Genomic DNA, 72,089 nt, shown 5'->3' with positions numbered 1-72,089 from the left:
GATCTGTTCATGCGTCCCTTGCATCTGCATGAGCTTGCCTTCAATTGTTGCTGTGATGACGAAGTCCTCGTTGATCCAAGGCTGAACGCGCGCCTTCAAAACTGCTTCTCTGTGTCGCGCTGCGTCTACTTTCTCTGTAAGTGCTTTGGTCTATTGCATTCGTGCGAGCCTCTAAGTGAGGGCCACTGTCTGCGCGGTCCATTTGACACTGTCATACTGCTGCTGGAGCCCACGTGCCTCTATCTCTAAGCGTTAGATGTTCAAGTCCTCCTACAGATTGGTGAGGACCTCGAATGATTCTTCCAACATTCTAGTGCAGTCCCTTATTGCATTGTTGATCTCCTCTATTCCTGATGTAATAATGCTGGCGTGCTGTTCCCTTACTTCTGGAGGAGTGGATGGTTGCGCTTTCAACTGCAGCTCTGCTATCTGAAGGTTCAACTCCAACTGAACCTTGGCCATTTCTTCTCGTGCCTCGTGCACCCCTGCTTCTGATCTCTGGATGCGTGCCTCTGCTGGTGCTTCTGATGGGATGGCTAGCTCAAGGACCATCTAGCAGGCTTCTTTAAGTGCTTGCACCATTTGTCGGTTCTGAGACACGTCCTCGTCGCGCTACAAGCTAAACTGTCCCATGTTGACTTTCTCCTCACTTAGCACCTGCAACGTGCTGCTCTCCGTAGCCCACAGTTCTATAGTAATCCCATCCTGCAGAACATAGAGTGTCTCTTGCGGGAGCGTAGCCATGTTGATCCCTATCCCCTTTAGTGTACTAACAATAGAACGGTCAGCCTCATTTGCTGTAACCAGTGCCCCTTCTGGCAGCACTATTGTGTTGGTTGTACGAGTGTGAAACATTTCCTTGGCTACAGCTGTCTCGATTGAGAGGCTGGTCGAGAGAGTACCAGCCTAAGGAGCGTGCACCTGCAACTCTTGAATTTGTGCTCGAAGGGCCCCCAACACAATCTGATTCCTATTGCAAAGTTTTGGAGGGCCTCTGTGGTGATGTCACGCACCATCTCTCCTATATCATGCAGATCACCCTCAGTAAGGGTGATTGGGTTGATCGACAACTTGGATGCTTTCACCTTCTTGTGTGGCCCGGTCCACTCACTCGGGTGCTGGTGCTTCAATTGTGTAGACATTGTTCGTGGGTCTGCCTCGCCCTCCTCTTCCTCTGTTTCCATCTCTTTCTCCTACTCAAGCGAACGCGATTTTTGGCCCTCATGTGCCTTCTCTGCTACCTCCTGTGCTGCTGCTGCTACGACCTTTTTCTGTTATGCTGTTGTCTGCGTAGCGTCCTGCGCCTCCTGCGCTTTTGCTACTGCTGCTTCTTGCCTTTTCTTTTCTACCAACTGTGCCATGCGTAGTTTGGCCTCCTCCTTCTTCTTCTATGCAACAGACTTTTCCACTGCGGTGATGTCCAGTGTGCTCCATTTCGGCGGCCACGTCTCTAGTACATTGAAAATCACATCATCTATGGCTATGAAGGGTAGCTCACTCCATTTCTTGGTTGGGTCCTTGCGCGCCCTGAGATAGATGTGATGAAAGTCTGCTTTAAACTCTGCGAAACTTTGTAGGCTATTGTAGATGGTGGGTGATAAAGACGGCTTGTGGTTAATCCCTATTTTGATGTTCATCTCCATGAATACCCAGAATATCTTGCTATTGCAGATCCAATTCACATCTTTTGTGGCCCACAGCGAAGCGTACTTCACGGCCTTCGAAAGATCCCTTGCAATTGTGGGGAACTGGCTGTGCTCCGACAATTCCCCTGCCACCAGCACTAAGGATAGCAGAATCCATGCATAGTGGAACATTTTTCCTTGTTCCTGTGCCTCGCGAAAATTATCCAGGGAATCTTTGCACAAGAATTCAGACAAGTTAAATTGGACCCCTTTTGCGCACTGTTCAGCAAGTGCCACCATTAGCGCGGGTACCTTATCCGTGCAACACTTCCTCATGAGCTTACCTGCCAGTATCTGGGTCACAACTTTGACTGCTTTGTTGTTGATGCTAGATATGGCGTAGCCCCTTTTCTTCTTCTCCAGCTTGTATTTCTTTTTCATGGCCTCCACGATGGCCAAATCACTTCTCTTTCCCTTCGAAATGTCTGCGAGGTCCTCTCCTTTGCACGGGAGCTGGGTAATGCGATGGATTAAGTGGTCCATGACGGGGATGGGTTCCTCCAGCCACAAACACCCACCATGCACCAGGCATAGTAGCTGCTTGGTGACAAAGATCGTCACTGGGGCACAGTGGTAATGCGACACCTAGAGCAGGTTTAATAACCCTGCCTTTTCAACTCCACATAACCACTTGCGCGGCTCCAATTCTATAACTCCCACCACGGTGTTCTGCTTCGGCTTCATGAGCTGTGTGGTCTCTAGGTGAAAGAATTTCTTATGGTCAGTGAGTTTCCAATCTTCAAAATTCAAGTTCGGAACTCATCCCAGGTGTGTGCTCTCAAAAATGATATCGTCTGGAAGGAGCAAAGTCTGCAGAGAGCTCTTGCTCTTGTCAAGGTCCTTGGGCACTTTTGCCTTCCCCTTCCACCGGGGGAAATACGTGGGCAACTTTGTTGGAGGGTGCGCAGCCTCGGTTTCTTCCTCCATGCCGTCATCCTCATCTTCTTCAATTATGAGATCCTCAAGGTCTTCTTCCTCCTCGTCAGTTTCCAGGTTAACTGCTTTCCATTTTTCCTCCATCGTTAATTTGGTGCGCAATGGGTTTCACGGGGACACACACACCAGAATAATTCGCAATTTATCTTTCTTTGGCCTTGGCGTGCGCGATGATTTAGGGATTTCAGCAACAATCTCAGTGCTTTCGGGGGAATCTTCTATGGTCAGGGCCTGTGTGGCTTCTTCAGTGGTCATCTCTGTGATTTCCCTGTCTTCTTCAAACGTTTCCATTTCGCTTGCCCAAAAATATCTCAACCTTTCACTCAGGTGCTCAACCAATGCTCTCCATAGGGCAAACAGGTCTCGAATTAAAATACGTAGGGCATATGACAAATCAATTCACAAGTGACCAAGTGTTGTTTGTGGGACAGACCTTTGTAATTTATAGCACCTTTTGAATTTGAATTCGACTGTTCCCTACAAATTCGGTTCATTAATGCTCCCTTGGCGATAGATTTTCCCAAATCTTGCCCATAAAGCGTGTCTTAAATGCTTGCCGCCCACTCCATTTGGTCTCAAGTCAAGCATCACATCGTGAATAGTGACAACAATGTCACTTTCCAACCAACCCGCATGGCATCGCAACCCCCCTTGCGTGGTCCCGGACCTTGTGACACTTTGCTCCTGTGCACAACCCCAACATCGCGCGGCTCTCGGGCAGAGTAGTTTATAGTCCCGAGTCTCCTTTCAACTTCTTGGAGCACTAAGACTGTACTTCCCACAGCTAGTCAGGTGGCCGCGCCACCTGTATAGGGTTCCAACCGATCATCCATCACCTTTCCTGGAACAAATCTGTCTTTTGGTTTCACTGTTTGCGTCGCGCACTTCACCATCTACATCACACCAGCATGGGTGATCCCTTTAGTAATATACGGTCCAATCCAAGGCATCAAGCTGATCAACTCCCGACGGTAGTCCCCAAATTTGTCAATGTAATCGTGCGCACCCTGTTTTATCACCCTGATTCTCTTATCAAGAAAATCCTTCTTTATTTCTTCCTCAAGCTTCTCGACTTCTGCTTCCACCAGAGCGCTTTTCTCCCTTAATCGCACCTTTTCCTTCATGAGTTCTTGGAGCCTAAGATCACCCTGTCAGATTTCTTCTTCAGGTCCCAAGCGTTCTTCTTTGTTCAACTGCACTATCCCTCCTTCCAAAGCTTCGTGAGCCGTCATATCTATCGACATTGCTATGCATGGACTAGGCATATTATACTCTATTGGGGAAATAGTGTTCGCTCCATACTCCAACCTCGAAGGTGTCTGTCCTGTCACTTTCTTGCATGTTTTCCTATAAGCCCACAGAACTACTGGTACATGTAGGTCCCAATCCCTCCTTTGCGCATTATATATCCTATTCAGTGCTTCGCACACTCTGCTAAAGGCTTCTACGTGGATATCCTTCTATGCAGTCGTTCTTTCCACACTCCGTCATCCCAACTAGAGGGACCCATCGCACAATTGCCTTTCCCACCCATGTGTATTGACAGTGTTTCTGAACGTGAAGTCCATGTGCATCTGTGCAGGTTTTTTAACATGGGCCTGTATCCATCTGGACAGGTGCACGCGCAGACCGTTCCATTCAGCCTTCTTGTTTGTTAGTCATGCCTAAGGCTTTTCGAAATACATGCGCATCATTATCCTACATTTTCGCTAGTCCTTAAAGCTTCCTCGGTGCGTACCCCACCACCTCGTGGGTGTAGTGCATAGTACCCATTTCAAAGCCTCGAAACGTTGTTGTTCTAGGACCTCTCTTTCAAATCTGTTCAAGAAAAAATCTACCTCACTTAACCCTTCATAAGTAGGAAGATCCCTCACCTTTGTTGCTAGGTAGTGCAACGATCTTGTCATCATGTTACAATTTAGCGTGGTTACCTTGTGTAACCAGTTCTGCCATCGCTCTATTTCCTCATCCGAATATGAGGTATAGAAGCTTTCGCGCTCCCATGAGATTTGTCCATCTACGGTGGGATTTACTCAGTCTTGTTCTCACGTGGTTATCTTGTAGATGAAATCCAAGTCGTCGTTGCTTTCATAGTCGTGCACCAACTCTGTGTAGTGTGATCCTTCTGTAGGGTTCAAAGGTACTACTATGCGCAGGGACTTTTTCTCAAAAATCATTTTGCACTTCTTTAGGTTTATCACCCCGTTCATGTCAGTGGCCCAATCTATTCCTAATAGCATGGGGTAGGGATTGCTGTCATCAACAATCTCTATCACTTCAAAGTCTGCTAACGTGCTTGCTCCTTCAATATCCTCTGTGATTCCCTACAATCTCCCCATAGGTATTATCTTTTGTTGGTTCGCCATTCATAGCTAGATAGGAGACCATTACAGCGTAGTCCTTCCCATGCACTCCTAGATCTACTTTGACAGAACGTTTGCGTCCGATCCTATATCCAAAATCACTTGTTCCATCTCGTATTCCCCAATCTGCGCGTCAACCTCATTTCTCTTCTCATCCTCGTCACTTGCTTTCCAATCTTCTGGACTACGCACAGTTCTCCTGGCGTGGTCCCAGTGCATCGATTAATGAGTTCCTGGAATCCTTTTATAGCCTTACTGTCGCACAGTAGCTTCATGCATGTTTCTAGGAACTTTGTGAGAATTGATGGATCCATTTCTAGCTCTGGTTTGTCTTTACTTCCTGAAGTGGAGGCATTAGCGAAACTCTTCCTGGCTTCCATGAAGGTTTCCTTAGCGAGCTCCAAATCAAACTCTGGTTCTTTCGTCGGAGCGTTGCGAACCCAAGTACTATCTTCAGGCTGCTTGCCTTTATCATCCCTTGTCATAATTCCACTTCGGAGCACAATGTTCACATTAGGGTCTTCCTTGCGTGGCTCATACCTCATCATTTGCAAGTTCTGAGTCGGGGGAGGTTGGAGCGCTCCCTTGTCGCGCAACCTAGCTATCAGTGTGGGACAATCCTCTGTCTCATGGTCAAACAATGTACAATATAGGCATGACGGCCGCATTGGATTCATACAATCATGGGCATAATGTCCTAGCCCTCTGAAATTGTAACATATCAGCTGTCTGCGACCTCTTCGAGGTCCTCCTCCACCTCGACCTTGCCCTTGCCCCTGAAATCCGGTTCATGCCATTCCTCCGTTCTGGTCAAGGGGCCGCGTTTCGGTTTGAAATCTATAAGTGGGAGTCATATCCATCATCAACTCATAGCTTCTACAGGTGCGCTCATCATGTCCCATTGATCTACAGAAATTACAAAACAACTATTGTGAATTCTGCGTGTAATTCTACAACAAATGAAAGTTGTCGGTAATATGCCTTCCCCCTATTTGAAAAATCGTGCACCACAACGTAGGCGCTGTGCTAGGTCCTTCTTGTGCCTCTGGCCTTAACGGCATTGACCCCCCTCTTGCAAGGTAATTTTCGAACACTGGGCAGTGGTCCTTGTCATGTACCTGACCCTTACAGTTTACGCACCATACTTCCTCGCGCACCTCCGAGCGAGCTGTCCTATCCTATTTCAGACTCTGCATCTCAAGGCATAAGTTTTTCACTGTGCATGGATCTGCTGAAATCCCAGGTTAGGATCCTGTATCAGGGTCTTGTGCAACCTCATCATGATCTCCAAGGCCTCTTCCTGAGTTGTTAACCTTTTTTGTGACAACGCATTTCTTAAATGTGGCATTAGCGATGCTACAAACCATTCGTGGTGCAGTCCATCCATCAAAGTCATATTAGTTTCACAAATTGTGCACTTCAGTCTCTGATCCAACTCCCAAGGAGTCTCGCCTGGCAGCATTGTGATCTCCTTGAACCCAATGATCAATTGCGCCTCTGAATTTAGCCTGCTAAATGCTTTATTCAACACAATTTGGATATCTGCAACCCTCGCATTCAGATTGTCATTAGAATACGTAATTTACTAGGTCAACGCGTGATCCTGTAGAGTGCTGACCAGCGTCGCTTTCTTTATATTATCGTTTGTAACTCCCTATGCTTCCCATACAACCCTTATCACGAACCAAAGCTGGTCTGGATCTTCATTTCCTATTCCCTTGAATACTGACAACTTTATCGTGCTTGCCATATCGACTCGCAGTGTTGGCGGAGGTGGTATGGTTGAAGATGGGGGTGAAGGTGGTCATACTGGTGGTGGTGTGGGTGGGGGTGGTATGCACGGAATCCTCTGCCTTATCAAATTGATCGCACTTCTTGGTGAGACCTTTGTGAGCTCTTCCTTGCCCCCTCGCATAGGTGAAATCAAGGGGCTAGTTTTTGGTTCTATACTTCCTTTGTTTCTCTAAATTCTTCCACTCCCCGTAGCCTTGGACATCAATGTATTCGCATAATTCGCTTTTCACACAATAACATTTTAATCCAAGTGTTCAGAGAATTAACGTACTTACCTCGCGGTCCTTTGAGAATGCATTGTTCTACCTCGCTATAACTGATTGAAGTATCTACCGCGAACTCAGTAATGAATCCTCCTATAATTCTATCGAGCCAATGATAAACAACGCGCACGATCTTATCCTCCAATGCTTCCAATCTACGCACCAATTATGTGGTCCACACAATAGGATTATTAAGTTTCCACCTTCCTTGGCTATATGATAGCTTCGCAATCCACTCGTACAACTCAGTAGGGAAAGATGTGAAGAAAATTTCATGGATTTCCCTGTACAGGTAGCAGTCTAACGACTTTTCCTTTGATAGTCAAGGAATCCTGTTCTCCTGCGCTGCGAACTCGTGAAGTTTCCTATCCAGCCCATCTTTAATTTCTTTCTTAGTTGGATTCTAGTGATACGACATCAAACACTCTATGCAAATTTTGATCCCAACAACGGAACCATTTATTGGCTTGTTGGAGCTTGACCCAGGTTTGGAGTTAATTAACCAAACAAATCCTTGTACAACTGGCCCTTTTGGCAATAGTTCGCGGAGCACGGACTGAGGTCTCACTCGGAACAGTATGGGGGGGAGCTGGAACCAGGTTTCTACACCCTTGAGATGTCTGAGGGGTTAATTTAGTCCAACTGTGAGTACCTTCGTGCAGGTCACTCCGTGCACTTTCCTGACCTGCGAGGCCTTCGTTCCCTTGTTATACTTGACTTCGCGCAACCCTAACCAAGGGTTGTGGGGCTTTTGCGCTGCTAGGGTAGCGTTCTGTGCTATTTCCCCAAGTTCCACTGCGGGTCTTACTTATCTTCTTATAACAATTAGTTATCTTCACGTACACAGATGCCTTATATTATATTTACTTGTTTAGCACATTCATATAAGTTCGCGCAGCAAAATAACAGTAAACTTATACCCAATACACTTCAATGCATAAAATAGAAAATGATACACAGAAATATGGTAAAACTTCTCTTTATTAATTCTTTCAACCGGTTACATACTCGACCTGCCCTGCGCACTCAGCTGCAGGGGTCCGCGCACTCAGCTGCGGACTACTAGGCCTCTGTGCACTCAGCTGTAGAGCCTCCTCCTACTTTACGACCCAAAGACATGACTTACACTTTGACTCAATGCTTCATTGATTCCTTAGATTCATTTATCCATGATGTTTTCTACACTTAGAGCCTCACTCTATTTACGTGGGTAGATCTTTCAAATCGATATTACATTACAAAAACAAGGGCAGACAACCCTATGACTCTATTATGATTTCGTGCTCTGCGCCCACAAATCACAGAGTCTTTATAATGGACTTAGTCAAAACTTGGGCTTTAAGCCCTAAAACAAGTCTTGGGGGGATCCCATGCCCAACATCGAGCCACTGCCGCACGCAGGAAGGTTGTGGATTGCATGATAGTTATGGTGCAGGCACATGCACAAGCTGCACGATAAGCAGGGCGTGGGTACAATCAGGAAGTGTAGGCACAGTCATAGCTACACGAAGTGGATAGAGACTGTATCAGAGTTGCAGAGAGGCTACCTAAGGGTGAAAAAGTCACACGAAAGGAAACGGTGGGTTGCACAATTGTAATTTATAAAATTGTAACTTTGTAAACTTATTTGCAGAAGTTTGATTATACATTAGGGGCAAACTGTTGGGGAGTTTCCCTCTCCCATTACACTGTGTGTACATTGCAATATTTTTGTTTTATGAAGATTACACATAGAAGTTAAATGAACAAAGTAAATGTTATTTCCATTGCATAACTAAGTAAGAGAACACTTGAAGAAAATTAACTAAGTATTGGTGTTAGGCGTAGTTCATAAACTTGAGTAGTGGTTGGATGAAAAATTTAGGTGCTGTTGCACCATGCCCATGGGTGGATTATAGTCACCACTAGAATGAGGGCGTGACAGATGGTATTGGAGCCTATTTCGAAGGAAGTGGGAAAATTATTGGAGTAATTGGTCGCAATGCGACATAAGGAAAGTTTGGTAGGGGCAAGGTAATAAAGTCAGGGCTGAAGCTGAATGATGGAAGAGTGTTGTGAGATACTTGTGCAGACATTGTAGAGGTTGAAACACATGAAGGAAGATAAACTAGGAATTTAGGCTGAACTTGAAGTCTTGGAAGAAAAATTTAAAGAGGAGCTTCTTTGACTTGGATGGGCATTGGAGCAGGATGAAGCTGTCGATTTTAATGAAGAGGAAGCTGCAATATTTGAAAAGGAATGTGTTGTAGAAGTGTTAGTGGAAGAGGAGGAACTTGGGGAACCATTACTTGCCCAAGTTGGACCAAATTCGTGCACAATACAACCATGTATGGAAGGACCCACTCACATGGAGAAACTTCATGAAGATGTAAGCATTGTTGTGAAATATGGGCCATATGCAGGCATGGGAAAGAGAGTGTTTGTTTGTCGATGTGATGGGCAGTCTTTCCTTGGAAGATTGTGATGAGGCCATATGCATTGGGGAAAAAAGGAACATTGGGTGTTGCAAAACTTGTCTGGGAAGTATGTGACCTTAGAGCAGAAGGTGCATATGCCCGTGATAAGGGTGGAACATGATGAGATTTTCAATGATTGAGTCATGCTTAGCCAAGTGGAGAATTGGCTAAGTTCCCAACATGACACATGGACAAAACGAAGGGAGGGCACACCGAGGTGAAGAGGATATGATACACATACTTGGGTGGACTTATTCATTACAGTTTCGTTGAGTCCAAGAGGCAGCCTTGGGAAGACCTTTAGTGGGGGAGACAAAAATGAAGGAAGGGACCAACGATGTGATATGAAGGTAGAGTGATTGAGGGCACTAACCTAAATGAAGGCAAGGTTGTGATGACTGAAGTTGTGTTGGGTCTACTAGAGTGGACGAGTTGGGTAGCTAAAGTCTTAGACATCGAGTTGAAGGGCACATGGCAGACTTCATGCATGGGAATCAAGTGAGAGAAGTTACAAAGATGTCACATATGGGCATCAAGTGAAAGAAGTTACAGAGATGTCACATATGGGCATCAAAGAGAAGTTCCAAGGCAAGGATGTTGGGCAGGATGGACTTACCGATGCGACATGAGGACATTTAGCAAATGGGATGATGGGTATGTTGGACATATTTGGATAGCAAGGCCGTGGTTGAGACATGAGAAGCCTATGAGAGTACTCATATGACAAAGAGCGCAGAGGCAACTTGCGATGGCATTTGTGACCAAGTCAAGTATGTTGGCCGAAGTGTTGGATGGATATGGTTCATGGGAGATTATGATGACTTGAGAGAGTTGGAGCCGATGAAGACTTCATACTATGGTGGTCTTGGAGTATCTGGTTCATTGAGGAGCTAAGGTTAGTTTGGTACTTGACTTTGATGCGGTATGGGATGCATACCTTGGACATAGTATGGGATATGTTCGTGAGGAGTGACTTGATGAATACGATAGGAGGAGACAATTTGGGGTTGGATAGAGTTGCAATGATGGAGGTTCCTTGATGGAAGTACTTAGGAATGGGTTGAGTTGATGAGACTTAACCATTTTTTATGAACATGAAGGTTGTTGGTCTATGACCATGGGATGCACTTGGACAAGATGATGAGGCAGGTGTAAAATTTCCACTTTGATAGCAGTTAGGGGTAACATATAGCAGAGGGGATGGAGACTTATTCATGGACCTAGATATGGCACATTTATACATGGAGATGGAGAGAGTTCTTGATTGAGTTGAAGATGTCACAAAATGTTGGAGAAACAATTGATGAAGACATGAGGATGTGCATTATCATGAGTTGAGCGTGATGGTTAGTTTAGTTGCCCAACTAGTTTGGGTCATGGGGTCGCGAAATGTGTTGAGATATGTTTGAGTATCATAGCAACACCTCACATGATGACGATACATGGTGGATTAACATGATAAGAGTTGCAACAATACATTACGATAGATTGTGGCTGATGACCACGGATTGAGGAATCTCCCCCTCATAGAGTCATGAGCCTTGGTGGAGGTTCGTGTGACGAGAGAGGGATTCATGAAACATGAACATTTAATGTTGGATTTGGTGACACTTAGCGACATTTGGACTTGGCAATGGAGTTTTTTAGGATGGTGTTGTCGAGGGAGACAACCTTTTTAAAGTGGGGAAGGATGTCAGTGACTTGAATTGGATGACCATCCGAGATAACTCACCAACTTGTGGAGAGTCAAAAAACCAAACTCGGGTGATGGGCGTGTTTGATCGAACGCACATGGGCGAGTCATAGGGGTGCGCACATATAACCGAGAGGTGAGTCACTCGAGTGCATTTAACCAAAAATGTACGATGGGAAAGGTGGGCACACTGTCGCGGTGAGAGGCCACCCAACATGGACGCAATGTGTAGCGGTTGTGCGGCCAGGAGGAGTGTGATGAGCTTGCAAACAAGTAAACGACTAAAGCACATAGCAGTGGAGTGAAGCAAGTGTGAAATTGGGCAATGACGTGTGGAAGTGTGCAGATTTGGAGCAACCGACAGAAGTTGTAGGTAGGGTATTCCTACTCGAGAGGGGCGCACGCCCAATGTATGGCAGGTCGGTCAAACAATTGAACGAGTCATGCCAGCTCATGGAAAAGTGAACAAAACATTAAAAAAATATGACTGGTTGAACAGGGGTGTCAGCCCACATGAAAAGACATGATGGTTTGATGAAATGCGGATGGGTCAAATGCATATAAATTGAGGGAAGAACCATTTGTTCAAGCATCCAAGTTCAACCAAGTTCAGAGGCAAGTCAGATAAATAGTTTCGCACAAGACAAAAGAAGGACAAGATGCAGGGTGATGGGCGAAATGAGGCTTGCCCAGTGAGCCTAAGGACTAAGTGTTGCACGAGCCATTCATTATGAATAGTGAGATTCATGGTTTTTGGCACAACCGTGGGCGAATGTTGCACATAGGCAGGGCATAGTTGCATGACAGGCATAGACGTGGGACATTGTTGCATGCAAGTAGGGCACGAATGCACGATAGGCAGGGCGTGAGCTATTGTTGAACGCAAGCAAGGCGTGGGCCACTACTGCATGTAGGCAAGGTGTGGGCCACTCCTGCACGACTGGCAGGCACAAATTGCATGAATGACAGGGCATGGGTACGACAACATGATTACAACATGATTACAATATCGTTGATCCACCAATCAATGGTGACAATTGATTGCGCCACCTCGACCCATTTCTTAGAAATCGCCAGCTGGGGGTGGCACAAAGTAGTAAACAATTTTGTAAAACCGCCTCCCACTACCAAGCGAGCCTCCTAATCCAATCTGTTTGCCAACTCATCTTACCACATAAAACCCCCACCTCACGTTCCATGTCATCCATACACGTCATGAACCATGTCATTTTCCTATCATATCATCCCACTTGTCCTCCTTATACTTTATTGAAATTCTCGCTCCCACCTGATACAAAGGTTTAAAGAGGCCATTTTGTGGCTTTTCCCATCAGTTCCTTATCTTTTTCAGTGTGTAAGTGACATTGCTACCTAGCCTCCAGGTCAGCCTCCAAATGGTATAACTCAACCTCCACTGCCCCTCTTCAATACCAAGTACTTATACATCAAAATAAGTCCCAATTGTTATCATGTTAAAGTTAAATAGACCCGAGAAACCCTCTCCAAACCCTACTATGTCTAATTCCTCTACCAAAGAGCCTCTAATGGACACTTGAGGCTAAAATTCATGATTCTCGGTGTCCTATGGACTTTGAGATTTTTTTTTTGGTTGATGGGGCCATTTCCTAAATAAGCAAGACTACTTTAGGGTTATGAAGTCCAGTCTTTACTATGTGATAGATCCATCTACTTACCATTCCATGAGTTTATAACCTGGTTGGCCTCTGCATATATTTCCCAGAGAAAGTACGTTGCGTCCTCCATAGGGGAAGTTTCCCTTGAGGTTACAACTGACCTTATCAGCCAAGCATTCTATTTTCCGAGGTCCAAGATTCACTATCATTTAATAAAGACTCATTGTCTACGGATTACACTCAACTATCAACAAAGAACAAAGAAGCCTTGTTTGCACTAATTGCCCCCCCAGGAACACCAATGCCCAAACAAATTGAAACCTACCATGCACATTTATTCTCCCAAGATGATTAGAAACTTCTAGCTTCAATCCTAGTACTACTTGGGAAAGATGATACATGAAACATAACCAAATAAACCTTGGGGTTTCTAAGTCACATGCTGAATCAAATGTGGTTTTAGATATACCTGAATATCTAGCTAAAGCCCTTAATTTCTAGCTCGAGAACTTTATTATTGCTAATCTATTCAGATACACTTCCATCCTAGTCTATCTCTTTTTGTACACCCACATGGACAAATTTGAGTATTTGGGTCTGAGTACTTTTGACTCTAAGAGGTAGAGGAAGTCAGTGGTTGAATGGATGAATGTAGTCAAAAGAAAGCATGAAAATCAAGGATTTTCTAAGTTTTTGTCCACCTTCATGGCCACTTACTATACTATCCTGAATGGTACACCCACCCCAAGGATCCTACCACAACAAAAGTAGTTGCTACAACTTACTGATGATACCAAGGTTGGAGATTAGTATTTGTTTGAGGATCTTATAGAAATTAGACTGTATGGATATGAGGAAAGACCCTACAAATTGCCAATCTTCTTTCCTATAAGAATTTTCTCTCTGTAATTCATCAGATAGAGCTTGCATGTGGACCAATTACACTTTCTTCCCAGGTGTAGAGGATACATGTTTAAGCTGGAAAACGTTGTAGGACCCTTCATAGTAAACTCCAGGCAAGCTATTGCTTAGGTTGAGGAGATGATGAAGGAGTTTCACTTTGAGTTAGGAGAAATATGGTAGTATGACCCTCACTAGGTCATCTCTGATAGAAAAAGGTTGTTAACTCAACACTCTACTCTCATGAAGGTAGGTTAGAAATATAATGGAAGGATAATCAAAATGTTTAGCCCATTAGCTCAGAATTGGAGATTGAGACACCTTTAGCCAAGAAAAGACCTGGAAGTGAAACACTCCTAAAGCCATGGATGTAAATGTGGAGGAATCTCAATCTTCAAAGAAGGCTAAAACACAATTTGAAAGTGAGGAAGAAATGCAAGTAAAATTGACAGAAGGTTCCTTTGATAAGCCAAGATTTTAAATGAGTATGGAAAATCCTAAGTATGTAGTACCTTCTAGCTCTACAGAATTGAAAGGGCCTATAGTTGAAGAAAGCTCTTCAGTTATAGATTTAGCATCAAGGGATTACCAGATAATTGGGGAAAAGAGTAAAAAAGTGAGAGGAGAGATGATGTCTCATTTGATCAAACGAGCATCGTTTTCCTCTTTTCAAACCAGATTTCTTTAGCCATGGACCTTGAGAGAAATCAACTCAAGCTCTCACTATTACATCCTACTGTCCAATGACTCCCTATGGGGGTCAAATTTAAAACATTGGACTTGTCTCTCAATACTATTGAAGCCCCTCTACATGAAAAGATCAATTGGCATAGGTAGATCGCGGAAATGATATATCATGACTTGAACAAAGCTTCATTGTCTGTTAGTAGAGAAGAACAAATTTTGGAAAAGGCTTCTAACAAAATGATGCAGGAAAAGGTAAATTCTAGGGCCTCGTATTTGTAGAATGAGGGCTTCAAAGAATTAATCTTTAATCTGGGTGTTAATTCAAATAACAGAGAGGAAATTAAAGAATTGATACAAGGGGTAGAGGATCAAGTCCATTCACTGAAGCAGAAGCTAAAAATGTCTGTCATAGTGTTAGAGCCTAAATCTGCCTTAGGCTGAAGGAAGGCAAAATTCAGGATAACCACAAACCACGCTCAGTCTGGTAGCTAGCCCTACCAGAACAGGAGAGGGCTCTCTTCGGGTCACGCTCAGTAAAAAATAAACAATATGGTTTGAGATGACTCAAAATGAATACTGATTTTAGGCTAGTAAATAAATATGAAAGAGGTAATTTAATGAATGAATGAATTTTCTGGGCTATATGGGACAAAGGACAGCATGAGTTGAGAAATTAAATCGAAGACATAGATTGTTTCATGAGGCAAGATAGGAAGGAAGTTTAGCAATCAAATTGAAGTAATATGGAGTGGAAATACTGTTGAGAGGTTGAAAAGGACATATATAATGAATCCTTTTCAGACAGAAGAAGACACATAGAGCATGAACGCTTTCCCAAGGTAGAGCAATAAACTGGATTCTACCTTTCTTACTTAAAAGCTTTCAACTAGAAACGATTATGAAGGAATGGTAAAACATAACAAGATACATATGAAACAGAAAGAAAAGACATATGCTAAACTCACACCACATGAATCTCATAAATCAGAGCTGCATCATTTCATTAATTCTCTGCTAAAACTGTACAGTGAAGCGCTGAGTTTTTCTTCCACACCTTTCCCAGAAACTCCAACCCTTTACAAATGACTTTCAATACCATAAATAAACTCCACTATGAGAAAATGGATCGACCCAAAGTAGGGGATTGTTTAATCATTATTAACAGAAGATGAAAAGCCAACCACCTGTAAAAGGAGCAGTGTTACATTTTCTGCTCGAATCTGCTGATGACCAATGGAGAGGTGAACTCTGTAGCGTAGACCTTCTGAGTCGTAACTGAAGACAAAAATAGACCTCCGACCCTATTTCTCTGCTATGGTTGATGTCTTCTTTTTAAATCTAGGCGTTTTGGTCTTTGATTGTTTGATTTCCTCCTTGCCGTTTGAATGAAACTAATTTTTTAATAAAAACAGTTTTGAACGGAGATTTGGCCTTTAGTGAAGGGAAAAACGCATTGTAAATGAACAGTCGCAGCTATCACAAGGCGAGTCCACGTGTTTCTGGGCGATTGGAGTGAGTTTCGGCAATTTTTTGGCTTTCTGGCTGTGTGCGCCGCGCCTCCTAGATGCGCCGCGCCAGAGGAAAAATGCACAGTGGTAGGAGGCCCTGTGCACCGCGACCTCCCAATGCATCGCGCCTTCTCCCAATGCATCGCGCGCTCTGTTTCAACACGATTTTGGCTCTCCAAACTCTGTTCCACTTTCCCACAATCTTCTTCACGATTTCTTTGGCTTCTTGCAGACTTTTGCTATGCAAATGAATCACAAAAATGTCTTTCATGCCATAGACTTTGATTTTGATTTGGCAAACCCATTTTTATAATTAGCATCCTTTGCAACAGATCCATCAGTATTAACAAGTTCCATGAGACACCGAAAAGAACCTTGTCTCTGAATAAGCTTAAACATTCCCTTTGAGCTAATTGAATTTGCAGCATAGACATTGTGATACTCTTCATCTACTACGTTTACTGTATTTGTCACCGGATCATAGAGGTGTTCACCTATACCTCTTTTGCGTAAACAACTAAATACTGTAGCATGTATAGAGGCAACACTTTTATCCACATTAGTATTATTGACCTTTGGAACTCTATGTTTGCCAGCTCGTTTATACAGGTAATCCTGAATCTCCGAGATATTACAAATGTACTTAACATACTTGTTCTTTGCAGGATATAAGTTCATATACTTCACAACAAATTGCAAAGCGCTCTAAATGCTTCTTTTCATTTGCAATGTATAATTGATGGATGTCTTTTCATGAGCCCCATCACAAAGTTCAGACTCAAATGCACACCTTCAACCATAACGGATTCCTTCCTTTCTTCCCATGCACTAATCAATCTGTCAAGACTTTCAATCACCATCTCACTTTGTGCCTTGTACCCCTCAACAACCATAGTTTTGCGTTCAATTGTATGTGAAACAATATTAGCATAAAATCCTTCCTTCTCAAGATTGTCCGATTTGAATTGATCATCTCCCAGAGTCTCATCTGGCAAATGATACTCAGTTTGACCAGCTGTCTTTGAAGATATCCCAGGCTGTCTGCTGATGGACTGTCCGTTTGGAGGCCGCTCTGCGAATTTTTTAGCTTTCTTTTTAGCTTTTGCTTCTGCCACAACAACCGGATCTAAACACTCACCAGCATGATATTTTGAGGCCCATGATAAAGGGTTTTCCTTTTCATCCACAAAACTCCTCATCACGTGGCGTATTGAGTCTATAGAAACAACAGTTGTAATGCCAAGTCTGCTAGCTAATAACGAAGATAATGTTGACTTGCAACATCCACCTTCGGAGGCACAACTAACTTTGCTCATCCCTTTTTAACATTGCTTTTCCATTCTCTCTTTAAAAACTAGAAATAGTTGAGCCTCTGCCACACCTTTTGTTCAACATTTTCTCGAATCACACATGAGTTGATGAAGATGATTTCAGCATTCTCTGGTGTATCTACAACCTCTGTATACCCAGCACTTTTCATGACTGTCAAATCTGTGCAAGTTCTGAGCGATTTGGAGCAAAGGTTAGCAGTTTCGGGCCTTTTAACTGTATGCACCGCGCAACATACCCAACGCGCTGCACCTCACCAGTGCGCCACGCCCGTGTAAAGTAACACTGCGTGTTTTCTCCCAGTGCGCCGCGCCTCCTGCTCAATGCGCCGCGCAGTTGATTTCAACACACATTTCGGCCTTAGACAATGTCTTCGCTCCTCCACCATTGAACTTCGACTTCTTTGATGTCTCTTGAGTGAAAATGAATTGATAGATGTGGAAATATCTTATGTACACAAGGACTTTGATTTGAAAACCTTTGAACAATCCCACTGTTAGTGTTGCAGACTTTGGCACTTTCATACAAACTCTGTTTTGCTTGTTTCCACTTGATTTTTTGACTGAAATGATGAAACTCTTTGTCTGTTCTGCAGGGATTGGCTGACATTGGATTTGGCAAAGGTGACCAGGGCTGCGCCTGAAGAATTTCATGACTAAAAACTTTGAAAAATTACATATTTAAAAACAAATTTGATGATTTCTTCTTCAAAACAGAGTTTTGAAGAAGAATCGTTCTCAAGCATTATTGACGATGGGATTTTGCAATGGAAACTGATTCGGAACCTCCCTCTGGCCTGCTGGCTTTATTGGACACTTTGAGGACTAAATCAACTAAATCCTAGACCTGAAAAGACCTAAAAATCTTATAACAACTCTTTGCTGACAAGAGGCCAAAACAGGACTATAAATGACCTTAAAATAGATTTGATGAACAGACCTGAGCCAGCAGGATAAGGCATGAGGGGTAATGAGCGACAAGGCCCTTCCGTCAGATTATGGCATGCCCCTAGCGGAATGCAGATGAATAAACAGAATGAGACACCTAAAAATGAAATGCAATAAGAGAAATGATCTCTGATGGAGGGATGACCAGACCGACTCTAACATTGGCTCCAATGGGGATGGCGGCTCCTTGGAGGTGCCAAGAACTACAGATTTCTGGGAGAGCAGACAGTTCCTTCGTCCATTGGGCTATGGAGTCATTATTTCGACAAACAACACAAAACTCTTGACTCATTTATTAACTGAAACTTGAATCTAACTGACTCAAATTTGAACTTAAAATGACTCAAAGACTGACTTGACAAACTGAACTCAAAGCTGAAATCTTTCTTCAGAATTATAGCCTTTACTTCGGGCCCCAGACTGAAGAAAAGATCACAGCGCACACTCTTGACAATGGAAACAACAGAAACAACTTAGAAATGATACCGCTTGAGTAGTCGACCATTGACCGGCCCTCCTGGACAATCTTCCTCGTTCATCTCCTTCAGAAGAAAGGCATTCTGACCCCGATATGCTACAATCTTGAAGGGACCTTTCCAGAGATTCTCGAACTTACTGTGCTTACCCTTTTCCTCATTCCTTGCATCCCACTTCAGCACCACATCATCCAACTGAAATTTGTCTGCCTTTGCTTTTCTGTCATAAATTTTCTTAATCTTCTCCTGCAACTTGGATGTGTTTTGGAAAACTTCTTCTCTTGTCTGCTGCAAATGGATCATTTGATTCAATCTTCTCTGCATAGGATCGTCTTCACTGCCGGCTTCCTGAAGAAGTTTGACTACCGGAGCTGCGAGAGAGGTAGGAAACACTGTATCAACTCCATAAACAAGCTCAAAGGGGGACATACCAATGGATTTCTTCTGACTGACCCGATCTGCCCAAAGTGCATTGACCAACTTCTTATGCCAACTCTTCTTGTTGATTTCCAGCAGCTTCTTAATGATATTGACTAAAGATTTGTTAGAAGACTCTGCCAACCCATTGCCTTGCGGATGATAGGCAGTTGAGTGACCCAAAATGATTTTATACTTGTTACAAAACTCAATCATCTTCTTTGATTTGAAAGTTGCTGCGTTATCAGTGATCAACTTATTCGGGCAACCAAAATGAGACAAAATGTTATTCTCCAGGAATGAAATAATTACCGCATCTGTAGCTTGTCTGGTGGGAATTGCTTCGATCCATTTCGTGAAATAATCTGTTGCCGTGAGAATCCACCGATGCTGACCGGAAGAAGTGGGATGAATTTCACCAATGAAATCCAACCCCCACTGCTGAAAAGGGGCACTCACCTCAATGGGCTTAAGCGGAAAAGGCTGTAATTTCTGCCTTCCTTCAAAAATCTGACATTTATGACAGCTCTTGACAACCTTATATACATCAGCAAACAATGTCGGCCAATAGTACCCCGCTCTCAGAATTTTATTTGCCATTGTTTTCCAAAAAAGGTGACCACCACAATCTCCTTTGTGGAAATCCTCCATGACCTGCTTTGCTTCTTCTTCCACCAAACAATTCAACAGAACGCCACCGGGATCTTTCCAATAAAGTGTAGAATTTAGAATGCAAAACTTAGCAGCCTTTAATTTGAGAGTTCTACTTTTGTTTCTAGTCATGCCGGGTGGTGGTGACAAATTCTGAAGCACATATATGATATCTGAATACCACGGAGAAAGAACAAACATTTCAGATACCTGAATTGACGAACCTTCCTCATTCTCATCGGACATAGCAGCGATCAGATTTATGTCTAAGGCGTGCAAGTTTGATTCAACCATTAACTTTGCCAATCCTTGTCCTTTAACAAGCTTTGTGGGCTTTATTTCCACATCATACTCCAACAAAGCTGCAATCCACTTGCCCCGTCTTCCTTCCGGATCTGTCTGCACTAATACATCCTTGACAACAACGTTAGGAACATAAGCCAGAATATGAAAATGTAGAATGTATACCTGAAAATATTTCAATGCTTTCACAAGTGCAAGGGCTTGCTTTTCAATGATGTTATACTTTAAGGCTGCATCTCTTATAGTTCGGCTGAAGAAAGCAATTGGTTTTTCGTGCTCATCTCTTTTCTGCATCAACACAACCGCCATAGTATGCTCCAAAGCAAATGAAAACAATATAAAATCCTGAGTGTAATCCAGGCTGATTAGAACTGGAGCTGAAGAAAGAGCCAACTTGACTAAATTGAAAGATTTTACAGCCTCTTCCATCCACTTCACTTGGATGTCCTTCTTAAGCATGTTTGTAATCTCTCTTAGGTATTCAGCAATATTAGGTACAAAGCGGCATAAAAAATTCATCTTACCATTAAAAGATTGAATCTCCTTCTTATTCCGGGGCAGATCAATTTTCTGAATCGCTTGTACACGTGTTGGATCAATACGAATGCCATCCTTTGAGATAATGTGCCCAAGTAGTTTTCCCTCATCCATGGTAAACAAGCTCTTTTTCGGATTCAGCGACAGACCATATTTTCTGCACTTTTGAAAGACAATTTTCAGATGATACATGTGTTCTTCATCTGATTTGGAAAACACTGTCAGATCATCAAGGTACACAACCAAAAAGACATCCTTCTCATTTGCGAAAGCCAAGTCCATTACCCGCTGAAATGTGGCACCCGCGTTCTTCAAACCAAAAGGAATTTTAGCGTAATGAAAAGTTCCCCACGGAGTGGTGAATGCTGTTTTGTCTCGGTCATCTTCATGGACCAAAATTTGGTTATATCCAGAATAACCATCGAGTAGTGACATACGAGATGCTCCAACTACTCGCTGAAGTATATGATCCATTTTGGGCAGTGGATAGTTATCCTTCAATGAAACTTTATTGAGATTCCTAAAATCAATGCACAAGCGAATCTCACCTGTCTTCTTTCGTACGGGCACCAAATTAGAGATCCAGTCTGAAAATATGATGGGAACAATGATTCCTGATTTGTACAACCTGTTTATCTCCTTTTCAATTGATGGCAACAGTTTTGGATTTAGCCTTCTCAACTTCTGTCTGAAAGGTTTCTGATTAGGCTTAATGGGTATAGTGTGCTGAATTATATTGGTATCATATGTCTTTAAGTCAGAATAATCCCAAGCAAACACATCAGCAAAAGATGACAACAAACTGATATATTTGGCTTTTATCTTTTGTGGCAATGCTTTAGACAATTTTACCATTTTTGGATTTTCAGCTGTTCCGATATTGACCTCTTCAACACCCTTCTCTGTTGGCTGCAATGTTGGTTTGTGGGCTACGTCATCTTGATCAAAGAGTTCTTCTAAAGGTATCAATCCTTTAGGAATAATGTTATCCTTTAGCTGTAACACTTCCATTTGATTGATCTGCACATCATCTTTACCATCATCATTTTCTACATCAATTGAGGTATCTTTGAACTTACCTTTGTTTTGCAGAAAATCATCAATCTCCTCATCATCTTGGAAAACTTGCCAATACCTCTGATTGTCCAGGACAGTCGGACGATGCTTGACATGGATTTCGAATTTATTACTGGAGTTCATTGGAATCTTCAAGCTACTTGCTGCCTTAGCAAGTGCATCAGCAATGCCATTTTGAATACGAGGCACACACGTCAAGGTATACTCTGAAAATAATTTCAGGATGTCTAGAACTGCATTCCGGTAAGCCCGCATCCGAGGATGCTTTGCTTGATATTCGCCTTTGACTTGCTTAATCACCAATTCGGAGTCGCCGTATACAACAATCCTCTTAGCATTCAGCTTTCTTAGAATTTTTAGGCCAGCAATCAAAGCTTCGTACTCAGCTTCATTGTTCGAACAATCAAAAGCTAGCTTGTAAGAACATATCCGCACATTACTAGGCACTTTGTTCGGAGTGGAAAAAGGACTGCATACCCATATACCAATTCCAGCACCATCATTTCCCACGGCACCATCGAAATCCATGGTCCAGAGACCATCTTCATCTTCTCCTAAGTGCTGAAATTCTGTTGGCTCTGTTTTTCCTGCTTGCTGTCCATTACCTTCAGCTGATTGCTCAACGGTGTTTTGCTGTTCTTGTCCTTCTTTCTTCAAAACTTCTCTGAAATTCTCTGTTATTTCTGGAATATTTTCTGCTTCAACTAACTGACTATCTATCTCATTGAAACTATCTGAATATAAAACAAAAGACTCTAGATCGGTATGTACATAATTAATCGGATGATTAATCGGTTTCTCCTTGCTAGTAATCATGTATTTCATTTTTTGTTCCCGGTACAATTTTCTCATTTGGCCAAACACAGGAATCGTTGCATAGGAAAAATCTAGTTGTAATGTCCCTTTTAATTTCGCTCCCCAAGACCTGGAAAGAAGCATACCGAATCTGGGAGGAATATCTGCCACAACAATATCCATCAAAACATTCTTCATTGGGATTTGATCCAGACTTACAACCAAGTCTTTGATGAGCCCGATGCATCTTACTCGGCTGGAATCAAATGAATAGAGATCATGGTATTTCCTGGTGATGTCCAAACCCAGCTTATCCATGATAGCCTTTGGCATAAGATTGTGGGAAGCTCCGGAATCGAACATGGCATTATGTAACACAAAATCATGCAATCTTAAACTGATATAAAAAGGTGGCACATCACTATCTGGAGACTCACCATTCAATGCTGGCCCAAAAATCAATTCGGGTTGATCATCTTCGACATTCACCATATCAGACATTGGATCCAAATTCAAAATTTTAGAAACTTGCCCTCTATAACTGCTGTTCCTCATTATTTCAGTCAAGGGAATGGATACTTTCAATTTAGAAATTTCATTCTCTAAACTAAAAGCTGAAGTCTTTTCTACCTCTTTGACTGGGACATCTTTCTTTTCCTTTTCTTTCGATACAATTGGTTGATTTGATTTTTCTGCTGATGGTGATTTGCTGATATTGGAATCAACTGCCTCTTTTCCTTTCTTTTGTACAACAGGTGAATCATTCTTTGATGCTGAAACTTCCTTCCTCTTCTGAATTGGGTTAACAGGCACATCTCTATTTCTAAGTGAATATTGCCGCTGCTGAGCGGACAGAGCATTCATATAACCTCTTTGATACTCATCTGATTCTTCTTCCAAAACTGTGTCATTTGCTAGAATGAAATCTGCATCTTTGTGTGCAGCTGAACTTTCTGCATACTCCTCATCTTCAGTAATATAAATAGGAAAATCATCAGGAGTAAAGAAGTGGTTTTCTTCCCCTATCACATTCTCTTCCTCATCTGACTCCGGTCCATGCACAAAATTTTGCTGCAGAGGTGGCTGTACTGGCTGCTGTGCTGTCTGATCTTGGGCTCGCTGCTCTCTCTATTTTATTCTATATTGTGGCTGCTGCTGGCCACGGAAGTTAGGATTTCTAACTTGTGGCTCAGGTTTGTCAAGTTTCACCCTTTCAAACATCTGCTCTACCTTCCGGAGTAATTGATCTATCGAGGAAGACTCTTCTTTTATTGTGACCTTCTTTTCTGTTTTTTCTCTAGCCCTCTTGGCCAGCAGATTTGCTTCAACACTGACCACGATCTTCTGCATGTCTTCCATTGTGGTCGGCTCTCTCTCTCTTAGCTGATAAGCCATGTCAGCATCAAAACCATTCGGAACTTCATCATGGCTAGCCCCACAGGTGGCCTTAGATGATCAGGAATTGCATTATAAACGGAATTGAATCTAATGCAGTAGTCTTGGACTGACTCACCAACGTTTCGCTTGATCTGCTCATATTCAACAAGAATTTGAAGAGGATTCTTTTTCACTTCCCAGCGGTCTAAAAATTGTCTTTGTAGGTTGGCCAAGGTAGTGATACTTGCAGTCGGCAAAGCTCTGAACCATTTCCTAACTTCACCCGCAAATGTTTGTACAAAGAGTCTCATTGTCACATTTTCTGCATCGATCTCATGAAGGTCACAGAAATCTGCCATTCTGTCCACATGTTGCTGAGCGGTAATGCTGTGAGGAGTGCCATCAAACAAAGGAATTTTGCTTTGATAATCTGCGGGCATATCATCCAAAACTTGAGGCAGCACAAGAGGTGCAAAACGAGCAGCCATCACTCTTGGTGGATTTGGTCTTGGGGATGTTGGAGGAGTGGGTGCGGCTGATGTGTGAGGCGTATGAGGAGGGGTGTGCGGAGGAGAAGCAATTTTGGATGTAGAAGGAGTAGATGGAGGTAAATTTGCTGTAGGAGTTGCAGATGCAGTTTCTGGGAAATCAACGAGGTTTGAAGCCACAATTGAAGTTTGAAGCTGTGTCACAATATAATCATCAATTGACCGGTTAGCCCTTTCAGTTTCTAGGTCTACAAGAAAATGCGGATTGGGGACAGTAGAGCCAACAACACTTTCGGATTTGGTCTCAAACAATGATATTTCAAACTGCTCATCAAAATCAAGCTCTTCAAGATACTAAAAAATGGCAGGACATGAATGGGATTTGAACACGGGAGTTATAGAGCTCTCTTGACGAAGAAGTCTTGGAATCAAATTGGGATTTTCATAGACAGGAGGAGGATCTGGATCTGGATTAGCTCTGGTATATCTTCTTGAAGCCAGTGTGCTATTTTCAAAAGATCAAAAGGACATAAACAACTTACTCAGCCTATCAAATCCTAAACTTATCATCCGGAAGCTTAGAATTATCAGAAGTACTGGGGTGTTTGTAGGTTAAGCCTGCCGTTTACGCAATGAAGAAGACTAACAAACAAAGAATTTCATCCCCAGTATGGTCACCATTATGTTAGAGCCTAAATCTGCCTTAGGCTGAAGGAAGGCAAAATTCAGGATAACCACAAACCACGCTGAGTCTGGTAGCTAGCCCTACCAGAACAGGAGAGGGCTCTCTGGGTCACGCTCAGTAAAAAATAAACAATATGGTCTGAGATGAATCAAAATGAATACTGATTTTAGGCTAGTAAATAAATATTGAAGAGGTAATTTAATGAATGACTGAATTTTCTGGGCTGTATGGGACAAAGGACAGCATGAGCTTAGAAATTAAATCAAAGACACAGATTGTTTCATGAGGCAAGATAGGCAGGAAGTTTAGCAATCAAATTGAAGTAATATGGAGTGGAAAGACTGTTGAGAGGTTGAAAAGGGCATATGTAATGAATCCTTTTCAGACAGAAGAAGACACACAGAGCATGAACGCTTTCCCAAGGCAGAGCAATAAAATAGATTCTACCTTTCTTACTTAAAAGCTTTCAACTAGAAACGATTATGAAGGAATGGTAAAACATAACAAGATACATATGAAACAGAAAGAAAATACATATGCTAAACTCACACCACATGAATCTCATAAATCAAAGCTGCATCATTTCATTAATTCTCTGCTAAAACTGTACAGTGAAGCGCTGAGTTTTTCTTCCATACCTTTCCCAGAAAATCCAACCCTTTACAAATGACTTTAAATACCATAAATAAACTCCACTATGAGAAAATGGATTGACCCAAAGTAGGGGATTGTTTAATCATTATTAACAGAAGATGAAAAGCCAACCACCTGTAAAAGGAGCAGCATTACATTTTCTACTCGAATTTGCTGATGACCAATGGAGAGGTAAACTCTGTAGCGTAGACCTTCTGAGTCGTAACTGAAGACAAAAATAGACCTCCGACCCTATTTCTCTGCTATGGTTGATGTCTTCTTTTTAAATCTAGGCGTTTTGGTCTTTGACTGTTCGCTTTCCTTCTTGCCGTTTGAATGAAACTAATTTTTTAATAAAAATAGATTTGAACGGAGATTTGGCCTTTAGTGAAGGGAAAAACGCATTGTAAATGAATGGTCCCAGCTGTCACAAGGCGATTCCACGCGTTTCTGGGTGATTGGAGTGAGTTTCGGCAATTTTTTGGCTTTCTGGCTGTGTGCGCCGCGCCTCCTGGATGCGCCGCGCCAGAGGAAAAATGCACAGTGGCAGGAGGCCTTGTGCGCTGCGACCTCCCAATGTGGCGTGCATTCTCCCAATGCGCTGCGCACTTTGTTTCAACACGATTTCGGCTCTCCAAACTCTGTTCCGCTTTCCCACAATCTTCTTCACGATTCCTTTGGCTTCCTGCAGACTTTTTCTATGCAAATGAATCACAAAAATGTCTTTCATGCCATAGACTTTGATTTTGATTTGGCAAACCCATTTTTATAATTAGCATCCTTTGCAACAGATCCATCAGTATTAACAAGTGCCATGAGACGCCGAAAAGAACCTTGTCTCTGAATAAGCTTAAACATACCCTTTGAGCTAATTGAATTTGCAGCACAGACATTGTGATACTCTTCATCTACTACCTTTACTGTATTTGTCACCGGATCATAGAGGTGTTCACCTATACCTCTTCTGCGTAAACAGCTAAATATTGTAGCATGTATAGAGGCAACACTTTTATCCACATTAGTATTATTGACCTTTGGAACTCTATGTTTGCCAGCTCGTTTACACAGGTAATCCTGAATCGCCCGGATATTACGAATGTACTTAACATACTTGTTCTTTGCAGGATCTAAGGTCATATACTTCGCAACGAATTGCAAAGCGCTCTAAATGCTTCTCTTCATTTGCAATGTATAATTGATGGATGTCTTTTCATGAGCCCCATCACAAAGTTCAGACTCAAATGCACACCTTCAACCACAACAGATTCCTTCCTTTCTTCCCACGCACTGATCAATCTGTCAAGACTTTCAATCACCATCTCACTTTGTGCCTTGTACCCCTCAACAACCATAGTTTTGCGTTCAACTGTATCTGGAACAATATTAGCATAAAATCCTTCCTTCTCAAGATTGTCCGATTTGAATTGATCATCTCCCAGAGTCTCATCTGGCAAATGATACTCAGTTTGACCAGCTATCTTTGAAGATATCCCAGGCTGTCTGCTGATGGACTATCTGTTTGGAGGCCGCTCTACGAATTTTTTAGCTTTCTTTTTAGCTTTTGCTTCCGCCACAGCAACCGGATCTAAACACTCACCAGCATGATATTTTGAGGCCCATGATAAAGGGTTTTCCTTTTCATCCACAAAACTCCTCATCACGTGGCATATTGAGTCAGTAGAAACAACAGTTGTAATGCCAAGTCTGCTAGCTAATAACGAAGATAATGTCGACTTGCAACATCCACCTTCGGAGGCACAACTGACTTTGCTCGTCCCTTTTTAACATTGCTTTTCCATTCTCTCTTTAAAAACTAGAAATAGTTGAGCCTCTGCCACACCTTTTGTTCAGCATTTTCTCGAATCGCACATGAGTTGATGAAGATGATTTCGACATTCTCTGGTGTATCTACAACCTCTGTATACCCAACACTTTTCATGACTGTCAAATCCATGCAAGTTCTGAGCGATTTGGAGCAAAGGTTAGCAGTTTCGAGCCTTTTAACTGTATGCACTGCGCAACATACCCAACGCGCTGCGCCTCACCAGTGCGCCGCGCCCGTGTAAAGTAACACTGTGTGTTTGCTCCCAGTGCACCGCGCCTCCTGCTCAATGCGCCGCGTAGTTGATTTCAACACACATTTCGACCTTAGACAATGTCTTTGCTCCTCCACCATTGAACTTCGACTTCTTTGATGTCTCTTGAGTGAAAATGAATTTATAGATGTGGAAATATCTTATGTACACAAGGAATTTGATTTGAAAACTTTTGAACAATCCCACTGTTAGTGTTGTAGACTTTGGCACTTGCATACAAACTCTATTTTGCTTGTTTCCACTTGATTTTTTGACTGAAATGATGAAACTCTTTGTCTGTTTTCCAGGGATTGGCTGACATTGGATTTGGCAAAAGGCGACCAGGGCTGCGCCTGAATAATTTCATGACTATGGGATTTTGCAATGGAAACTTATTCGGAACCTCCCTCTGGCCTGTTGGCTTTATTGGACACTTTGAGGACTAAATCAACTAAATCCTAGACCTGAAAAGACCTAAAAAATCTTATAACAACTCTTTGCTGACAAGAGGCCAAAACAGGACTATAAATGACCTTAAAATAGATTTGATGAACAGACCTGAGCCAATAGGATAAGGCATGAGGGGTAATGAGTGACAAGGCCCTTTCGTCAGATTATGGCATGCCCCTAGTGGAATGCAGATGAATAAATGGAATGAGACACCTAAAAATGAAATGCAATAAGAGAAATGATCTCTGACATAGGGATGACTAGATCGACTCTAACACATAGAGCACATACAAACTACTAAATTGTCTGTTGTAGAGAAATAAAAAGAGCGACTAATGACTTAGTTGATCAAGAGGAACAGAGAGATAGTGGCCTTAAAGGAGAAGGTTCAAGATTTGGAGCACACCATTAAAAGCCATGTTTGTATAGTGGCGATTCCCACTGAATGAAATGATACCTTAGAAAAGTTGTCAAAGGTGATGATTGAGCTCTCACTTTCAGAGGCAAAAATGAAGAAGCTCCAAGAAAAAATAACATTTCTTTACATAGAATTGACCACTAAGGATAAACTATTAAGATCTACTAAGTTATAGGTTGAAAAAACCTTCGAAAAATAAAAGACAACTCAGGAAGAGATAAAAGAAATGAAGAGCAGGTTGAAAGGAAATATGTCCATGATTGAAGCCAGGAAAGTGATATGGGAGAACATAATCGAACCAGTGCACTATAGATGGGAATTCTTTCAAGTTATTGCAGAAGAGAGAGTTGTAGTTGCTACTATCACTGAAGCCTTGGATTAGACAAGAAGGAAATGCAAAGAGAGGCACAAAGGGCTAGAAAAATCATCAAATTCTTAAATGAAAATCCCCAACATATTTGAAAGCAATACATATTATTGATAAAGCTGCAGTGATTGTGGAAATAAATAAGGTCATTGAGAAAAATAAGCTATGCATTCAGATTGAGAACAAATTGGAGGCATTAAATAGTTCTATTTCCACTTTTGATTCCATGTTTGATCAGAGGTAGAGAGATGGATTACCAACACGTTGGGGTATAGATGGGAGTTTATCTTCTTGGGAATCTTATGAGCAAGACTTAATAGAAACAAAGTGTAGACTGGACACATCTTTGGCGAAAATTGTGGTACTGAAAGGTAAAACAATAGTAAGTTTCCTTCAAAGAGACTTCCAATTACTGTGGTTGATAAAACCCCTGTTTGAATCCACACCAGACTACACCAAATTTTTAGACTTACAGGTGGCATTCCATAGAATAACTCAATTCCCAACCCCAAACAAAGTCCTTTGAGAAAGATGCGAAGATTTACTTTAGCAGGCTACATTTGAACCTGAAGATCCTAGTGATGGGCCCTAGGGGCCAAGTTACACTGCCCACGCGAATATTTAAGCATGTGACCTTTTTGTTTTGTAATGATGTGTTAGTTTTAGTTAGGAAATAGTTAGTCAACTAGGACAACTGGATAAAAACAACTAGGTAATTAAACAACTGTATATTTTGACATTTACTTGTAACTATTATTGAGGATGATATTTTTATTTAAAATGAGATAGGAGAAATCATTTAAGGGGTTCAATTTTTTTCTTCAGAGACTGATTCTTAGCAATTTTGTTGTGTAATGTGCATAACCATTTTGGGAGATTAATGAAAAATACTCAAATGATTCCAAGAATTTGATGGTTGCAATATGTGTTTCTTTCTCTGTAATAGCTAAAGATACATGTGAATTTATATCTAAGAAGCATTAATGAAGTTCTCCACAGTTTCATCCTTCTATTTTCTTTCATTCCATGTTTTTGGCTAAAGATCTGGTGTATAAGATTCTATTTATCCCTATGCATTTAATCTTATGTTCTCTAAATTATTCTTACCATACTACAACATCAATTAAAGGCTGTAATCGTAGATATGCAGGCCAGTTTAAGTTCCTTATCAATGCTCCCAAGAGTTAAATCACATTTGACTTAAAGGGTTTATCTCTGAGAAAAGATAGCAAGCAAAATGTATAAATTTTTATTTAAACTAAATATAATGCATAAATATTTGAAGAAGTAGTGTGGATGTCCTAGGAAATGACCTCTTCTTAGCCCAGGGGTTGTCTCTAGGGGTTACAACATGTGGTAATCAAAAATTGAAACAAAGAAGAGTGAATCTAGTTACTCCAAAGGGCTAGGAAAAAATATCGTATGATGGCCTTCCTTGCATTCAATAATTTTCCATAGGACTTAGTCCATTTCCAATCCAGTTTTGAGAGATCACCTGCTTTTGAGTTTCTTGATCTGTAAATATGATTAAATGGAGTACGAGAGAAAAAAGTATGATAGTACATGATTTGTTGCTAGAGTGGTTGGATAATATAGTTTCTCATAATTTCTTTTCCCTTCATTTGGTTTACAACCACATGTGAGTTCCAATCTATATGATTTTTTTTCAATCTTCTAAAGGAAAGCTAGCCAAAGAAGAAGTTTGAAAGAAAAAAATTCTACAAAGTTATTTAATGTTGGCCCAATTTTATAGGGGAAATTTATGAAATGGTTTTCATTTAGGAAAATAATTCCTCCAGCCCCTCCCATAGATGGGTAAATTTGTGTTGCATCATCAAGAAAAGCCCATGGAGAGCCTTTTGGAAGTATGAAATTAGGTAGGTGAACTATAATAGCTATATGAGAGTATGAAGACATAGAGTTTTGTTATGTAGGAATGCCCCATAGTTGTCAAAAATAACATGATTCCTTTCTATCCAAATCCCTAGGGCTACTATCAAGGGTATAACTTTGTCTAAATCTTGTGTTTTGTTGTAAGCCAAGATTTTAAACAATCCTCTATAGTGTGTCCTTTCCAAATGTAAGAGGGGCCTTCTTGAGCTTGAATTTCATGCTAGATAAATTGAGCAAAGGGACAAGTGATGAATAAGTGAACAATAGATTTAGATGCTTCTAAACATAAACGACATCTGCTTGGAACATGGAATTATCTGTTTAAAGAATGACCTAGGTTGGATTCTTGTTTCGAATAAGTAGGCACATGAATAGTTTTCTTTCTAGGGGACTATTAAATTTCCATAATAATTCTCCCCACCAAGGAGGCTCTAGAGGGCCAAAGTTTTGGGCCTAGAATAAGTAGCTGAATTTTTGGGAGTAAGCTCCATGAGGGCTAGGAGATCAGATGAGAAGGTCTCTAGACATAGTGATGCTTACAAAGGATGTTTTTAAAGAACCATAGAAGATATCTCATTCTTTGGTGAGAGCCCCCATCCAATGATAACTCAGCTGAAGAGAGCCACACCTGCTGCCCTTTAGTGGAAATTCTAGCTAAGACTTGGTTTAGAGTATAAAAGCCTTCTTCATTGAGTTTCTATATTAGAGGATTTATTTATTTAAAGTTTTTGTTATTATTTTTAATTTTAAGGTTTTTTTTGGGTATTTTTTTTTGGATTTTAAAAAGTAAAGTTAGTTTTTTCATTTAATGTTATGTTTTAATGGTTTTTTTCTCCTTAATTTTTAAGAAAAAATGGTATTTATTTATTATTATTATATTTATAATTAATTAATTAATTTAATTAAGAATAGAAAGGTAACTAAATATGGCCTCCATAAAAAGGATAATTTATTGAAGTTCTCATTAAATTGGTAATGTTTTTTTTTATCTTTAAGGATATTTTGTAAACATAATTGCACTGGGTTATCTATTTGAAATTTTCAAAGGAAATAGTGTTATGTAGCTTTGGAATCAATGCAATGAAGTAGCATTAAATTGGAAGGTGCTAGAATTTTCCAAGTAACTCAAGATCCCTTTAAAGGGGCTTTCTAAATAGCGGTAAGTATATGAAGCCCGTACTATTGAGCCATATGCCATAAAATGAGCCCGTAGTATTGAGCCAGTATTAAGCCCTATAAGTCAATTCCATAATTTAACCAGAAATATCGAGATGAGAAGTGCAGTGTAATCCCTCTACGAGTCTCCTCAAGTACTCCTCTATAAAAATAAAAGAATGAGGGTTTGAAGGACTGTAAGTAATTCCTCCCTCCCCACCTCTTTCATTAAAAAATGATTTTCTTATGGTTTCACCAAACTAGGAAATATGAAGACATCCTTAGAGATTTTGCAATTCCCCCCCGTCTCTTAGCTTTATAGATAGAACCAAAATAATTTGTCCTTTCATATGCGATATATTTGTCTTGGAAACATAATTCTTTGGGGTTATGTAAATTTGGCTCATTCACTTGATAGGAAGTTAAAAGCCTCAAGCGAACACCAATAGTTATGAGAAGTCAAAGAGACCTCTTGGAATATGGCACCAAGGGTCATAAAATTTTATATTTATATGTATATATTATGAGGAGGCGTTTTCCAGCCATGATGGATTGTTTGTGAACTAGGGTTGCGTGGCCTTCCCTTCCTTTGAAACCTATGCTAATCTATAAGAATCCTCATCACTCTATTTCTTCCATGCTCGAGTTTATTCCTCGACTTAGTTCTCTTTCCTCTTCTTGCAGTTTTACCTCTCTATCTCCATAAATATAAGTGTAATTTAAAAATATCATGGTTTTGGCTAGTGTGGAAAAGGATATAGAGGTGAAGCACATATATATTTGTTTCTTTTGATTTCAATTTGACGAAATCCTATGCTTCTAGAACTTCTAGGGCTTTATCCTTTAGCTTCTAGTGGTCTTTTACCCAATAAGTATAACAAGATCACATGCAACAATAGTGGGATCAACGAGTAGTGTTTGGTTTTAGGACCTAAATAAGACATCACACACCATTGGGTGAAAGTGTACTACATGAATATATGGTTTGTTGAAAACTAATTTCAATTTTGTGCTGCTAGGAACCCAAGCACTATGTTTGTTGAGATGACAATGCTTCTTGTAGCGAATTATGGTGCACAATTACAAACATTGATATATAATTCCTCAAAGGCAACTTGGATAATAGTAGGATGGATGTTGTGGCAACATGTGAAGCCATTCAACAAAGAGTACTCGTCTTGGTGTGTTGAATACATAGACGAATTTTCCTCCAACATATCCTGGAATTGTTTGCGAGCCTTGATGAGAATCCTCTTCTTCTCATAACATGTTACCAACAAATAGAGAGCTTTAAAATTCTGCACATTGAACTCGATAATGGCCTCTAGGCCATGATCTCTCGACCACCACTATGCTCCCATGATATTTTATCTTCTCAACATCTGTAACCTCTCCTATCCCCTCTCTTTCTCGACAATCAAATATATAATTCATGTCCATATCCTCTGCTCCTCAATGAGGTGTATAGTCCATTCTTCAAATTTGACTTGAGTTATTTTGTTGGAACTATTAAGTATGCAACTAAGTTCATTAAAACTATTTGGCTGCATTTTTACACTTCCTGGTCATGCTCTTACCATATAGCTTCATTGACCAACTTTGTAACACTGTTATTTGGAACTGGCTACAAAAGGTTCCCTACACTTCAACTTCTGCTAGTACATTTGTTTGTTGGCTCTGAAGGAAAAGGGGTGACAATGTTGGATCTGTCCCTCTACCTTTTTTCCAAGATTTTTTGCCACTTTTAGTCAGGGAGGGTTGTGGTTGTCATATTTGTTGTAGCCTAGATAATGTCATTAAAAAAAGTCTATGGTATGATTGACCTTGATGGGTTCTGAACATTCCTTTTTCAGAGGAATAAACATTCCTATTAGTACACTCATTGAAGTTTTCTCCATGATTCTCAACCATACCTATTTTATTGAATAATAGAGAACCCTTTCAATTTTATAACATGCATTTTTCAAGCTTAAATTTAAGAAGTAGTTTTAGTTAGTCCATCTTTCAGTGCCAATAACAATAGTGCTATGAGTAACTACTATAATAGTTCTTCATTACTTATGAAAAATTTGCAAAGAGTCCAAATTGGGCATTGCCTCTTCCTCATTGGTTTGAATTTTTGACCAATTTTTTAGTGTGTTCCTTGTGAATTTATCCTTGGGATATTAGAAGTTCTCAAAATAGATTGGCAAATTTGGCATCATCTATAGTTTTTGAAGGAAGGACCATGCATTTTTGGTTGAAGAAAACACCTTTACCTTTTTGAGGAAATGGCCAAGATTGATGAGTTATTAAAGATATTGAATACTCTAATACACTCTACATTCACAATTGACGAAGCCACTCTCAAATATGTTCAAACTTGTTTACAATATTCACATGAAAAAATTGAGTTTCTACAGCTTGAATCTCAACTTGAACAAGTTGAACTATAACAAAGGAATCAACACTATGAACTAGTCCTTGTTCAAAACAAATTTCTGTTTGAGATTGATTCCCATCAACACTTGATCAGATTAGAGAAGCTATTTCGAAAGCATATTCACATGAATATATGGATGTATAGCTGGCACTTCTCAAGCCCGTCATAAAAACTTAGGAAGAAGTCATCAACAACAAGTACATATTTGGTCTTAGATATGAAAAGGAAGTAATCTTTCACATTCCAAGCTACTGCAAACCAATCCAGTTTTAGGGTGCTTGTTTTTCTCAAGAAATCTCATCTCCACATGCTCCACTTTCACACCAAATTATCAAATGCCAACATTGTCATCAAGTTGGCCACATGAAATATCAATGTTTTGATCTTCACCCTTGTGAACATTGTGGCAAACATACTCATCACTCAGAGAAATGTTCTAGAAATAATATCTTAGCAAGAACAAAGATTTACCTTGGATGAATCACTTCTTGGAAATGGCCATTAACAACTAAGAATATATATCAATCATACTACAAAGTTCATTCTTGAGTATTGACACATCTTGCAATGCAAAGACTCTCATATTCTCACCTTGTATCTAACATGGGGGAATTAAGAGCCAAATACTAGTTTCGAAGTCATATCAAGTGAGCCTAAGCCATAACTTTAACCAAAGCCTGTAGGTAGAGGCTAGATACAAAGTTAGCCAAATCTAGATTCAAAGTTTTAGCCAGAAATAGACTTATGTTCCATGATCACAATTTGGTGGGTGGCCTTGTGTTCAAGCATGGTACCTAGAAAACATAGGCTAGAAGAAAGGAAAATAAATTGGATCGAAGGAGAAGGAGCACCACAAATCTTCCAAGGAGGGGAAGAAGAAGTGGAAAGGGGGAAAACGGGAAGAAGAAGTGGAAAGGGGGAAAACAAAAATATATGGCAACCACAACGTACTAGTGTAAACATCCTATAAACCATTATAACCACCACAACATTGATGGCCATATAAAGTAGAAGCGTTGGAAGTTGCATCCTGAGCTCAACCCGAGGAACCAAATGAAATATGCTAAGAACAAAAGTCCCATGGCCATTGATTTGAGCAACTAGGTGGAAATCAATTTGGACATTGATGAGAAGATTGTTTGTAATTAGTGTAGAAGGGGGTGAATTTGAGTAGCCTTCAACAACAGAAAGAGAAGGAAATAAATAGACTCTTCCATATAAAGATATAATCAATAAGATGGAAATTGATTCTTTGTTCAAATCATAACCATAAGAAAATCTCATTATAGTAGATCTCCTCAATGAATTGGGATTGAAAATTTCTGATCATTCAAGCCCATATTCATTAGGAAGGATAAATAAGGATATGGAAATAAAGGAAACCAAATAGTGTGAGATCAAATTTTCTATTATTGTTGATTTTATTAACAAAGTAAAGTTGGATGTAGTTCCACTTGATATATGTGGAGTTGTATTTTGGAATCCCTATATGTACATGCAAGATGTGATATTGATGTGAGGAGAAAATTAATATTGCCTCATTAGGGACAAAAAATCCTTCATAATCAATGCATACAAGAGTAAGTCAAAGATCTCCATTAGAGGAAATCTCATCCTAAAAGTGCCCATGAACTTTTCATGTAATTTCCATGTCATAATATGAAACCAATCAATATCCTTTAAACTTAAAAAGAGGTACATGTAAATATTTTGGAGGGAAAATAATAAAAGCTACTTCTTAATTGTATTGTTGACTTATCTCCTTATAGGTTTATTCCAATTTCAAGTGTAGACACTCATTGGATGCTGAAATAAATTCCACATCTAACGAGTACCTATTATGTATAATTTTGAGGAGACCCACATTGATAAAAATGGAAGATACATTAAAAAAGCATGTTAAACACACTTTTTTAATGTATATTCAATTTTTATCAATGTGGGTCTCCTCAAAGTAGATATAATGGTACTCATTGGATGTGGACTTTATTTCCACATTCAACGAGTTTCTATGCTTGAAATTTGAGTAAACTCATAAGGAGATAAACCAAAAATACAATTAAAAAATAGTTTTATTCTTTTCCTTCGAAAATTCAAAAATCTTATTTTATTATTTTAACTATTATTTTATTATTTTTCCTTAAGAGGCCAATTTTAGGCTAAAATTCCCTCTAATGACTGGTCAATGCCAACTAGGTCAACACTTTGATAATTTCTAGTGATTTTTTTTTTTAAAGAAAAAATTAGCATATAGAAGAGTCCATGAGAGATTAGTAATCTCTACATAGGTGCACTAAGGAATAGAGACAACAACTGGAAGAGTTATTATAGACATATAGGGATGTGTTCCAGGAGCCTAATCGATTACCACCCAAGAAGGAAGTGGGTCATGAGATCCAATTGTTGCCAAACTCTTCATTCAAAAACATTGGGTTGTACAAGAAGTCTATTATAGAAGAAAGTGAGGTAAAGAATTAGTTGCAACAACTACTAGAAAAGGGTGTCATTTAGCCAAGTACCCCACCATGTGGGTCACTGTTATAACCCTATTTTCCACTCCATTATAGTGAGAGAAAACTAATATCAACTTACCTCAGTTGTCGGCTAGAATGTATCCCCTTTTTACCTCTACATTTACTTATGTGGGGGTTATTCCATGTTAAAAGGGTGAAATTACATAATTGAGCAATTTCTCATAATTATTTTGCCAAAATATTATAATTATGAGATAATAATTATTTCATAATTGACAACAATTGAGAAAAAAACTCATAATTGTGAAAAAGGTTTCTAGAGGCTTACTTTCCCAAGGAGATAAACTTGAACCACTTGTGTATGAGTTGGCTAGGGGTTTATTATTAGAGAAGCTTCCTAACTTCTCTTCACCCTAAGCGTCCACATTCATCCTCATTAGGATATCTTTGAATCTTTACGTACTGGTCCATCCTTGAGAGTCAGGCTAGCCAAAGAGTTAGAGTGAGAATTAGAGATTTACGCTACCATTTTGATTCAAAGATTGTGATTCACTTCTTCTTGAGGTCATATCACTCAGAGAGGGGGAGTCTCTGCCTAAATATGGGGAGGAGATCCTATGCGTGATGGTATACTTGTACCATTTTTCTTATGATCATTAGAAATATATGTTCCCTTTCTTGTAGATATGTGTTTTTGATCAATTATCCATGTCAATGTTTACTTCTTTGAGCTAACAATATTTTACGGAAGGCTATTCGTTGTCCTTGTTTGGTGGTACTTATGTGCAGGTTCTAGATTTGTTGTGGATGATGAGATCTCTTTGTTAGAGCAAGGAACTCTGCACTGGACTCAAGATTTGTCACCGATCTATGAGGGATTTAGGTTCTAGTTCAAACCCTAGTTTAGGGATTGCATGCATAATTGGTTGTTGATCACATGGTTTGGGATTCATCTCTTTGATTGATTTTGGTCATTTGTTTTTCGATCTGGTAGTCTTGATCATGGACATAAGACTATAGTGCAACAATTCCTTGTCCACAATAGAATATTTATAATGTGTTTAATATTTCATTAATTAAAAAACATTTTCCTTATGATAATCATGTAATTAATTGGAATATGATTTAGATGGAGTCGAAGGGATAATTTTAGGTACAACCAGTGGGAATTTTGGATAAGAAGGTTAAGATGCTCCAGAATCAAGAAATCATGTTGGTAAAGGTGCAGTGGGCACATTTCGATCTTGAGGATGCCACATGGGAGCATGAAAATGCTATTAAGGTAGAGTACCCTCATATTTTTGAATATTTTTTTGTGTACGTATGTGTGTGTATATAATGTACTAAAGATAGTGCATAAATATGGGGGAGGAGAATGTAAAAATCCTAGGATTACCACTGTGTGTGATGTACATATTATGTTTAGGCTAGTAAGATGAGGACTACTTTGGGGCCGATGGGCCCATGTAAAAATGTGTTTTAGGCTAAGTGTTCCTATGCTCATATTTTTTGGGGGTCATAGAGCCTAGCCTTGTAAATATGAAATTACATATTTATTAATAAAAATACACCACTACCATTGACCAATCAGACAAGAAAGTATGGTTGGTCGAGACTCCACAAATGTGAAATTTGGGGCTAAAGGATAAGTGGTGAAGGACTAGGTGGCTAAGATGTTAAAACATTCCTAAGTCAAAAGTGTACTTGTTTTATCCTAAGTCCATAAAATAATTTTGGGGAGTTCATTCTATCAAAAGGGGTACATGCACATATAAGTGAGGATGTTAGTGTTATTACACACACACACACACAAACATTACATCATCTAATTTTTATGAGGTGATTCACCTCTCTTGAAGGAAAATAGGGACAACCCTATGAGATGATGGATCTCGAGTAAAATCTGAGGGGGACTCTAGGGAAAAGGGAATATTTTCCTTGGTGTGAGATCATAGGGGTACTTAGAGACCTACGAGGAAGTTGGAACTCCTGGAAACCACATGGATAGGGAACATCCATGGTTAGCTAAGTTGCATACTCTAGAAGGGTAGTGATATAACTCGAGGGTCTATGGGTGTAGAGAAGGGTGGTGCACTACCTAGGTTGTGGGGTTGATGAGGGATATGTGTCTAATATTTGGAGGCTATTGGGTTTGATATCTTGATTTGGTCATGTATGTTATTGGTATGTATATGGATTTAGGTAAGCCACTGCCCTGTGGAGTCGAAGCCCTAGCTTGAAGGTGACCCGTTGTTGAGAGATTATCAGTAGTTAGTCTATGGCTAGGTGGAACGTATGAGGTATGAAACCAATCATTGTCTCTTATTGGATAAGTGTTTATTTTTAATGTTTATATTACTTCCATACTAATTAGTTATGTCTTTTTATGTGTTCCATGTGAATAATAATTTAAATGGTGTTATTATGCAATTACATTCTTGTATATGAGTGGATTGCATCATATAATGCACTAGAGATATAAAATATGTTATACGAAATAAATTAAAGGAAAAATTTGTGAAAAATTAGGTTGCTTAGGTATTAATATGCCCTGAAAAGTGGCTAGGGTTGTTACAATACATAAGAGGCAAAGTGTAATCAAATTACATTTTGATCAAAGCACAACACAAAAGGACATTTACAAAGGTTAGTTAGTAATACTATGGAACAAGGAAAAGAAAAAGAGATCCCTTCTTACAAATTTGGAATCCAATTTGATTGAGCCATTTCAAATTGAGAAAGTTTGTGGGTTCAATTCCTACTTATTCAAAGACATATATGGAATAGTCCAAAAGTTTCATGTAAATGGGAAACATCTTAAACATTTCGTTATTTGAGAAAATCTTGACATATCCCCTATAGAAACTTATTTATTTTCTTCCTATTTATAGGTACTTCCTTTGAGCATGTTGCAATTTTCTTTCTTCGAATCCATTGCCTAATAGAAGGAAGCTAGTCTTATTATGGTGTTCTTAGGAACCCACAAGGAGTCAGTGTCCTACAATTGGAGCCAAATGTTGAGCAATATTTTTGATCAACTGCAAATCCTTTTAAATTCTATGTTTTCATATCCTTTGTATCCATTTTGGATATTCATGATACATTTGTTAAAGTAACCTAGCCAAACATTATCTTATCATTGTACTATGATTTCATTTGGTTTAATAATATTGAATACCTATCTTTTGAAACCCCCATACTTAGCCAATTTTCTTTACTCAATATGGTCGGATGACTCAACACTTGGTTTCCATATCTTCTTTCCAACACCCCATTTCCATACTTTGTTTTTTTCCTAATGAATGGATAGTGGGATGACCTAAACCCTATTTAATAATTCACATTCTATCTGGCATATTGACATCTTGCTTTCCACATCTGCTTCATACTAATTATTTTCCAATGAACTTTGTATAAATCATCACTTTTAAGGTGAATTAAAGACTCACTTCCATGAAATTTCTCCGCACATTTTACTTGATCTTAGCATTCAATATGACATTGTTCTCAATAAAAAAGTCATGCAACTATTACTTTGGGAAAAAAATTGTTATCAATATATCACCATGGAATGCTATAAGTGGGTAATGGATTTAGTAACATCAAATGTTACTTTCCTTGTTAAGTGAACATGAAGAGTTTATTACCATTGAGTTCCTTGAGAACACCAAGACAAAATACGGTGAATAAAAATAAGGATCCTTATTGTGGAGATACTATTAATACACTTAGATGAGAAGACTATGACTTCCTCTAGTATATGGTGTATAAGTGGTAATATGGATTGCTAAAAGAGAAACAAAATATCAACCAAGATTGATTGTATATAATAGAAAAATAAGGCTACATGTTAGAAGTATTTGACTTCACAGATGTTGTTTCTTGGTGCACAATAAAATTTGATAAGTAGAAAATGATGGTTTGTCTTGAAGAAATTGATAGAAATCCTATACACCTAATACCAAGCCTTTTTAGAAGAATGTTATGACTACCAAATTCACATAAAGCTTTTAGAAATTCTAAAGCAAATGAACTCATTCAGGGTCAAGGAGTATGTAGTGAACTTCTAAGAAATTTTCTAAATAAACCTCCTCCCACTTCAATAGACATTGCTCAAATTTAAGTAAATAGATTGCGTAAGCATTGCAAATAATTTGCATGGATTTTGACAATAATTGTAGGTTAGGATTACACTGAATATGTACCTAGATACATCCTTTACATTCTCTATCATTTAATTAATGAGGGAATTATATGTGAATGGGATGATACCATATCCAAGAATATTTCCTACCAATTTGGGAATTTCAATAATTCCAAGAGGTTTTTCATTGCCTTCTATTTTATTTATACCTTGGTCTATGCAAATATAATCAAAGACCTACCCACTTCTCAAAATGTGAACATAGATGAAGAGCCTACTCAATTAGGGTATCCATTTTTGTGGAAGCACAAGGCTTCCTTTCTCTTTTATAAAGTTCAAAATTATTTTGTTACAAAATTCAAGAAGATGATTTTTGATCTTGATATAGGAATTTTTTTTGAGGCTCAATCCTTTCTTTTAGAAAAGGGAATCTTCAAATCCAAAGAGAAGTTTTCTTATTCTAGACTCTTTGGTTCTGAAAGAAAACCTATGATTCTACCATGTTATGTTCTTGGTAAGATTTTCACTATTGAAATATGTTGACAGTACAAATATTGGGTGCATTTCCTGACTCAAAGGAAGAAGAAACAATTTATTCCCACTCCTTTCAAAATTATAGATTTCAGAGTAAAGGCCATTATCCATCTAGATGAAATTGATTCAAATTTTGACACATTTAAAATGAGGCAAGTCCACCCTTGAAATGGTTTTAGCCCACATATGGTAGCAGATGCCATACTAACAAAAGAAAGGATGAAATATACATATGTTAGGCCAAATATTTCGAAACAACAACAAATTTTTCAGAAGAAGATATTAAAAAATGGTTGGTGGACCATGCCAACAAGAACAATGATTAAGAAAGGTGAAAGTTAAGCTGAGTGCCAAATTAGAGGAAGTTGAAGATGAATCCTCCAATATCTAAGTGAAGCATGAGATAATCATAGCATGGTTACAAGACTAAGTTTAAAAATGGTGAAAACACACTATAAAAAAATAATTAAGGGATAATTAATTTCAATAGCATAAACACAATTGGAGTGATTAGGTTTTCTTTCAAAATAGAAACATTAAAAAGAAATTTAAAAGGATGGAAAAAATAGGGGAGGATAGGGGAGAGAGAGACATTTGTCTTATAACGTTGTAAGTGAAAATCCTCCCTAATTGAATCTTCCCACACATAAGCAGCATAACACTAAACAAGAACATGGATCTACTATCATAAACAATATAGGATCAGATGTAAATTGACCATACAAATGCATAAAACATAAATGACACAAGAGTATCATGGAAAACTTAAATAGCTTTATTGATAATCAAGAAAGAGCCAAGAGAGTTACAACCAGTTGTTCTGACCCAGCATCATCCTCTCAGCAAGTAAGCCCTTCTTCACCTCATGCAAAGCTTAGATCACCCAACACTATGATGTTGCCTCAAGAAACCAATAGCAATTCCTTACAAGATGCAAAATTCTAGCCTCCGGATCTCTGGGATGAGGGATCCATATATAGATGTCTGTAAGGGAGATGAGTCAGCTTGTGATTTGATTAGTGTCTTCCTTCTGATAGTTCTTGCTTCCACTTGGAGATTGATGATCTCTTACTCATCCTTGGTCGAATTCAGAGAGGCAAGTGTCACAGGAGAACTTTCTAGAAGATTCCATGCTTCTCCACCTCGCAGATTGACACTGCCATTTGTCTCTTCTCGCCCATCGCACCCCATAGAAGGGATTTTTGAAATGCAACGCACCCACTGAGTGTACTTAGGTGAGATGCAACGCACTTTGCCTATGGAGCAGGTGAAATGATCCTGTTTTGACCAGTTCTGAGTAGTTTTTCATGGAGAACTTCTGGGAGAAGTTGTAATCAGTTGACCTTGTTCCTTTAGGGGTTGGAACAAAACTTTTAGGGACTTAGGAGCCCTTGGTTTATGGACATTTTATGCTTGGGGTTGTAGTGCCCAAAAATGTCTATAACAGTTGCCCCCTAAAGCATGAGGTCGTTAATCTTTTTGATGTCGGGTGAAATGCTTTATCATGAGGATCCGAAGTTCTTTCAAGCTGGAAGGAGACCTGTAATAAGATACAATACAATACATTATCTTCATAATATTTTCATGATCTAGCTGAGGCGGGCATTCCCATGCTCAGCTTTATAAATTCATTTTCATGTACAAAGGACAGACAATCGTCTGAGTGTAGACTGATGATTCTGGTAGAGCCATCATCCCTTTGATTGGATGACTATCTGTGCAGCAACGATGTACATTTGATGTCTTTATTTTCCTGAATATATATCGTAGCCCGGATGGATGAAACTAGATCCGGGGTCTTCAGTCTCGTTCGATCTTCACTCAACGTACAAGTCGATCCATGTGAGAGATGTTCTGGAGTCGAACATGAAAAGGCATCGCCTGATTACTAGCCAATGATGTAAGCTGTTAACATGCGCGAGAGGAATCACCGATAATGATAATGACCCTTAAGGTACTGCAGTACAATTCATGTGGTGTGAATAAAGGACTTGGCATCGAACACCACGCAAAATCTTTCGGTCGAAGGTCATTGATGTAAACCTGTTGCCGGAAGTGAGAAACTTGCCATTGAGGCATGCAAGCTTCAAAGTACTGAAAGGGTTGTCCCTAGATCGACTTCTTGGATAATGAGCTGATGTCGACAAGAAGCGATCCGTCATAGGAGGGCCTTAATGAATCCCACATCAATGACACGGAATGGAGCAAATGATTTTAATGGAGATGAAAACGGTCTGGTGATATAAGGTTCAGGGTGGCGGTCATGAAAGAATGGAGTGTAAATGTATTGCAGTGGGTGATACACAGGTGAATTCTCTGAGTGACTTCTCTTGAACATATCGGCGACACTGACATGATAGATTGGTAGCCCCCAAATGTGGATGGTGTGATGTGACCATGGTGATGTGACCGGTGAATGAAACAACCCAACCCGACTTGGATGCGGAGTGAAAGTGTCATGTTCAAGAGCGACTTGCTACCAACAAAGTTTCTTCAAGTTTTCTTCCCAATTTTTCCCCAGCCATTGCTGACCAGTACCTCTTTATTTTTGTCAAGCTTGAGGAGGGTAACATATGCTTGTTCTATAATTTTCCTTTCGGGAAAACCCATCGCTATGTTTTAACGAGCCTAGCGATAGTGAAACTCGTTCTTGTCTACTACGAACAAGTTTGTCGCTATTAGGTTTTAACGAGTTTAACGAAAAAGATAACTCGGTCCTTTTCAATTTTAGAGAGTCTGAAAAGGGACGTAAAGGAAACTCCAAAAAATCCTTTTTCATCATCTAATCCCTTAAGTCCGAAAAAGTATAAAACAATACATAAGGGATGAATTTTCGATACTTTTAATGAGCCGAATAAAACAAGCGCTCGATCTTTTTGTGTAATAATCCCTCAGGTCCAAAAATATTAAAATCTAAAGGAGGGATAGCACTTTCGGTCCCTTTAACGAGCTGGAGAGGCCAATAGCTCGGAAATCTTTTCATATTTTATGAGTTAGTAGAAAAGAGCTTAAAGGAGACTCGTATTTGAGGAACGAGTGATAAATTTGGGTAGCAGCTGATTCCAGGTAAGGTTTGGAATTTCCCAATCACGGCAGTGTTACAAGGATGGCTAACAGGATCACTCTTCGCAACTGTTCCTCAAAAGGGGTAAACAATCAAATGGAGGTGAATGATCGGCCAATACAGAGTGGAGGTGATGATGAGAACACGACCAAGGCTTTAAACGCTGAAGTACTACATTCACGACGGTTATTTACCAGAAGTTAGTTCATTTTTTATTGAGCTTAAATGCTGGGGGAAACATTTGCTCATTGCTTGTGTTTATTTCTTAACGAGCATGAAGTCCGCATTAAAACTGCTCGATATATCCAGTCGTATAATAAGAATGTCTCATATATAAAAAACGGCATTATTTCAAAGCTTTGCCCCACATCCTTTCTTTATGCAAGTTAGGAAACGACCAATCCTACGAGTTTAAAGGGTTAGAGGACCTACAAATTTAAAAAATAAATGGTCGCTCTTCGCTTGCACGCCAAAAGGTTTGCATGCCCCCAGGTATAAAATAGAGTTTCAAGGTTACCCCGCAATTTCGCAGACAAAACATTTGTTTTGCTAAAAAGGCCTACCTCTTTCAGGTTACCAAAGATTGTTTTATTTGTGCCACAAACAAAAAATTTCTTCGGCGATGTGTCATTACTGCTAATCCCACTAAGGCGGGTAGCTACCTTAGAAACAAACAAAGTAAAACTACTTTCATTTTCCTTTATGAAAGATAGATGAGAGAAGAATAAAGGAGACCAACCTCTGTCTTGCGCTTGGCTCCTTGCTCGATTCCTCTCTCTTTTGATAGTCCTTTTCTACTTGCTTTCTTGTATACCCAGCTTCACAGAGTACCTGTAGAATCAAAGCAGCATAACACTATACAAGAACATGGATCTACTATCATAAACAATCTAGGATCAGATGTAAATTGACCATACAAATGCATAAAACATAAATGAAACAAGAGTATGGAGGAAAGCTTGAATAGCTTTATTGATAATCAAGAAAGAGCCAAGAGAGTTACAACCAGTTGTTCTGACCCAGCATCATCCTCTCAGCAAGTAAGCCCTTCTTCACCTCATGCAAAGCTTAGATCACCCAACACTATGATGTTGCCTCAAGAAACCAACAACAATTCCTTACAAGATGCAAAATTCTAGCCTCCAGATCTCTGGGATGAGGGATCCATATATAGATGTCTGTAAGGGAGATGAGTCAGCTTGTGATTTGATTAGTGTCTTCCCTCTGATAGTTCTTGCTTCCAATTGGAGATTGATGATCTCTTACTCATCCTTGGTCGGATTCAGAGAGGCAAGTGTCACAGGAGAAGTTTTTGGAAGATTCCATGCTTCTCCACCTCGCGGATTGACACTGCCATTTGTCTCTTCTCGCCCATCGCACCCCATAGAAGGGCTTTTTGAAATGCAACGCACCCACTGAGTGTACTTAGGTGAGATGAAACACACTTTGCCTATGGAGCAGGTGAAATGATCATGTTTTGACCAGTTCTGAGTAGTTTTTCATGGAGAACTTCTGGGAGAAGCTGTAATCAGTTGACCTTGTTCCTTTAGGGGTTGGAACAACACTTTTAGGGACTTAGGAGCCCTTGGTTTATGGACATTTTATGCTTGGGGTTGTAGTGCCCAAAAATGTCTATAACAGTTGCCCCCTAAAGCATGAGGTCGTTAATCTTTTTGATGTCGGGTGAAATGCTTTATCATGAGGATCTGAAGTTCTTTCAAGCTGGAAGGAGACCTGTAATAAGATACAATACAATACATTATCTTCATAATATTTTCATGATCTAGCTAAGGCGGGCATTCCCATGCTCAGCTTTATAAATTCATTTTCGTGTACATAAGGCAGACAATCGTTTGAGTGTAAACTGATGATTCTGGTAGAGCCATCATCCCTTTGATTGGATGATTATCTGTGCAGCAATGATGTACATTTGATGTCTTTATTTTCCTGAATATATATCACAGCCCGGATGGATGAAACTAGATCTGGGGTCTTCAGTCTCGTTCGATCTTCACTCAAAGTACAAGTCAATCCATGTGAGAGATGTTCTGGAGTCGAACATGGAAAGACATCGCCTGATTACCAGCCAATGATGTAAGTTGTTAACAGGCATGAGAGGAATCACCGATAATGATAATGACCCTCAAGGTACTGCAGTACAATTCATGTGGTGTGAATAAAGGACTTGGCGTCGAACACCACGCAAAATCTTTCGGTCGAAGGTCATTGATGTAAACTTGTCGCCGGAAGTGAGAAACTTGCCATTGAGGCATGCAAGCTTCAAAGTACTGAAAGGGTTGTCCCTAGATCGACTTCTTGGATAATGAGCTGATGTCGACAAGAAGCGATCCGTCATAGGAGGGCCTTAATGAATCCCACATTAATGACATGGAACGGAGCAAATGATTTTAATGGAGATGAAAACAGTTTGGTGATATAAGGTTTAGGGTGGCGGTCATGAAAGAATGGAGTGTAAATGTATTGCAGTGGGTGATACACAGGTGAATTCTCTGAGTGACTTCTCTTGAACATACTAGCGACACTGACATGATGGATCGGTAGCATTAACCCCAAATGTGGATGGTGTGATGTGACCATGGTGATGTGACCGGTGAATGAAACAACCCAACCCGACTTGGATGTGGAGTGAAAGTGTCATGTTCAAAAGCGACTTGCTACCAACAAAGTTTCTTCAAGTTTTCTTCCCAATTTTTCCCCAGTCATTGCTGACCAGTACCTCTTTATTTTTGTCAAGCTTGAGGAGGATAACATATGCTTGTTCTATAATTTGTCCTTTGGGCAAACCCATCGCTATGGTTTAACGAGCCTAGCGATAGTGAAACTCGTTCTTGTCTGCTAGGGACAAGTTTGTCGCTATTAGGTTTTAACGAGTTTAACGACAAAGATAACTCGGTCCTTTTCAATTTTAGAGAGTCTGAAAAGGGACGTAAAGGAAACTCCAAAAATCCTTTTTCGTCATCTAATCCCTTAAGTCCGAAAAAGTATAAAACAATACAGAAGGGATGAATTTTCGATACTTTTAATGAGCCGAATAAAACAAGCGCTCGATCTTTTTGTGTAATAATCCCTCAGGTCCAAAAAGATTAAAATATAAAGGAGGGATAGCACTTCCGGTCCCTTTAATGAGCCGGAGAGGCCAATAGCTCGGCAATCTTTTCATATTTTACGAGTCAGTTGAAAAGAGCTTAAAGGAGACTCGTCTTTGAGGAACGAGGGATAAATTTGGGTAGCAGCTGATTCCAGGTAAGGTTTGGAATTTCCCAATCATGGCAGTGTTACAAGGATGGCTAACACTGAGATCCGGAGGCCATTATCCATCTAGATGAAATTGATTCAAATTTTGACACATTTAAAATGAGGCAAGTCCACCCTTGCAATGGTTTTAGCCCACATATGGTAGCAGATGCCATACTAACAAAAGAAAGGATGAAATATACATATGTTAGGCCAAATATTTTGAAACAACAACAAATTTTTCAGAAGAAGATATTATAAAATGGTTGGTGGACTATGCCAACAAGAACAATGATTAAGAAAGGTGAAAGATAAGCTGAGTGCCAAATTAGAGGAAGTTGAAGATGAATCCTCCAATATCTAAGTGAAGCATGAGATAATCATAGCATGGTTACAAGACTAAGTTTGAAAAATGGTGAAAACACACTATAAAAAAATAATTAAGGGATAATTAATTTCAATAGCATAAACACAATTGGAGTGATTAGGTTTTCTTTCAAAATAGAAACATTAAAAAGAAATTTCAAAGGATGGAAAAAATAGGGGAGGATAGGGGAGAGAGAGACATTTGTCTTATAACGTTGTAAGTGAAAATCCTCCCTAATTGAATCTTCCCACACATTCTTCTTAGTCAATATTAATTTACCTTTTTGGTTTAGAGTGAGTATAAAACTAAAGGTTGTTTGTTATTGTCTTCTCCCGATCTTTCCAATTATTTTCATTTATAGGGTCTAGGAGAGCCCTATCCAAGTCCATTTGAATGAACATATTTTTATTTCATGAACTTTCATAAAGTTATTATTTTCGTATATTGAAGGCTCCACAAAGAACTCTCATGAGTTCATAACTATTGCTATATTAATAATTTGATTTAAATCATGGGATTTATAGTGTGTTTTACCTTTTGATATTTATTATATCAAAAGAAATATCATTTAAAATTATATCTAATTATGGCCTATTTCCATTCATCTTTCTCAGTGATATGGTGTGCTCTATTTACTGCGATTCTAGAAATATATATCTTGTTTTCATTTACATTTATGCACAATATTATATTCTAAATTTCATTGTGAATATCATCTCCACTTGCATATAGCATTTTACTTCAATTTTTAGGATGAATCTTTATTCTTTTCAAAAAGAGGAGTGCCACTTCTCTAAAAATGAGAAGGTAAGACTTTTGCTTAAATGTTATCTTTATGAATTTAGCCAATATCAATGATTAATAGACCTTAAAAATTCATTTTTTGTAAAATATCTCTAGTAAGGGGCTTGATATCGAGGAGAAGGAAGATGAAAATATTCACTTTTTTTTTTTTTTTTTTTGAATTTCCAACTACATTTCCACCACTAGATTTGTAGTTGATGTATGCCTTCCAATGCCAAGGGTTTGTAACTAATTTTAGGCTCGTAGCTTCCTTTAGGATTCAAGGGCTAAATGATTCATCTTAATCATAATTTAGAATGATGTTTCACTTCCTTATGAAGACTATGTAAGCTTTCCAAGCCTTAATTTAATCCTCGTTGAGTTCAAGGTCTCTCCAAGAGAGACATTTCTATTGGCAATATTTCACTTTCAAGCCCCTAGTGATATGGTTTAGAGTGTAGTATCCTTAATATCTTATGTTGTGGATGAGAGGAAATGTTAACATGTGTACCTCAATTCAAATCCATGTATCTAGGCTAATATGCACCCTATTTCCTTTGACAATTCTCCAAATCAACTAATTACTAGCCAATGGAAATGTAAGACAACGCCTTTCCAAATGATCAAGGAGTTCATAATTTTTTATTTGGGTTTTGAATCCAATCCTATAAAGAAATGGTGGAAAAGTATTTATCTTCTATTATGTGAGCCTAGAGGCCTTGTTCCTCTTCTATATATTCAATTTAATGTAGGTATTTTTGGGGGAATGTAGGGCATTTGAGGGCTTCTAAGTATTATGGGTTATAAAAAGGGGAATATTGTAAAAGTAGGGTTTCTTTTATTAGAAAAATGTATTATGAGGGGGATCACTAATATGATTTTTAGAGGTATTTACCAATATCTAGTGAAATTAAAGGCCTTTAATATCTCATGAATGCACATGCTATGTCATAGGTCCATTGAGTGAAGATATTATGTTGTCCCTACTAGAGTCTTCAAACATTTTTTTGTTGTAAGTTATTTTGAAAAAATAAATATATGTTTTATCCCCTAGTCACCTTGAGATTTTGGGACAATGATTTTTTTTCTAGGACATTAGCACCATACATTTCTTTTCCCTATCCTCAGACCAAATGAAACAAATCTACTACCTTATATGCTCAAGAATTATTTTCAAGATCCAAGCAAGGGACATCTAGTAGACCGAGGTGACCTTGAGGTCATATTTAACTATGAATACACATCCACCATGGGAGAGCCACCTATTGCACGAAGTGTTTAGTTTTTTTTTTTTTGGAAATGAACCACCACCAATAAAATTTTAGATATATATTTCCCTTAGATGAAAGCCAAGGTACTTGAAACATATGCCAAAGGCTATTATAGGGAGGTGGAAGTTGTGATTAATGTTTTTCCTATAAGATATCCCATCAAGTATATGTTCAAGAGTTTATTAGCATGCCCATGGTTTTACTAAATAGATATGGGATCTCTTTGAGCTTGTCCACCATTCATTTAGAAAAATCATAGAAAATGATAATATCCTCAAAAGAATAAATGAGAAACAAAGTATGATTTTCTTATCAAAATACCTTTGAAGGATCCATTGTCTAAAGCTGCTTCAAGTGCTCTACTTAAACCTTTTGTAACTAGGAGTAAGAGAAGTAGGAATAGTGGGCACCCCTACTTGATTCCTCCTTCAAGGTTAAAGAAGGGGAAATTTATCCACTGATTAAGATTGCAAAGAATATTGAGCTTAGAGAACCCATAACCCAAGTCACAAACTGAAGGCTGAATCCTGGATGGATGAAAATGAGTTGGAGAAAGGGCTAATTAACTTTTTTAAAGGTATTTAATAGGCAAACTTTAACAATAATGACCTTAAAATTTTTATCCTTAACCAAGTGAAGGCCTCCCTAGGATGCCCCAATAACTTCATGAAATTTCCTACCTCTAGGAAGCCAAACTACTTAGTGAAATATGATGAGAAAATATATCTTTCTTTATTTGAGAGGTGTTTTTGATATTATTTTATAGATAATATTATAGAGTGAAATATGTATAAAGATTTCATATTGAGTTGGGTTTTTAGTATTTGGAAGGAGGACTACAAAGGTTGAGTTGAAGGTTGTGAGAGTCTTTCATTTGATCTAGAATGCTCCACTACTTTCCTATAGGATGATTACCAATGAAATTAAAATAGGTAAAAAATAACTAGATGGTGATTCCACCTAGAATAGGGATTTTATCATTTTGAAAGCTTTGAATATTTTTGAGTGACTCTTCCTTTCCAACCTCTACCATACAACATTGATTTTCTTTAGGCTCTATGATTCTTGGAAAGAAACTAGAAACATGAATGATTGCATCTATTGTGGCATAATTGTATTCTTTAAATAGAGTATGGAAATATCTAACTCTCTCTATGGCTATATTAGGGATTTTATTGGCACAAGTATTATCCTCTTTGGAAATATTTGAAATAGAGTCAATGCTTTTTCTATAGCTGGTAAAGAAATGGAATAATTTGTTTTGGTCATCTCGAATTGTATGCCAAATTTCCTTGCACTTTATATGCCATTCTTTTCCTTTGACTAAGATGGAATTCTTTTATCTTCTAGTTAATTAATATTCACTGGTTGGAAGTTTGACAAAATTGAAAAGACATCCAATGAAAGGCTAGAGGATGGGTGTTCTCTTGCTTATTAAATAAATATCTCATCTTTTTCCATTTTCTCTTTGGGCCATTTAGATCATAGAGTGATTGACATTTTTTAGATTTTGTAAGAGTTATATGGCCACTAATTCACTTATAGAATTATCAAAGCAGGTATAGGAATCATTTAAGAATGGAAGGGGACCCTCTTCTTTTTTGGGATTCAATTTGAAGGGGCCTAGTGGTTTTCCCATAGTAGCGACCACTTCTAAAAGAAATTATTAATGATTAAAGTCACTACCAACTAAAACCCATTAACAAATATTGAGGGCCTCCTCCACAAATCTTATGAGAAAAAAAGTGATCTAATCATTTAGTAATCTTGGCCTCTCCTAACCTATGATTTGTCCAATTTGGAGTGGGCTTGGCTTACTCAATATACAATAATCTAGCTTGTTTCAATCCTTATGAATAAATGAAAACTTTTTTAAAATTACGTTTTTGGTCCCCATATCTAAAAGACACCAAGAGAGAAATTAAGATATACTCTAATAGCCACCACTTATCCTCAAAGCCAATAAGTATTAAAGAAATGTTCCCAAAATTCCAATTTTTTAGTAGAGGGTCCATAGAGGTTAAAGTATGTGAGATTTTTCTCCACTTTGAGAGAGAAAAGGGATGTAACACTCCCTCACACTCACTTAAGGTATATTGAGCTATGGGAGGTGTTACATATTTGCTTTAACCTGATCCCCAAGGTTTGTTATGAAGATGGGGTTAAAAAAATATATTTTTCTCAAATTCTTTAAATCTTGAAACAAATGGCACCATCTCATTCATCTCATTGAGATATTTTTGGTGATATAAATTTCACCTCAATTTGACACCTCGATTGAAAGTATGCCCATTAGAAGTTTAGGTAATTATATTAGGCCACATCATCAATAGATTTCCATGTGGCATCCATGTTGTACTTTTTATGCCCCCATAACAATACCACGTCAACTCACCATGGCCCATTAAGTCTTCCCACCATGGAGGAATTCGTTACCCCACCATTATATCTAGCCAACACTCATCCAACCCTTTCAATGGTGTGAAAAGTCTCACCACCTTGAATCACCGAATACATATATATACATGAGTATAAGGATAATTTGATGCAGGGCCCACCATGTACCATGTGGTGGCCCTCATGGAACGTCCACATCGACATAAAGTGGGGTCCACCGAGTCTCCATGACTTAGATTTTTTCGTTGTTTTTCTGTTATATCTGACCAACGCTCATCCAGGTGCTTCAAATGCGTGACGAAACATGCGACTCTTGGTGCCTGGATCCCCAAGCATCCAATGTTTCTTGAAGTAATTTGGTGAAGGGGTCATAATTTACCACATGGCGTCCACATGGTACTTGTTAGGTGACCATGGCACTGCCATGTCAAGAAAACATGGGGCCCACTAACTGTCCACTCCATGGCATATTTTCATTACTCCATAGTTATATATGGTTCACACCCCTTTAACCTTTCAATCTTATGTTACCCTTGAACACCTCTAGATAGATGGATCCTAGATCTACCCCTTATTTTAATGTAATATGGCATACATCACATTCATACCTTCACATATGTATTGGTTTCACTCAACCCTAGATCACTAGAGCACATCTATGATCTGTGCTTAGAAAGATATATATAGACTGGATGCAATATGAGTTTCTACAAAGGGAAATTACCCCCTGGCAATCCTATACCTTGGATCATTATATTCTGGAGGTGCGCTAAGGAAAAAGTAAAGTAAGGGGAATTTTAGGAATTTTTTAAGGCAAGCCTGATACTGCCTGAATGTCAAATTTCACGAGGAGTGCATTCTTAGGTTAATCCTTGACCTCCAACTGATAACACAAATTTTCAACCCACTTCTTAAGAATTTTACCATGTATTTCTTGACATGGTGAATTTTATAAGTAATTAATTGGAGTTATAATCCAAATACCAATAACAAAAATACTTGTAGAGATTCAAATTTTACAATAGCTATCACAAAGTAAGATCCTTCCAACATAGTCATGTATACACTCAACTCCCAACATACAAATAGCCTGTGAATCATGAATATGGTAGCAACTCTGTGGTGCTCCTCGTCATCAAAACCACAATATCCAAGCTAGCTAGGAATGAGTGTAATAGCAAATTTCAAGCATTCACACATGAATATGCAAGCTTATATTAACAATCATTAACAAAACAATGTTTTAATCTCCTATAATCTAAATATGCATAACTATATACTTATCTGAATAAATTGATATGGATGGCAACTGAAAGAGGGAATTCAAATATACACCCAACCATAGGCCAACTACACTACAATCTCTCTTGCATTTGACCACCCCCCGAGTTGGATCCAGAGTCTAAGGGGATGCTTTCTCAAGGAATGTTCTCACCAAGTCTTGGTCAAACACTTAGGAGATGGAGTCCACTGTCTAGGAGGTTTAACAACTATTCTCTAGTAGTATGCACCATAAAGAATCACTTACTAAGTTTAATCAAAGGGCTTAACCCAAGGCTTAGATGGGGTATTTCTCAGTTCCAGGAGAGTGAATCCACTATTTAGGTGGTTTCAAAACTATGTTTTCATGGAAAGCATTATAAGGGTTTGTATTCCACTATATAAGTGGTTTAATAGCTCTTCTAGTAATCACTACAGTGGTTCAATTTACCATGTCAAGTGGTTTATCAACCATACAACAAGAACCCATGTGGTTTAATAGCTACTCATCAAGCACTAAGTGGTTCAATCATCCATTGAGCCTCCCACTGGCCATTTAGGATTAGAATCATAGTCTAGTGGCCTATACACAACAATATAGGGGATGACACCCCAAATGTTTGAGTACAAGATTAGGGACCGTCTAGTCTAGTTTCATCTTTCCACTATTTTTCCAATCTATCTCCGCTCTTTGTCTCTACAAATTTTATTTTATTTACAGGTTTCTCCTCTATAACCACTCTTCTTCCCATAAAAAATTTCCCTCGACATGTTTTCCTTGTATGTTGTATTTTGGTCTACTACGTGCTATGTTTTGTCTATGTGTTCTCTTCAGTTCCCATTCTCTTTCCTTCCTAATGCCACCATTCTTGTATCGACTCTTGAGGAGGGGATGGGGATGGGTCTTGTCCTCCACCCTTGCTTCCCAATCCTAAAATTCAAATCTTATCACCACGGGTTAGTCTATGGTTAGAGTGAAATTAAGGAAAGTTAAATGTGGTTATTCTTTGCCTACTCACAACACACCATAGGAAACCTCCCTTAGAACATTGATCTGTGTGTGTCCCTATTCAGCCAACCACCAAATTTGTTTTCACCCAAATTTACATATGTCTAAAAAATTCACAGTGATATTTACATCTATGGGGTGCCATAAAAAGGGCTATCACAGACCCACCCCCTTAAGGGAACACTGTCCTTAGTGTTCTATAAATATTAAACCAATATTATGAACACTAACCTTTATATTTACAACTCTAACATTCATTTATAAAGTAAACAGAAATAGTTAGAGTACCCTCATTTGATCTGCCATTTCCCAGGTTTCTTCATTTGGTCCAAAGTCCTTCCATTGCACCTTGACTTGCTCTACTACTCTATTCTGGAGTGTGACCTTCCTCCGATCTAGGATGCACAGTGGTTCTGGTTGGAGTTTTCTCTTGGATTCCACCTGTATCATAGACCAATCCGAGATATGATTAGTATCATGTACATACTTGTTAAGAAAAGAAATGTGAAAAAAATCTTATGCTTTCACTATGGGTGGTAAGGCTAATTGATAGGCCACTGACCCCACTTTTTCCAAAATTTGAAATGGTACACAAAAATTTGGTGCCAACTTAGCAAAATACCCCACTCTTAGTGAAATATTCCTTGGTCTGATGTAGATATATACATGCTCTCCCAATCATAAGTCCTTGTTCTTTCATTGTTGATCTGCATAACTTTTTTTCCTATCGTGGGCTACCTTCAATTTATACTTGATATTGAGCACTTCTTTCTCCATTTACTTCAACATATTAGGTCCAAGAATGACCCTATTCACTACATCCTATCTAATGGGAGTGTCACATTTTCGTCCATACAAAGCCTCAAAAGGGATCATCTTTAGTGACTCTTGATGCCCATTGTTGAATGCAAATTAAACTTACAACATGAACCCTTCCCACCTCTTTGGTTGATGCATGACATACATACTCAACATTTCCTCTAAAATTATATTCACTCTTTTAGTTTGTCCATCAATTTGAGGATGATATGTTGCACTAAAAGCTAGTTGGGTTCCAAAAACAGTAAATAATGCCTTCCCAAATTGGAAGTGAAATTGACATCTTGATTTGAGATGATTTTATTAGGTATGATATGCAAAATAAATACCTCCTTCATGAAGATATGAGCTATGTCAATGGCTTTGAGGGTGCACTTTACAACCATAAAGTGAGAAACCTTACTCAACTTGTCCACTACCACCATAATGGCATCATGTTGCTTGGAATTTCTTGGAAATCCCATGATGAATTCCACAAATATGACTTCCCACTTCCACTCAGGAATTGGGATTGGTTGTAGTAATCCTATTTGTTTCATGCATTCCACTTTAACTCGTTGACATTACAGGCACCTGAAAATGTAATAGAAAACTTCCTTCTTCATGTCTGACCAATAATATATTTTCTTCATAGTTGTTATCATTTTCTGACAACCAAGATGACTTGAATAAGGTATTCTATTAAACTCATCCATTATGATCTTCTTTAAGTCACCTATATAAGGCACATACCATCTATCCTTGAACTGCAACATACCACCATTAGTGGGTGTGTAATTATCTCTCAATGATCCTCTTGGATCTTGCTACAAGAATTACTACACATGCTAGTAATTCTCATCAAATCCTCTAACCAAATCCAATCATCTGGCTTGTCTTGAATTTAAATTGGGATAGTGAAAAAAGCATCTCAACCCTCCATGGTATGACATTAACACAAACTTCCTCCCAAGTAAGTAGTTCTTCCACATTTTCAATGTGTGCACAATAACTGCTAAGTCCAAGTAAAGAGTGGCATAGTTCTTCTCATGTTCATTTAGTTTCATTGATTCATAAAAAATTACATGTCCCTCTTGCATCAATACCTCACCCAGTCCTTCGTTGCATACATCTGTGCAAATTAAGAAATCATCCTCCAGCTTAACTATTCTTAAGATAGGTGCATGTCTGAGAAAGTGTTTGAGGGTCTCAAATCTAGTTGTGCACTCATATGTCCATTGGAATTTTATCCCTTTGTTTTGTAAAGCTATGATTAGATTCCTAATATTTGAGAAACCTCAAATGATGCATTGGTAATATATGGACAATCTCATGAAATATCTAACTTCTATGACATTGCAGGGAGTGGGCCACTCCATGATGGCCTTAATATTCTCAGGATCCATAGCTAGTCCCTCCTTGGAAATGACATGTCCTAAGTATTGAACTCGTGATTTGAAGAAATCACATTTTCTAAGCTTGGCATAGAGATTACGCTTTCTTAACAATTGCAATATTGCTTTCAAATGCTCTTTATGTTCTTCTATGGTTTCTAAGTAGACCAAGATATTATACACAAAAACCAATACAAACTTGTCAAATATGGGCCGAGGAAATTATTCATTAGGCACATAAATCTGGTGGGGGTGTTTGTAAGCTCAAATGGCACCACCAAAAACTCATAGTGTCCGTATCCAGTACTAAAGGATATCTTGTGGATGTATTCATACTTAATTCAAACCCGATGATAACCATATCTTAACTCTATTTTTGAGAACATTGCAAACACTCTTAGCCGATCAAACAAGTCACCAATTATAGCAGGTAAGTACTTGTTCTTCATTGTAGATTTGTTCAACTATCGATAATCAATACACAACTACAACATTCCATCCTTCTTTTTTACAAATAGCATTGGGGTTTTCCATGGTGATATGTTGGGTCTAATATACCCCTTGTATAAGATTTATTTAAATTGTAATGTTAACTCAATTATCTCTAGCGTACTCATATGATATGGGGCTTTAGAGACTAGTACTAATGTAGGAAGCAATTTGATGGAAAATTTTATTTCTCTCTTGGGTGGAAATCCTAGTATTTCCTTCGAACACACATTGCTAAACTACATTAACACTATATGAGCTTCCATTCTATCCTCACTGGTTTCTGACTCATTGGTCGCTTGGACCACATACTAGGTGCACCCTTTTCTGATCCATCCTTTCAATTGAAACACTTATATTTTTTTAAATAATGACAACCTTCCTTATTCTTTGAAGCATAATTTCCCCACCTTCATCGTTGAGGCACTCTAGTGACTTGATATAACAATCCACTTTGGTTCTATGGGCCGCCAGCTAATCCATTTTGATTAGAACATTGTATGAGCCCAACGAAAAGATATTAAGGGAATATGTAGTGGACATGAAACTTATGTCCATGGGGCATGATTTCATTAATTCCGTCACCCACCTTTTGGATAGTTGGACCAACCACAATTTCTTATGCATTTTACTTTGCATAACACATTTCTCTGCAAGCTTTGGGTTGATCTATCTGAAATTAGAACTTGGGTGAATTAAAATTGAAACATGATGGTTAATGACCATACCTTTTTATTATTATTATTGAATCTTGATGGTCTATTTTCTTGTTGTCTAATGTAGCATAAATTCGAGGCACACTCTAAGCCACATCATTCATCATTGCATCCTATTGCACATTTTACAACCTTTTACTATTTTGTTGTTGGTGAGGGAAATCCCTACCCAAGTGGTTCTCTCCATATTCTCAACACTGCAATGATCCTCTCTTGAGCCCCTTAACATATTCTCTCATTGGTTTAGTGGGCCTATCTCTATTGGTAGTAGTGAAATTCTATCGAGACTGACCCTTGGCAAGAATTGTGAGCTTCACATTTCTCCCTTCTTACTTATATCCTAAGAATTTTAACCATTTTCCCTTGAAGATAGCCTTATCCATCTTCTTCCAATCTATTTTGAACTTAGCCTTATGCTTGGACTAATCTTAGTAATACTTGGCCTTTTAGACTATGTCCTCTAAGGTTCTTGGCTCATCAAATTCAACTCGGTCTCGACAAGCTTGTGGTAACTCAGCGAGGTACCTTTGAATCTTCACCTTCTCATCTCTGATGTAGGACACGTGCCTCAATAGTTATATAAATTTGTTGGTGTAGTCATCCATGGTAAGTTACCCTAGCTTACGCTCATGGCAGTCTTTAAATTTGTTATCATAGTCCCTCTCAAATAGGTGCTTCTCTTAGAAATATTTATTAAAACTTTCCACATGATTGTTCTTTCTCTCTAATACCCTTGACATTTCTAAGATCCCCCCACCATATATTAGCTTTTTCATTCAGGATGAAAATGGATACTCTAGACTTCATATTTTTAGAGTAGTCAAGGACATTGAAATATTTCTTCAAGTCTAATAGTCATGATTCCACTTCTTCAACCTTCTTAATTTCTCTATCAAAGGTAGGAGGATTTTATTTCTTGAAATCCTTCGGCATTAAGTTTTTCTAGTTCATCAAATTTGACATATGTCTAGTGGTATATTTCTTTCATAGCCTAAGTATGTGACAAATTTACTTTTTGGTTCCATATGAGTGATTGTAAGCTTCCACCAACACCATTTTAGTCCAATGTAAAATTAACTATTGATTGAATAAGAGGAAGAAGAATAGAGAGTTAATTTACCACTTCCAAAGCTTCCATTGGTATATGTTCAGAAAAATCATCCTCAGAGTCAAGTTCTTGGTAATAACAAAACATGGGTTCAAGAAAGAAGCCAATTCATAGGCACATACAGTCATGCAAAATTTGTACTCTTGTCCATAATAGAACCCAAGGATTTTTCTCAAGGCAGTCAAGATCAACATTGAGTGAATACCATGGATAAAGAACTAGATTATATTGAGGAAAACCAGACATGGGAGTTAGTTCCAAGACCAAAATATAAGAATGTAATTGGAACCAAGTGGGTTTTCAAAAATAAATTGAATGAGGATTGTTAAGTAGTCAAGAATAAAGCTATATTAGTGTGCAAAAGGTATGCACAAATAGAATGTGTAGACTTTGAATAAACCTTTGCTCTAGTTTCAAGACTTGAAGAAATTAGAATGTACTTGGATTTTGAATGTTATGGAAAGAATTTATCAAAGGGATGTCAAATCATGCTTTTTGAATGGAGAGTTAGAAGAAGTATATGTAGAAGAACCTGAAGGTTTATAATTGTTTGATAATGAAAATCATGTTTACAAATTGAAGAAGGCCCTCTATGGAATGAAACAAGATTCTAGAGCATGGAATTACATACTTGACAAGTATCTACAAAAGAAAGGACTTAAAAAGGGAACATCCAATAGTAATATTTATATCAAATCTGAGAATGATAATTTGTTGATTATTATTGTTCATGTAAATATAATTTTTCGTAGTGACGTTGATTTAATGAGTCAAGATTTGCAGTTGATATGCAAAAGAAATTTTAAATGTCTATGATGGGAGAATTTTCATTTTTGCATGGATTTCAGGTTCATTAATAAGAAAAAGGTCTTTTTGTTTCTCAAACTAAATATTTTAAAGAAATAGGTATTTTTACTTCTCAAACTAAATATCGAGGAAATTTGGCATGGAGAACTAAGCACCTATGAGCACACCCATGGTAACAGGCTGTAAACTAATCAAGGATAATAAATCTCTAGAGGTATAAAAAATAATGTATATATCTATGATTGGTAGTTTACTTTATCTAACAACCTCATGGCCAAACATTATGTAAGAAGTAGGATTAGTGGCTAGATTTTAGTCAAATCCAAAGGAAACTCATGTGAATGCAGTGAAGAGGATATTTAGGTATTTGCAATGGACCATAGACTAGATTATGGTATTCAAGAGGCACAAACTTCAATCTCAAAGCTTATATAGATGCATGTTGCTCTAGTAGTGTTGATGACAAGAAACACACTAGTGGAGGAGCTTTCTTTCTTGGCAACAATTTAGTATCCTGACTCAACATTGTCCCTTAGATTGCTTTGGTAACACAAACAATTCTAAAGGCATTCGATGAAGACCATTAATCCTCCCATTTTAGGTTAAAGGACTTTCCTTCCTCAACCATAAAGGGTATTCCTTAGAATTATGTGAATGTTTTTCTATGGTAACTTTTAAAAATTAGCCAGATTATAGATATATAGTTTTGAAAAATAATAAATGATAAAGCTTAGAATAAGTGAAACTCATATATCAATGAATAATCAATGACTTAAAATGTAAATTTCAAATATGCAATTGAGATCAATAAGTGCTTCGAAATAACTTACAACGAAAATATATAACACAATTAACATAAGATAAAGTTACAGAACAAACAAAGAAAGATAAACAAGAAAGAAAAAATAAAACATTACTGGTATATATTTGTATCTAAATGAAACATGCAATGAAATCATATGACATCATGTATTTGTATGATTCCAGTTTGCAACAATTCAATTGAAATTCTGATTTAAATCTTCCAAATGGTGTATATTTGAGAAGTAGTAAATCAAGTAATATGACGTATGAAATGAATTATCAATTCGATCATGTCAAATTTTTAATCATTCATTTATACTAGTGTATATAAATATAAAATTAACAAAACACAACACATTGAAAAGAAGCACCATTAATCATAATTTCATATAACAAAATCACATTGTCATCATGGAGTAGGAAAACACAACATGTGCACTATCCCCATTCAAAATAAAGTTTCAAGTCAAAATCCCCACTTTGATAGCTCCCAACCATTTTATTTCATTCCAAGTTGGTTTACCATTACGTTTTTGTAACTTTTCCCTTAATAACAACCTTAAGATTAATGGTAATTTACATTAATTGGCCTCTTGTTAAATCCATGATCATTTAGTAAAATACATTATTTATTTGTTATAATTTATTCAACCAAATATTTATGCCCATAATATTTTAAACCATCTCTAATTATTTTCCTTGCATCACATAAAATCAGAATTAGTCCTTTATAAATCACATAATAACTTAGAAATAAAATGCATTATTTTCTTGCCTTGTTTTACTTGAAGTAAATCCATTTGGATGGAAATGTGCCTCATATTTTATGTAAAATAATTATATTAGTTTCTTGATTTTATATTTTGGACTAAACATTCTTAAAATTTTTCTCCCCAATTAACCTCTAAATGAAAAAACCCTTAAAAAAAATTGGAACATATGTCATTGGGGTAAATATTGTTTTTCAAACTTTAAAGGAAAACAAAAGTAAAAAAATCTTGCAACCAAAACTTTTAACATAATCCAATAAATCCCATCACAAGAGTATATAATACTAGGAAGAGATAATAGGGGATTAGATTTCAAAATCGGGTGTAAAGGTACTTGAGATTTAAATGCAATATTTGATTTCAATGTATCCAATGGCCATAAATGTTTATGATCAAGGGCCTTCATTCATGTAAAGTAGGTCAATTTGGATGTAAAAGATAGGTTTGATTTATTAATAGTAATTGTTTTTGCAAATATACTTTTTGTGAAATCATGTTTTAATAGATATTTTATAAATAAAATATGTAGTGTATTATTTAAAACAAGTCAACTCTCATAATAACAAGGAGCCACTGTTGTGGCGCTAGTCCCTGCCGGTTAACAGAACAGTTTGGTCAGTTATTATTATGAGATTTAATTTGCGTTATCATGAGAGCTGGTTTCCATTAGTAGTGTGTTGTAGGCATGCTTACTTGTATTAAGATTTAATGAATTGGATGGCCAATTGTTGTATGAACTTTTTGACTTTATGCGAAGAGTGAAATATAATGAACTTTGCCTTTGTTAAGTAAGAATTGTCATAAATGTCATTGAATTGATAAATGCTTGTTACAATTTTACTATATCTCAAATTTTTTGTTTCATATTACAAATCTATCCATCTATTTAAAATAATAATTTAATTTGTATCTTAATACATTAACATATATATTTAAAATATGTTTTAAAAGTATAAAGTAAAATTACCTTATCACTTGTCTTATTATTTTCAATTATAAAGTAATTTTTAAAAGACATTGGTCCTATATTTTGTTATTACGATTAAAAATAATTTTCAAAAGACACTTGTCATATATCTTCTTATAATGTTGAGTTTGTATTTCTTAAAATAAGATTAGTTTTAGATATAATTTTCCAATGTCTCATGATTTAAAAAATGCTTAGATTAATAATTAAAATATAATAAAATTGAACAGTGAATCATAGAAAACTTGAGGGAAAAAAACTATAAAAGGTAATAATAATGCATTATAATGTATGAAGAATTAGAGAGTGTTAAAGTAAGTTATGTATTTTAATAAGCATGGGGTATAAAATATGTTGAAATGCATAATAATGAATTATAATGTATGAAGAATTGGAAAGTGTTAAAGTGAGTTATGTATTGTAATAACCATGGTGCACAAAACATATTAAAATAATAGGGAGGTGTTAAAGTAAGTTATGTATTTTAATAACCATGGTGCACAAAACATAGAATTTTGTTATTTTTTTACATTTGAATGTTATGGAAATATTCATAAAATGATAATGACCAAATAAACATTATTATGAATATAAATTTGTTAATTAAATTCGTGGTGGAGAGTGTTCAATATTTACATAGATTATTCTCGAAGGTCAAAGAAGAACTTAAGCATTTAAAAATTATAGTTATGGAGTCTTGAACCCATGATTGAAAGATTACATATCTAGTAACATGTTTGGACATAAATGATACCATTCAGGTTAATCTCAATGATTGAGGAATTATTCCATGGTCAAAAGAACAAAAGATATATTTATTTAAAAATATTGTTTATCATAACTTTAGTGTGAACTTTAAATTTGTCCAATTACTAATTAGCAAAGAAAATAAACCCTGCATCTAATTTCTAATTAGTAATTTGTTGCATTTAATTAATAATTTGTTGTGATGCAAAAGGACATGACTTTTGGCCTTTTTTATAGTTTTGGGTTAGTAAATATAGCATCTAAGTACAATAATAAAATAATTTTGATAAGTTTATTTTATAAATTAAAAATTAAAATAAACAAATTAAAATTAAACAAACATTTAAACTTTACGAGTTGAAATGCATCTAATTTCTAATTAGTAATTTGTTGCATTTAATTAATAATTTGTTGTGATGCAAAAGGACATGACTTTTGGCCTTTTTTATAGTTTTGGGTTAGTAAATATAGCATCTAAGTACAATAATAAAATAATTTTGATAAGTTTATTTTATAAATTAAAAATTAAAATAAACAAATTAAAATTAAAAAAACATTTAAACTTTACGAGTTGAAATGTAAATTGATCATGATCTCCAAGAAAAAATCCATTATCTTTTGGTGTTCTATACTCTTGCTTTCTGCAATATCATAGTATTCGAATTAAAAAATATAATTTATAATTTAAAATGATAAGCTAATACATTGTGTAATGATATATTGAATATATATAAAAATATATATTTTTTACACAGAGAACATTGGTTTTGGAGCGTAAGCAGTGGCAGTAGAATCCAAATTCAAAATATAATGCAGTTCATGTTTATCAAAATACATTTATGTCAAGTCAAAGAAATGGCACTTTATAGGCTGGATAAAGAAGTATTGTGTCAGTACAATGTCAAATTTTGTGCTGTAACATTTTGTCATTCTGTCAGTACAATGTCATTTTGTCAGCAATGACAACACTTCATTCCAAGTCTCCATGTTTCAAAAATTTCAGTTGAAGGGGATCCCATGGAATTTGCAGAAATTTGTGCTTCTTTATACGAGCTTAGCTGCTGAATTTTAACAACATCATTTCCAGACTTTCCTAGAATGGCTGCAACTGTGCGTTCAGATATTACAACTTCAACTGTAGTTTTTGTGATAAGCTCACGAGCTGCTGTGACACTGCCAAAGGTGATATACAATGCCAGGGACATTAGTACAGAAATGGTGATCAGCAAAACCCCCCATGATAGCAGCAATTGACAAAGTTTTGCAAATCTTGTGTACCTTCCAAATCTGGCAGAACTCCCTTGACGAAGAATTGGCTCCTCAAACTCAGAGAAATTGCCAATACTGTTTATATCGCGATTTGACTGAATTTTGAAACAAAGCATATAGTTAGTACTACAGGGGTTGGTGTTTGCAGACAGATTTATGCTTAATTATCTTAAATACAAATTTAATTGCACCAAGGAATCTGCTTTTATTCTAAGAAATCAAAATGAAAAAGTAGTAACAGAGGGACAGTAGAGGAATTGTTGGCAAATGTTGGAAAATGTCGGAGGGAAATCAAGAACTGCATACAAAATGGGTGCACTTGAAATAAATAAAAATGTTTAAACAAAGCTGACCTTTGATGACCATGGGGCTGGTGAAGACTGCATAGTCGGATAGCTTGATGATGAATGGGATTGATCAATAAAGGATCTTCTGTCATTTGCTAAAATTCTGAAATTGAAACATGATACATTGAACCAAGTGATTATAACCTAAGTCGAACCAAAGTTTTGGGGTGGAAAGGTTTTGGGGTCTTATTGCGGGTTTCGCATTGCTTTGCAATGTTGACGAGATCTCTTTTGATTTGCAAAAACAATTTATTAGGAAGTGAGTATTGTATATACCTGAACCAACTGATCAGTTTCGAAAGCACACCGAGGAAGGTCTTCTCTTTGTAATATTCTAATATTGGCAGCTGTTGTGTGCCTCATATCAGAAGTCACTGTAGCAGCCCTGCCAATTAGACAACAGAATTTCAAAATAAGATCAAGCTGCTGAAAGGTACTTTATCATATGCAATCCTATTACTGGTTACAGAACTATATCTGCCATCAAACTTCAGATTCACACTAACTAGTTGAACATGACAATGCAGAAGGAGAGATCAAAACCGTGAGGCTACAAAGTCATAATACTTGTATTGCAGTAAGAGCATAATATGAAGAAACATATTCATATTACTTTTGCATTTGTTCTAGACGTGAAGGCCAGCATGTTCCTGCATTTTGTAATTTGTATAACAAATAGTTAGTTAGAATAAAATGATAACATTGTAAATTGAAGAGAGGACATATTTGAGACAAAACATCTTAAGGAGTTATGTGAACTAAAGCTTCTTGTGCAATACTTATATCATGTACAATGTGTCAAAAGCTTGTTTAACATTAAAAAGAGTATTTGATTGACTAAAGCTGTATAAGAGTAAAACAGATCTCTAACATGGGTTGTTGCAGCTTTCCAATCTTGACGAGATCTCTTTTAATTTGCAAAAGCAATTTATTAGAAACTGAGTATTGTATATACCTGAACCAACTGATCAGTTTCGAAAGCACACCGAGGAAGGTCTTCTCTTGGTAATATTCTAATATTGGCAGCTGTTGTGTGCATCATTTCAGAAGTCACTGCAGCAGCGCTGCTAATTAGATAACAAAATTTCAAAATAAGATCAAGCTGTTCAAAGGTACTTTATCACATGCAATCCTATTACTGGTTACAGATTCACGCTAACTAGCTAATGCTTTTCAACGAGATCTAATACGAACATTGGCTCAAAATATTCCAGAGTGCTGAGGACGGCATGTACTGTGGTGGTCTTATTGGCGGACAACTGTCCCTCCTCGAGATCCTGGAAAGTTACTCGGCTTGGGTTTTACCCTGTTCGCGCCCTTTGGGTTATTATTGTTAGTTGGTTGTTTAGCTCTGCAGTCTCTGCGATTTTTCCTTTGTATTTGTTGTATTGTCTGCGGTGAAAACAGAATGCGGTTCCTGCCTGCTCGGTTAACTGTATAGCAAACGTTTGGTTGCGGTTCTGTTGTTCCAGGTCCGGCTTGTATGCCTCGACTGTCTGGTGTCGCTTTGTTAAGTTCGGCTACTGTATTGTTTAGATGTTTGTTCCTCTGTCGTTTGGCGTTTTCCAGTGGCATTGATGTTTGTCACAGTATTGTCTGTTCGTTTCCCTCAAGAGTCCATGGTTATTTGAGCATTATAAGTTAATGGCATTCTGGTTAAATACTGAGGGTTTCTCTTACCTGCATGGGTTTTATGGAAATTTCCGTAAATGTCGGTTTCGACCACCATGTCATTGCCATTGTCTTAGTATAGAACAAAGGGGCAAAATGGTGCAAGAAAATGCAAACAGCCAACTAGAAATTCTAGGCACGGGTTTCATAAAAACCTTTAAGTCCCCTTGCCGAAGAACTCCAAAGGTAGTTTCTTGATAGGACCCTAAATGCGGAAGACAAGGTCTGTTTAATGAATTTGGTGGAAAAGACAAAAAAAACTTGCTGGTGTGGAAAGAAATACCAACCAACAGTTAGGGAATGTCGAAAGAGAGATCGATGAGGCGATCTGTAACACACAATGCAGCTTCCACGAGTGGGGATATGGAACCGCTTCATTAGGATGTGCCAAGGAGAGCATAGAGGAAAGGGTTCTGTACCTCCAGAGGTATAAATCCCCATAGAATACAAGATTAGGAGTTCAGGGTGGGGATAACCTAGTATCCAAAATGACTCTGCTCCACTGACACCTTTGGCCATCATAGGGTTAGAAATTACAGGTCTTCATCTTTCATAAATGAAATTATTCTTATAAACTCTACCAGGTCATTCACAAAGCATTAGTGCCCGTTTTTATTGCATAGGACTTGGATATCCTGGTGAGCAAGTATGCATTCCAATAGATTTCCATCCGTCCCAGTTGAGAATTTGTGTTGTTTAGCCCAAAAATACAAATAAGACTGGAACTGATATCTAATGGTTGAGTGATGCAAAGATTGCACCTTCTCCTGAAATAGAGAGCTACGTACTATGAATCTTAGTAGTTTTATGCATAATGTTATGTACAAATTTCTAGTGGGAGACACCCACAACTGCAGAGCCAAACACCGACCTTGGGGTTAAATCTATCTCCCTAATTCATTGATTTTTCTTATAAAAAGAAGAATATTATTCAGCATTCCTGTGAAAATTTATATTATTCATTACTTCTGTGTGAAAGATAAAAATAATTGAGATTTCGTGGAAACCTTTCTTTTAGAAGGAAGCTGTTAATCCCATTGCATCATTTTGGAGTTATTAATGCATCAGACTGTATTGACATCGCATTGAAGGATATGGTTGTCTACTATATCATTATTCATAACCTCCCCTGTTTGGTAAGTATTTATGTATAATAATGGCTGAAGTTTCGTAAGTATTTGTGTATAATAATAACTGAGAGAATTTAAGCATTTCTGGGTAACAATCATTGAAAGATAATGTTAAATGAAGGCTTCTATATTTGATAAAGGATATCTGGTAAAGGACATCTATATTAGGCCATAAAATATCAATTCTATCATTTTAAAATTGGAAAATATCCGTATATTGGAAAATATCAATACGTTGTAGTTGAGATGTTGTTGACCTGTTGCTGTTTATTCTTTTGATTCATTTAAAGATCCAGAAAATGATCCATATATGTAAGAGGTCTAATGAAGAAGGTCAAACTTCCAAAGAACAATACCTGCTCTGGAGCATGTTTACTAACTCGATGCATTTTCCCTTCATTGTCAATATAAGTGAGAGCTGTCCTCTTGTCAGTTGGATTAAAAGGAAGAAAATGGAGCTCTGGAATGGTTGCCTGTGCCTTTTAGATGCATGGATGTTAAAAGCCACAACAAAAGATACAAATCAGTAAAATAAGCATAGGCCTGCTTATCGACTAAAATTTAATATGATGACATAAAAAAAATACTTGCCTCCTTAGGATCTGTAAGCATCCCAACAATTGCTGCATCAATGGCATCTTGATTCTCTGTTCTGGATGCTCTTGCAGCCATCAAGACAACAACATCCTTGTCATATCCTTTCGTGAAAACCTATTCATGACAACAATTAGTAATTGATACTTGTTTGAAGGAAGCTAACAGTACTGGATCATCCAATATTACCACGAACCCTAACTAGCCAATTTGGTACAACTGCAGTATCACCAAAAATTATGTATTTATGAAATAAGAGAAAGGACAAAAAGAAGAATCAGAAGTCCAGAATAAATACCAACCTTTTGGAAGTGGCCAACTTGGTTTGTACTGTTGACAATATGTGCTGGTTTACCAAAAAAGGTATGGATCCCAGTAGCAATGACAACACATTCAAGTTCACGCTGTTTGCAAGTAGAGCCAGAATAAATCCCATTGCCAGGACCCTTTGTTACTGGTAATGACTGACCACTGAGGGCAGACTACACACATTCAAAAATATTGTCATAAAGCGTGGCTCAGGAAAAGTACCAAATGTTGAAGTTAATCCCAGAAACGATATAAAAGCATACCGAAAATTCGAGCACTTGTAATCAGAAATAAGAAGTAAAGAAAAGGATTGGATTAAGACCTGATCAATCTTTAAAGGATCTCCTTCAAGAAAACGTGCATCCGCAGGAACAATATCTCTAAGTTTGATGCTGATTATGTCACCAAGAACAAGCATTGCTGCATCTTCTTCATTCCATTGTCCATCTCTGAGAACTTGTTAAGTTCAAAGTCTTAAGTCATTGACCAAGGAATTTAAAACTGCAGCACCCATGATCTTAAGAGGATTCTGAACATCCAATTGCATGCTTCCCCTCAAAAACCAGGATAGAAAACTGAAAATATTGGGGCTGCCACTCATACAAAAGATAGTGAACAGACCTTGCTCTTTGGAGCCAGCCAAGTCATCAGTGCTGCAGCAACATTGCCAGCATTGTTTTCCTCTATGAAACTTATGTTTAGATGAGATTTTCATTCCTTGTACAGGTAACAGAAACATAGGTAAAATAAAACAAAACTTTCGAGCCCAAAACTTTCGTTCGACTTAGGTTATAATGCTATTATAATGAAAAATCATGTCGGTCAACCAACGGTCAGCAATTGATCAATTGCATATAGTCCCAGGGAAGGACTAATAATACCAAATGCATTATGCCATAATTCCATTTTCAAACAACATATATTCATTTTAAAGTCCATATAGTTTGGTGCTATTTATAAAGTCTAGCTTCAAGCATGTTGCAGAATGCATTCGAACAGACATGTATAAAGACTTTCTAGCCTTGTTTCCTGAATCGTTACCTACAGTATGCAAGAAACAAAAACTAACATAGCATTCAGCTATAACATAGGAAGAAATAGAAATGACTAGCCGATTCAATATACAATTTGTCATTTAACTTGAGTAGATAATAAGTGCCATGTTTAATCAATCTATGGAATCTTTGGTGTTTGCATTCAGCAGCTGTAGATACAAAATTATTGCTGATCTGATGTTGCATTTGCTGTATTCAATGATATAAAGCATGATGCAGAATGCGTTCCATTCGAGATAGAGAACAGAAACAGAAACAGTACAAACACAGATGCATAAAGACTTTCTAGCCTTTTTTCATCAACCGTTGCGTTACATATTCTTTGTAAATGAGTCAAAATTGCAAGTCAAATACTTGTATTATAGTAACAGCATAATATGAAGAAACATATTCATATTACTTTTGCATTTGTTGTGGATGTGAAGGCTGCCATGTTCCTGCATTTTGTAATCTGTATAACAAATGGTTAGTTAGAACAAAATGATAACATTGTAACTTGAAGAGAGGACATATTTGAGAGAAAACATGTTAAGGCATATGTTCATGTACCTTCCATTTGTTAGTTGACATGTAATAGCTCACTATCTTCATTGAGTGTGAACTTGCTCTGAATTTTGAAGTCACGTAAGATGTAAACAGTGGTAGCTTTCTGTTGCAAATATGTTTCATATGACATTGATTTTAAATCAAGAAGCAAGTCATGTAATAAGGGCTCCCTGATAATGCACTGGACAAAGTTATTTGTAATGGATTCTATTACAACATTTATACAATGCTTGTAGAGGAAAGGGCAATTATCATTGCATTGTGAACAGAAAATTGTTGCATTGGCTGTTGCTATGGATGAATTCACTGGGGAGTTACAAATTGCACAAACAGGTTCGAAAGGAGTTGAATATGGATTTGTTGCGATCAGAATACCTTCGACCTGTTTATAAAACATTCAAGCGTTAATTTACATTGTTACATGGCAAATGCAAAGGCAGCAAAAACATTATTATTGCTATACTTACAACATAGGTAGATGTAGTTAGTTTTCTGAGATTGTTGAGTGCATCTGTGTTAAGTTCAGTCATGAACATTGACTTCGATGCTCTGAATATTGTTTCTTTTGTGTTTACCTTTTTTGTTAAATTTTTGAAAAGGATGAGCGGAAAGTGTCCTTTTTGCAATTATTTTTCCATTGAAAGGAAAAATTGTTCATATGTGTCAAAGAGTTGCAACTGCAAAACAGAAATTGTTATGTATTAAAAAATACAAAAAGTAATATGCAAATACATTGTTCGTATGCATTGAAAAATTGCAATTGCACTAGACAAATTACAAAAACTATAGACAAATTACAACAACTATGTATTGAAGTGATGCATGTTATCTACTGAAAATTAGGAATAAGTAACATCTGAATACCTACAGTTGCATTGTCGTTTTCAGAATCTCCATCTTTGATATGAAGTATGTAATGCAATCCAACTCGTTTGGAAAGTGTAACGGCGACAGCGATTGTGCCAATTGGGTACAATTCTTTTTTGTTTGCAAATTGCCTAATGGTTGTATTGGGAATGAAGCAATATTCTTTGCAAACTTCAGGTACAGTTTCTATGATACTTGATTCATTAAGCAATATTATTTTGTCACAGTCACCGCGATCATATACAGTTTTAGGCAATATCCTGAAATTTGTAATTGAGATGCTATTGCCTTGCAAAATTTTGTGTTCATGTCGCTCCACCAAATGTGCAGGTACACTCAACGTTATAGTCATCATTCCTTGAGCATCTGTCAAATCAGCTCGCAATACTTGACGTGATTTGTTTGCTTTATCAAGGAATGCAGTATAGACAACCATTATGTCTCCAACAAATAGCTGCCCAATTTTACGACTATTGAGATCTTCAATTGATACTTTAATTAGCAGTATCTGTTTTTGCCTATTAAAATTGCTTAGTTAGAAATTGCTATAAACATTTGTAGAATAGTATGTTTCTCCTAAAGACTGAATAAGTAGAAATAGATTAGAGTGTTGTGTTTCATATGCATACCTTTTTGATGTATCATTTTGTACATTTGTTGAATGAAGTTTGGCTGCAATTGTTTCAGTTGGACTAACACAGGCAAAGGCATGGTTCAATATGATGTGGA

The 72,089-nt window shown here is 37.8% G+C and overlaps 2 pseudogenes; both read right to left on the bottom strand.

Moving 5' to 3' along the window:
- Positions 1 to 16,186: 16,186 nt before the first annotated feature.
- On the bottom strand, positions 16,187 to 17,118 carry LOC149160959 (P-loop NTPase domain-containing protein LPA1 homolog 1 pseudogene; annotated as a pseudogene).
- An 8,943-nt stretch (positions 17,119 to 26,061) lies between these two features.
- Positions 26,062 to 69,310, bottom strand: LOC149160958 (P-loop NTPase domain-containing protein LPA1 homolog 2-like; annotated as a pseudogene).
- Between the last annotated feature and the right edge of the window lie 2,779 nt (positions 69,311 to 72,089).

The sequence above is a fragment of the Pinus tabuliformis genome, chromosome 5_2 (assembly GCF_031772625.1).
Source record: "Pinus tabuliformis cultivar Carrire ecotype Pingquan chromosome 5_2, CPIR1, whole genome shotgun sequence".
NCBI lineage: Eukaryota > Viridiplantae > Streptophyta > Pinopsida > Pinales > Pinaceae > Pinus > Pinus tabuliformis.
This window is presented reverse-complemented; position numbering and strand designations above follow the sequence as displayed.